Source organism: Vigna unguiculata, chromosome 4, assembly GCF_004118075.2.
Source record: "Vigna unguiculata cultivar IT97K-499-35 chromosome 4, ASM411807v1, whole genome shotgun sequence".
Lineage (NCBI taxonomy): Eukaryota > Viridiplantae > Streptophyta > Magnoliopsida > Fabales > Fabaceae > Vigna > Vigna unguiculata.
In genome coordinates this window covers 27,325,194-27,397,282 of record NC_040282.1, presented here as the reverse complement: position 1 = coordinate 27,397,282, position 72,089 = coordinate 27,325,194, and the positions used below count along the sequence as shown (strand labels likewise).

Genomic DNA, 72,089 nt, shown 5'->3' with positions numbered 1-72,089 from the left:
TGCATTTTTCACTCAAGTTATATCCCCCTTTTAACAGACCCAATTTCAGCAATGTCTCAAAAATAAATCGCTTGGAGCTCCGGATTTCATTCACATTCCTTACTAGCTTGTGTTCCCTATCCTCGACGGCATTCGTCGAAGGATTCCCATGTCCTGAAAGAGGATTCGTTTCAACACTAGGTTTGTCTTCATGAAACTTTACCCACCCTGAGTTGATTAAAGCTTCAACTTTGTGTTTGAGGGCTACACACTTCTCAGTAGAGTGTCCAACCCCCCCTCCGTGATAGTCACATTTAGCATTTGGATCATAATTCTTTGGGAACGGGGGTTGCATAGGCTTCATCGGACAAATTGCAACCAAGCGCTTTTGAAGAAGATGCGGTAACAATTCCGTATACGTCATGGGAATGGGAGTGAACTGAACAAAGTTCTTATCTTGATTCCTCCTCATATTGGTGTTTTGACCTACATTTCGGTTGAAACCTGAGTTAGGCTCGATTTTCTAAGCATTATTTGGGGCATGTTGCGGTTGATAAAGATTTGACGGTTGATAAAACCCTTGCTGCTGAGGTGGTGTTTGATGAACAGACACCGCATTAGCCACATAAGGAGGTTGGTTCGGGTGTGGTCGATAATTGTGAGTAGGAGCCCGACTTTCCCACACTGGCATCACTGAGGCTGTGTGTGCTTCCACTTCTTTCTTCTTTCCTGGATGGAAACCTGGTTTTTTAGAAGTTGCAGCCGCGAACGGGCCATATGCAATTTTTCCACTCTTTAACCCGATTTCTATCCTTTCACCAATAATAATGATATCAGCGAAATTGGAAGACACATTCCCCAACACGTGCTCATAAAATGGTGATTGTAGTGTGTTTACAAACGTCGCCACCATCTCTTTATCAAGTAGTGGTGGCTCAACCTGAGCAACCAACTCTCTCCACCGTTGCGCATATTCCTTGAAGGACTCAGTATCCTTCTTGGCCATATTTTGCAATTGCAATCTATCCGGCGCGCTATCCGTGTTGTACTTATACTGCTTCACAAAGGCGTCTGCTAAATCCATCCAGGAATGAATTCGAGATGGCTCCAAGTGTGTATACCAATTCAGCGCAACACCAGCCAAACTATCTTGGAAGCAATGTATCAACAACTTGTCATCATAGGCATAAGCAGCCATCTTTCTACCATACATTGTCAGATGGCTCTTAGGGCACGTGGTGCCCTAATACTTTTCAAATTCTGGGACCTTGAACTTATGTGGTATCATCACACCAGGAACCAAGCTTAACCTTGCAACATCACCGAACCCATAGCTTCCACCACCTTCAATGGCTCGAACCCTCTCTTCAAGTATCTCAAGCTTACTTTTAGCCCTATCAATACCGGCGGACACTACTTGGGTTGTGGCGTGCGGCATGACCTTAGCCAAAGCATCTTCGTCAACAGTTATGTTTGGAGTATTTTGTGCCACAGTCACCCTTGGTTCTGCAAATGTGATTGTCTACTTCATTCCCACTCCTGTCGTGGGTGTCGAGGCTAATATCGGCCCTTGAGTATTGATTGGTAGTGTGTTGTTAGTCACAGGAAAAGAAAAGGAAGTCTGCTCTGCCTCCGAATATTCCCCAACAGGTGGGGTGTATCCCGGAGGCAGACCGTACATTGGGAACGAGATTGACATGCCCTGAGTGTTCTGGACTTCATATCGAGGAACTTGAGGGTGAATGTTTTCCTCGATCCTTGCAGAGGAGGCTTCTCCCGAAGTTTTCAGCGATTTTAAGGCCTCTAGGATCTGGCTCACTTGATCCTTCAACTGGTTGATGTCGGCCTTCACAGCTTCATGAGCTTCTTCCCAATCTTCCATGATTCTATGGTTAGCTCGTGTGCGGTAAGAGTGTCGTGGAAATTTTGCCGTTGTATTTGCTTTTGCTCTATTATTTTTATTAAATGAAATGAATTGCCGTTGTATCTATTCCTTTTCTCAGTGACTTCCAAGGGAAATATCATTCCTTGCTTGTCCTTGCCTAGCCCTTTTCCGTATTCGTATCCCTCTTTTAGCATGATCCTAGCGGTCATAAGGGAGGCACGAGACAATTGTGGGTTCATCGGGTATGGCTCCACATAGGTATTGCCCACAATTTCCAAAGACTGGAAAGCTGTCTCGAGGGCTTCTTCTGCTGCTTCAATATAGCGAGAGGACGACGGTCCGCTTACCAAAATATCTTCCTCTCCTGAAACTATCACTAGTTTATCGCCCATGACATATTTCAACTTTTGGTGCAAGGTTGAAGGCACCACACCCGCCGAGTGAATCCAAGGGCGACCCAACAAGCAACTGTATGCTGGGAGGATATCCATTACTTGAAACGTTACTTGAAAAACACACGGCCCAATTTGGATCGGCAGTTCTACCTCTCCCATCACCTCTCTTTTGCTCCCATCAAAAGCCCTCACGATCATTGCACTTGGTTTCATGTGGATACCCTCACACGGAAGCTTTCCCAATGTTGCTTTTGGCATTACATTCAGGGAAGAACCATTGTCGATTAATACTCGTGCTATGACATGATCCAAGCATTTTACAGAGATATGGAGGGCCTTGTTGTGTCCTCTCCCTTCAGTAGGTATCTCCTCGTTAGTGAAAGTGAGGTAATTGTTAGCAGTGATGTTGCTAACAATTCCCTCAAAACTGTCCAGAGAGATATTCTTCTCCACATGCGCTTCATTGAGTATCTTCATTAGTAGCTTTCTATGTGAGGTTGAATGCATGAGTAAATCCAAGAGAGAGATCCGAGCAGGCATGCGATTCAGCTGCTCGACCACTTTATACTCACTCTGTTGTATGAACTTCAAAAACTCACTAGCCTCTTCATTAGATATTTCTTTCTTGTCGTCTTTTCTCAGTTCTTCATCGGTTTGTATCATCTTCCCCTTCAAGAATTCATTAGCATTTTTGTTCATCATCGGTTCACTACTACTTGTTCCATCTTTCATCAAGATCGGAGGCGTAAATATTCGACCACTCCTAGTCATTCCACCGATGCCCGAAATGTTTTCAACCACTGGCTCACCACTGGTAGGCTGGCCTTCTATTTGTTGTTCCCCACCCGACACACATACATCATATTTCCACGGAACAGCTTTCTCACTCTTATAAGGAAAAGAGGAGGGTGCTTGGATAGTAATAGGTTGCCTTTATTGCATTGCTAGTGTAGGGGTGGATCTGGTGAAATGAATCACCAATGGCTCTGGCAAGGTCACATCGGGTTTCCCGCCATCTTGTGCAAATACTTCCTCCTCTATACCCTCGCGACATACTTGCACAAAATTTCTGTCGAGCAGATTTTGTAAAACATCCTCGAACTTGGTGCACTTGTCGATAGAATGCTTAGCACCCGGATGGAATCTGCATTTTTCACTCAAGTTATATCCCCCTTTTAACAGACCCAATTTCAGCAATGTCTCAAAAATAAATCGCTTGGAGCTCCGGATTTCATTCACATTCCTTACTAGCTTGTGTTCCCTATCCTCGACGGCATTCGTCGAAGGATTCCCATGTCCTGAAAGAGGATTCGTTTCAACACTAGGTTTGTCTTCGTGAAACTTTACCCACCCTGAGTTGATTAAAGCTTCAACTTTGTGTTTGAGGGCTACACACTTCTCAGTAGAGTGTCCAACCCCCCCTCCGTGATAGTCACATTTAGCATTTGGATCATAATTCTTTGGGAACGGGGGTTGCATAGGCTTCATCGGACAAATTGCAACCAAGCGCTTTTGAAGAAGATGCGGTAACAATTCCGTATACGTCATGGGAATGGGAGTGAACTGAACAAAGTTCTTATCTTGATTCCTCCTCATATTGGTGTTTTGACCTACATTTCGGTTGAAACCTGAGTTAGGCTCGATTTTCTAAGCATTATTTGGGGCATGTTGCGGTTGATAAAGATTTGACGGTTGATAAAACCCTTGCTGCTGAGGTGGTGTTTGATGAACAGACACCGCATTAGCCACATAAGGAGGTTGGTTCGGGTGTGGTCGATAATTGTGAGTAGGAGCCCGACTTTCCCACACTGGCATCACTGAGGCTGTGTGTGCTTCCACTTCTTTCTTCTTTCCTGGATGGAAACCTGGTTTTTTAGAAGTTGCAGCCGCGAACGGGCCATATGCAATTTTTCCACTCTTTAACCCGATTTCTATCCTTTCACCAATAATAATGATATCAGCGAAATTGGAAGACACATTCCCCAACACGTGCTCATAAAATGGTGATTGTAGTGTGTTTACAAACGTCGCCACCATCTCTTTATCAAGTAGTGGTGGCTCAACCTGAGCAACCAACTCTCTCCACCGTTGCGCATATTCCTTGAAGGACTCAGTATCCTTCTTGGCCATATTTTGCAATTGCAATCTATCCGGCGCGCTATCCGTGTTGTACTTATACTGCTTCACAAAGGCGTCTGCTAAATCCATCCAGGAATGAATTCGAGATGGCTCCAAGTGTGTATACCAATTCAGCGCAACACCAGCCAAACTATCTTGGAAGCAATGTATCAACAACTTGTCATCATAGGCATAAGCAGCCATCTTTCTACCATACATTGTCAGATGGCTCTTAGGGCACGTGGTGCCCTAATACTTTTCAAATTCTGGGACCTTGAACTTATGTGGTATCATCACACCAGGAACCAAGCTTAACCTTGCAACATCACCGAACCCATAGCTTCCACCACCTTCAATGGCTCGAACCCTCTCTTCAAGTATCTCAAGCTTACTTTTAGCCCTATCAATACCGGCGGACACTACTTGGGTTGTGGCGTGCGGCATGACCTTAGCCAAAGCATCTTCGTCAACAGTTATGTTTGGAGTATTTTGTGCCACAGTCACCCTTGGTTCTGCAAATGTGATTGTCTACTTCATTCCCACTCCTGTCGTGGGTGTCGAGGCTAATATCGGCCCTTGAGTATTGATTGGTAGTGTGTTGTTAGTCACAGGAAAAGAAAAGGAAGTCTGCTCTGCCTCCGAATATTCCCCAACAGGTGGGGTGTATCCCGGAGGCAGACCGTACATTGGGAACGAGATTGACATGCCCTGAGTGTTCTGGACTTCATATCGAGGAACTTGAGGGTGAATGTTTTCCTCGATCCTTGCAGAGGAGGCTTCTCCCGAAGTTTTCAGCGATTTTAAGGCCTCTAGGATCTGGCTCACTTGATCCTTCAACTGGTTGATGTCGGCCTTCACAGCTTCATGAGCTTCTTCCCAATCTTCCATGATTCTATGGTTAGCTCGTGTGCGGTAAGAGTGTCGTGGAAATTTTGCCGTTGTATTTGCTTTTGCTCTATTATTTTTATTAAATGAAATGAATTATGAAAAATGAAAAAAATGAAAATGAATGCAAATATTTATCTTAGCCAGAAATTTTAAAGCCGTGAGAACCTTGAGGTAACATATCACAGAAATCAACATGAAACTTAGTCCATCACATATTGTCAAGACAACCCGATCACCCACAAGTCTTTTACATTCATTAGACGAGAAAAGAAAGAAAAACTATTCTCTAGCCCTGGCTATCATGTTCTTCATCTCCCTTATCAATTCCTTACAATGACTAAAGACCGCCTCAATTTCCCTAGGCGGATTGAATATCGGTAGTGCAGCCTCTGCTTCAGCCAATAATCGCGGAACATCTTCAATTGCTCCATTTGCAAGGGAAGCCAGCTGTGAGAAACATCTCCTCCAATGTTCCACGGCCATCTCCTGCTCGACTGAGTATTCATTCATTCGACTTATCACCTCTTCATGTTGCTTTTCCAATTCAGCTCTATGCCAACGTTCTTCATCCATCTTCACCTCATAGGTCGACACCATTTCCCTCATCTGTCGTTCAACCTCACTGATCCTAACTTGAGCGTTGTGCAGCCGCTTTAGTGCTTCAGTCTTCCCTCTCTTAAATTCTTCACACACTTGATCTCTTTGGCGCTTAGATGTTGCTGCTGCATCTCTCTCTCGGTCCCTTGATTTTAACGCGGTGTTGGCTGCAGCCAAATCCTGTTTAACTCTGAAAGCATGATCTCGTTCTTCTCTTTGTTTTCTAAGAATTCCTTCATACGCTTTTGTCACTTCCTCCTTATCACGCCTCAGATCCACATACTCGTGTCGGAGACTTTGGAGCTCAGTAACTAATTTGGCATTTTTGAGTTTCATCTTCTCCATCTCCTCTTTCAACCCCCTCATTTCGTTGGACTCTACAGGTTCTGACCGCTCAGGAGCAGGAGAGTCTGATTTGAAAGGTAACTTGATCGCGTTAACCCTTTCCAGAATCCATCGTTGGTAGGATATCTTCTCGTCAATCACCCATGGCCTTAGGTCTTTTTCTACACGCAGGACCTCACCCCAAGCACTCCTGACTCGGTGAATTAGATCAAGGGAAATTCCTTCTTCATAATAAGTCCAAACGGCAGCCAAGGATTCTGGAGTTGGGGAGCTCTTGATCGGACACCCAAATTGTCGCTGAGCCAAGACAGGGTTATAATTCACGCAGCTTCTAGTGCCTATTAGGGGGACGTTAGGGAAAGTCCCACAAGAAATGACACGTGACTTCGGCAATCCCGGGACACACCATCTAATTCTTCCCCTGTTCAAACTCGCACAGAACTGGGCCCATTCCTTCGCCCCCCGAATTTCGATGCCGCTAGGTGGCAACTCTCTAATAAGACATTCAACATTCAATGTACCTAGACGGATTCGGGATATAAACCACACATACAACATAGGTACACAGCATAACATCTTCTTCCTCTTAAGTGTGTGGCATAGGTTCAAACTCCCATACACATCAGCTAGAATCGCAGTGATTGGACTTTCCGAATGAATCTTGTAGGCAACAAACACATCGAGGGCGGTTTGATCAACAAAATTTTCCATGTTAGGGAAGAGTATGACTCCATAAAGTGTGAGAGCCAACGCATCCATGAACGTCTCCCCTACTTCTTTTTCCGCCAAACGACGCAAATGCCCTTCTAAATACCCTTGAGGGATCCCCTTCGAGTTGCCCTTGGAGGCCATCTTACCCTCCAGCTCGACAGGGTGTACCTTCAAGATTCCAGCCAATGTAGAGATAGATGCATGTTGCTCAGAATGTCTGTAAGGGACTTTATCTCCCACTGACAAGCCCAGAATTTGTTCAAACTCTTCTATTGTTGGTGCCAATTGAAAATCCTGGAAGGTGAAACATCTGAGTGGCGGATCATAATACTGAGCTAGAGCAGTGACGGCCGATGCTTGGACTTCCACATTCAGCAACCTCAATAAGTTCCCATGCCGCTTCTTGAAAGCATTCTTCTGTATAGTCTTCATTTGTTGCAATATTTCCCTTAGACCACTCAAATTTCTGTCTATAACTCTGATAGGCAGCTTCTTCTTCAAGGCATCTGACCCTAAATTTCCCCCGACTCGAAATTCCATGTTAATTTCTCTTGTTTCTCACAAATTTAATCACGACCTTAAAATCTCTGACCTAGAATCAAAAAATGTTATGCCATGTTATGACAGGGTACATGTTATGCATGAACAAATAATCAAAATGCATGTACAATGATGCCATAAAAGAATGTACAACTGCATGACTTTATCGCAAATCGAAATAAAAGGAAGAAGGCGAGATGAGAATTAAGGTAATGCACGTGCCTCCCTTTGTGCCTTAATAGAGGTCTGGCGCCTAATGGTTCTACGCTAAAGTACATGCCTCACCAGAATTGTTTCTTAACGCTTAAAGATCAAGGTCACTAGAGCTATGGCCCACTTCCTGGCATTTCCCACAACAGTTGGTAAACAACAAGATGCGGGAGTACCAACGAAGCAAACAAACTCTAGCTGGGGTTCTCACAACGACCACTTGGGAAGTACATCCACTGTGGCATTGCTACACAATCCCCTCTAATTCTAAGCTAGACAGACCCGGGTGTAGGGCCCCACTCATGTAATGCGCAATGTGTGTGTGTGAAGGGAGAATGATGCATACCCAAATCCCCACCTGCAAAACAGCCAGAAGACTTCCCAGGCAAATATAGAGCATTTCCAAAATATATATCTCAAAATAAACAAAGTAATTCACACACAATAAGAAGCAAATATATACAAGCACATGTAAAGACAAGAATACACAAATGAAAGAAAGGGGGAAAGAAAACATTAGGAAAATCACATCAAGTTTGCACATCTAATTAAATGGTTTGACTCTCTAGCGTCCCCAGTGGAGTCGCCATCTGTCGCAACCGGGATTGCGACGGGACAACGAACCAAAAAGAAAACGAGTTTGAAAAGAGATTTGGAGTCGCCACCATAGTTATTCTGGAAAACTATGGAAAACCATAAAAATAAAACAAGTCTGCGAAAAACCAGATTTTGGATCCGGGAGTCGATTACGCGTAGGGAAGGTGTTAGCACCCTACAGCGCCCGCCCAAGGGCGGTACCTTTAATTAAAAATGCGAAGTTGATGTGGTTTACAAAATATTAATTTTCCCCAAAAATAATAAGACAAAAATGCTAAAAAGGAACAAATATATATTTTTTTTAATTTTTTGGGCCCGACAAGGATTGACCTTGGTCCTACGTATTCTCATTAAAAATGAGAAATCAGGATTACGTAGTTCTTTAAAAGATATTTGAAAAAAAAACAATTGAGAAAAAGATTTGATTTTTTAGAGGTGAACCTGACAAGGACTGGCCTTGCTCCTACGTATCTCACGGTGGAGAATCAAGGATCACGTAGTTCTTAAAAAAGACTCTTTGATTGAAAATGTTGATATTTTTGTATTTTGAAAATTTTATATTTTTTTGGTGTTTTTGAATTACTTGAAAGTATGTGTCACACGACGCGAGCGGTCGGACAGACACTAAAAGATAAAGAAAACTATTTTCGATATTTTAGAAAATAAGTGTCACACGGTGCGAGCGACCGGACAGACACAATAAAGTGAAAGAATATTTTTTCATTTTTTTCATTTTTCTATTTTTTTGGTAATTTTTAATAATTTTCAAATATTTGGTTTTTTAGGAATAGGAAAAAGTAAAAATGAAAAAAACGAAAATAAATAAATAAAACAAAATAAAACAAAATCAAAATAAATAAATAAATAAACAAAAAGAAATAATTTAATTAAGAAGGATGAAAATGGAAAACAAAATATGGAGATACATGAGTGATTAATGGGAGGTGCATGAAGTTAAAGAGGTGTGTGTATTGAAAGATGGGGTGTAGCGAGTAAAGTCTAATATAGGAGTAAAAAGTATGTACAGGGGTGCGGGATTAGCAATTGTGGGGGTGCGCGAGGAAGTGAAATGATGCAGGGACAGCCCAACAAGCAAAAACCAAGGTGAGAGTGCAAGATCGTAAAAAAGGGAGGTGCACGAAGTAAAACAAAAATCTGCCCCAACAAGCAAAGAAAACAAATGGATTTGGAGTGTGAATAATAGAACCAGAGGTGCAAAGAGCACGGTTGGCCCCATTTAAAACAAACAAAAGGGGAGGGTGTCATTAGTGGCATGGGGGTGCACGGAGTAAAGGAGAACCTAAACCCTAATTGCTCAACGAAAACCTCCTCTCCATCTCTCTCGACACCAAGACGTTGCCACTGGCCACCAACCACCAGCACACCATTTCCATCTCTGCCTTGCCGCACCAGGGACGTCGGTGACGACGCTGGTGACGACGGCGTTGACAACGCTGTCCACCACCAAAAAATGCCGATGACCACGCATCTCCTTCTTCTTTCTTCTCCAACGCGCGCGAGACAGGGACTGCACTCATCCCCTTCATGGCTTCGAGGTCTCGCCTGCCGGAGACCGCCGTCAGCGGTTCCAGCCGTCGCTGACGTCCACGCCAGCGCCCCCTTCGCCCACATCCTCTTCCGCAGCAGAGAGAGGCACGCGAGGACTCTGCAGCTCGTCACCGTCGTGCAAGCCACCACGATTGGGTCCGCAACCATCACGCGACCACGCTCCTCCGCTTAGAGCTCTGAACCGCCGCCGGCGAGGGTTTCTATTCTCTTTTTAAAACCCCTTTTTTAAAAAGTGGAGGTACGATGAAGGTGTGAGAATGACTAGGATGATGATGGAAGATTCAGTGTAGTAATGCATACAACTGATTCAACAGTAATGTAGTAATGCATACAACATATTCAATGAGCTAAATAAATGACAAGCCAAGCCCAGTATACATGACTATATTATGTTCAATCTCAAGCACGACGCAACTGCATCAGGTTCACATTCAAGTATGCAAATGAAGTGCTTACCTCTCGCAGTCCTCCCTATCAGTGTCTTCGCGACTCAAATGATTCTTCTTTTTTTTCGTTTGCTTTTTCTTTCCCCGTGTTATTCTGCCATCTTCTGTTCTTCTTATCTGATGAAAATCTGTTCGAGCTCCTTTGTGCTAGGAAGTTCCTTTTCTTTTGTTGCTCCGGATATGTTTTGAAATCTTTTCTCTGCTGCCAGTTAGCTCTGTGTCTCTCGCCCCCCTCCCTCTTTTTCTGCTGAGAACCTCCTTTTGTTCACGGTCCAAAGAGGTAAAAGGGTGGGAAGTGGCGGTTGCTTCCCTTGCCCAATCTGCTGAGTGCCATCAGTCCATTCATCCTCCTTCAGTCACCATACAGTTTCCTTTTTTGTGTGATGAGGCAACTGCAGCTCAGCCAGTGCACCCTCAGGGTGCCAAAAAGGGAAAGAGCTAGGCATGCAGGCAATTAAATGCTCCGCCACTTCTTTGTATATTTTTTTTTTGTTTTCTTTATTTTTATTATTATTTTTTTTTGTTTTCACGTCTTCTTTACTCTTTTTTTTTCAAATATGTTTTTTCTTTTTACCTTTTTTTTCTTTTCTCGTTTTCTCTCTTTTTTTTTCTTTCTTTTTTTTTGTTTTGTTTTTCTTTTCACCCTTTTTTTTCGTTTTCTTTTTTTCTTTTCTTTTTTAATCCGTTTTTTTTTAAATAATAATAATAATAATAATAATAATAATAGTAATAAAATGAAATGAAATAAAAATAAATATGAAGAAAACTAAAAAACAAAGAAAAAAGAAAAAATAAAGAAAACCAAAATAAAATAAAATAAATAAACAAATAAAAATAAAATGAGATAAAAGGACATAATAAAATCAAAGCAAACCAAGATAAGTAAGAAAATAATAATAATAATAATAATAATAATATAAATAAACAAGTAAAAATAATAATAACAAAAAGTAATAAATAAATAAATAGATAAACAAAATGTATATATTATAATCCGGACAAAATTGGGTGTTGACAAATATAATGATCAATTAATCCCACTGCAATTTCACAATATCCAATTTCGAATCATAACTAATGGTATCCCAACATCCAACCCTAGAGTTAATGTACACTGTTCCATCAATTTACGACTTCAATTACACTACAAATCAATAAAACACATGCCATATCACCCCCTAACATTTATCACTAAATTTTCATCCAGTCATACTCACCCCTGAACCCAAAATATACCAAAATCGCTAAAATTAACTCGCGTCGCCTGGCGGTTGTTCATCACCGCTAGGCAGTTCATAATAAAATTTTAGGATTGGTGAAATTAACATGTGTCGCCTAGCGGTCGGGTATGTACCGCCAGGTGGTTCCTACCCAGAAACCCAGAATAGGCGTACTCTGCATGCGCCGCCTGACGGCTATGAACAGCCTGCCAGGCGGTTTCTGGAAAATTTCCAAAACTCAGCATTTTCAATCCAACAATACAGATTCAGCAAAACACACATACTTTCAATCATATAATTATGCAATAAACGATATAAGACGTGCTTAAACTCCCCTAACCTGGATCCTTTAGCTTAAACTTGAACAATTTGGGAAATTCTCCTTTGATCACCCTCCTTCCTTGATTCCTCACTATTCAACACTTCAACTCCCACTCAAACCTCACAACTCTCAGATTTTTCGTGCTCTCTATCTGGGCATATTTTCCAGCTTGCCAAAACCTTAGTTATTAACCTAATTTTGTCTTTTAAAAGGTACCTAAAGCTAGGTGATAAATTCTAAAACGAAAATGGCATTGAATAGGATGTAATGTCCCAGTACTCACCTACGGTTGCCTTTCTAGCCTCCTTTGGCTGCCCACTCACTTAGGGTTTTCTTCCACCTTTCCATATTCAAGCTAAAGCCAAAATACCAAAAATTATAAAGTGTAATGTAAGTTCTCCAAGGCTTGAACCCATAACCCAAGCAATTGCCAAGTCATTATCAACCATTTAACCAAGTCATATTTCATGCTAACAATCATAATTCAATTATAATATTATACCATAACATGATTACATAGATTTAAATAATAAAACAATAACACAAAAGTTAGCATACATAAGACTCGAACCCAAGTTCTCTCACACAATCAAAGTGCTCTCAACCACATGAGCTAGCACTTTTCCACGTCATACCAACCATAATTTAATGTCATAATTATTTCCCCTCCCGCATTTATTAATTAATTATTTATTTAATTAATTAAATTCTACGGGTCTTACATTGTTTCAATATGATCTTGAAGGGGCTTTCTTTCTCAACATAAGGTTTATTGACAACATAAAAGGTTATTTATGTAGAGGGTTTTATCTTAGAAAACTCAACCCTCACTTTTCTTCTTGTTGCTAACTTTCTTTCTAATTTTCTTGTCTATGCTCTATCATTCTAATTTCCTTTCTTAAAATAGCTAGACGACTTTCTCTCTCCATCTTTTTTTTTCTTTTTCATTTTTTAATTGTGTTTGTTTTTGGCCATTTTCCACTTATGGAGGTGATAGAGAACTAATTACAGACTCATATGTCAACCATCAAAGGTGACCTTATCTTGACTTCTAGACAAGTCTTTTCCCCTATAATTATGTTGTATTTGTTAGAACACTCAGAAGACTTGTGACTTCTACTTAGATACTTGGAATATTTTACTTCTTTGGTGAAAAGGTATGGAAAAGTTTCTTTCTTTCCCTTATTTTTCTCTATGTTTCTCTTGAGTTTCATTTGTACTTAATCATTTGTCACTTGAACGAGTGTCAAAGGATGAAGTTCAAACTTCCTCTCCTTGTGTGTGATGGTAATCTCATTACTAAGACCACTATGTATAGGTTCTCTGGCAAATTGCCATGGTATACCCAACAAGATACCATGAAAACTATATTGCATAAAACTTCATATTCATAGTCTCTAATGGAAAGTTGCACCTTCACTTGTTGATTACTACGATATCCCCATCTTCATGTAGCCAATGAAGTTTGTAAGGTCGTGGATAAGGTACTAGAACTAAATTAAACTTTTTAACTAATCTAGTACTACAACAGTTACAACTAGACCCTATATCCACAATGAGAGAATAAGAGTTTTCTAAAATTTGACATCTTGTACGAAAGATGTTCTCTCTTTGAGTAATGTGATGAATACTTGGTTGGTTGTTGAGAAGAATCTAACCAAAAGAAGTTCTCCTCCACAAGGGTATGCATTCTCATAGTTTATGTTAGACTTATGCTCTTGCCCACTCTCACTAGATGACTCATCTTGACTGCTATATAGGTCAATATCCTTTGTGATTATGGTTCTCTTGGTGGGGAATTGAGATGCTACATGTCCATGGCCAAGACACTTAACACACTTGATATTACTAGTGTAAGTGTACGAAGATGTTTCACCTTTTTCTTTTTATTTTTCCTTGGTTAGATTTTTTATTAGCTCTTCTTTATTGTCTTCCTTTTTAAAATCTTCTTCAACATAAAAACTAGAGTGAGTTTGATCTCTTTTTGAAGATGATTTTCTCAAACATTGTTATTCTACCTTTATACACATTTGAACTATATCATTCAAATCTCTAAAAGATAGAAGCTAAACTCTATCTCTTATCTAAGCCACTTAAGAACCTAGCTAGGGTAATGTCCTCTTCCTCAATAATCTCAACTTCATGATGTGAAACTCCATTTTCTGCCTATTAGAGTTTGTCCATGAGCCCCCTATTGTAGTAGGAGCGAATGTGCATCCTCCTAAGGGCACTCTTGAGGTCATTACTATAGAGTCTCTCTTGGACTAGAGAGGTCCACCAATATATTGCATACCTTTGAAAGCTAAGGGTTGCTAGGGGCACTTTTCTCTCTTCATTGACTTTGTGGCATACAAAGTTACTCCACCTTCATTTCCCAATCCAAGTATGGCTTGAACATTATCGTTTCCATAAAAGTAAGGTAGGTCAACATTAAACTCCCTAAAGATATGTTCTTTTCTTTGCCTCCTAATGGAATAAGGTAGATAATATCCCCACCCCTAATAAATGTCATCCTCTAAGATAGCAAGTTGAATGTAACATCTCGGTCGGATATTACTAATTGTAATAAAATAAAATGAAATAAATAATAAGGATGCATTAATTTAAACTGCCTTTCCCAAAAATGAAGGAAAATGAAAACATTTATTAAATGCGTTCATCTAAAAATCTTAAAGTTCCAATAATCATTACAAGTTCATAAACTAATAGAAATACTGTTTACAAAATCATAAAATAAAATACACAATTAAAACTCCCTAAAAGCTTTCCCAAGCTAGCCCTTCTCCGGCTCTATGTCTGACCAACACCACCTGCAACATCATTTGCTCCTGTGTAATGAATTTACACGATCATCGCTAAACGCAAGCAGATAGGGTGAGCTAACATTTACGCACACACACACACACACACACACACACACATATATATATATATATATATATATATATATATATAATCATAATTCACAATAGACATACACATTCATCAGAGAAACTCTATTTTCTAATTCCATAAAACATGACCACCATCATTTCTATCCACATTCTACATCTTTAGATGATAACCTTAAGATACCCTTTGCAGCCACAAGCCACAACTCGTAGTTCCATAATCTACAAGCCACAACTTGTAGAACATATGAAGGAAAATCATGTTATGGACCACACTTCGCAATGCTAGGTGGAGTTTCCAATACGAACCACAGTTCGTACTCTCGACACAAGATTAACGTATCACTAGCCATAACCTGCGATTGATTAATCGAGTGGAGACCCTCTGTACGAGCGATAACTCGCACACTCACACCGATAACACTCATCATTTCGAGCCACAACTCAAGGAATGTCTTGTGTTCATCCTTCATCCTGAGCCACAACTCAAGGGATGCCATTCCTAGCCACAACATTGGGTGATTTTCGATGTGTCGCTTGGCGGCCGGTTCATGTTGTCGAGCGGTTTCTGACAGAAACCTAGAAACTGAGTTCAATTCACATATGTTGCTTAGCGGGCCTTCAAAGCCACCAGACAATTTATGGAAAATTTTAAGAAACACAAGAAATCCAAGAAGTTTGCAGAATTAAAACATCAACATCAGAAAACATGAGATAAAATTCTTAACATTTAAATCAAAACAGGTACCAACTCTCCTAACCGGGATTTCCTTACTCCAAAAGCCCCTTCTAGAGTTTCTTCTTAATCCAAATAGGCCTACCCTTGCTCCTCTAACAATTCAACTCTCTCTCTCTCTCTAGGACACAAATGGATGTTTTGCAATCCTCTCCTCACAGCTCATATGAAAATGCCCTATTGCACACTCACAATTCTTCTCTCTCACCATTATTAACCCAATCATTGCCCTTTAATCACCAAAATGAAAATTAATGAAAAGAGGGTTTACTGGCCATTCAATTGTGATAAACAAGTGGTTTCCTAACCCTTCCAATTGCTCCTTATGATGGCTAAGTTTTCTGACCCTTTTCATTCATGCCAAAAAGGAACCTATTTAGTACAACCAATCAACCAATTCATGTTTCGTGATAATTCTTACACATTTAGGATTATATTATTACGCACCATGGTCAAGCATATTTAAAAATAATAAACAATTAAATTAACACACTAATGGCACACGCAAGACTTGAACCCAAGTCCTCTATTGCTTGCATTTATATTAAATAATTATTTCTTTAATTATTTAATTTTCCCAAGTCTTACAATAAGGGTTTGGTTGAGTTCTACAAGAGACTCCATATACACCATGTTACAAGCTTAGTGGAGCACCCATAGGAGAATAGGTAGGCCAGGGCGGGAAATAAGGTCATTTTACAGGAGTTAAAGAAGAGATTGGGTGATGCCAAAGTAAAATGTAACATCCGGACCGGATATTACGACCTTAAATAATAAAATAAAGAAATAAAGAAATAACATCATTTATTGTGTCTCAATTCCCAAAACGCGGAAAATTTAAAACTTTATTACGTCATTCTAAAAATACCTCAATTCCATAATTATAAAACTCCATTATAATTATTAAAGTGTAGTAACATTCGTAACGTCCCAAGACTACTAAACTTGTTAGCTTGATATTAAGGAGGGCAATCTCACTAGACCCATCTGTACGCGTCACAACACGCATTCTCACACTGGCAACACTCGCCAACTCGAGCCACAACTCAAGAGCTCCTCGTGTTCAACCGCCATCCTGAGCCACAACTCAAGAGATGTCATTTTAAGCCACAACTCAAGGAATGCCACATGTTTAACCCTTATCCCGAGCCACAACTCAAGGAACACCAACAAGCCGACCTTCAAGATATCACCAAAGCCTTGTAGACCACGCACATCCAAAGCAAGAAAAACCCATAATCGATCTCTACATTATCGCTTGGCGCTGCTCCTGAGCTGCCAGGCGAAACACACTTCTAGATCGCCTGGCAGGGGAAACGTACCGCCAGGCGTCAAGCACGTCTACACCCACTATCTACAAGTATCGCCTGGCAGAACACACCTCACTGCCAAGCGCAACTCGTAACAGGACTCTTCTGATTTGGTAGCTTTCGCCTGGCTAGTCAATCAACACCGCCAGGCGCTACACTAGTACTTACGCAACACTGGCTTTTGATAAGCACTACAGACCCCTGTTTCACGCATTTCCAATCATGGCAACTGTACTTACTCTTTAAAATAGATAATTCCATCATGTTATGTGACTCATATAACACAATTTCATCATTTTTCACTTAATCATTAGATATACCTTAGCTTTGCATTTATTAACTCTCAAAGTCAAGTATTTCATTACACCATAGGATCCATATTCCCCACTACCATTTTTTCTTTAATTTAGGCCAGAGTCACAAATATACCTGGAACCTATCACATATCCCACTGTTACATCCATCTCAACCCAATTATAAGTACATACTAATAATACATTATCTTAGAATGTTAACACCTCTTTATCTTAGGCAACTTCCCTTCATATTCCAACTCTTAATTCAAATTATGGCTCATCATTCAGTAAGATTCTGGTTTACATTGACCTCTATTACGCTGTCATTATATTCATACTTTTACATAACTCAACATTTAGAACTCCTCCTAATCTCATTCCATAAATTGCTCACTCCTTCTCATGACATAACCAGCCTATTTCCACTCTACTTTCACATAACGCAAAACTGACCTCAAACGATCTCTCTAGACCCAAGACTACAGCCCTACAGCCATGCAAAGTCATCTTCTCTGTGTTGGCGCTTGGTGGTAGACTCCGTGCCACTAGGCAGTGCATACAATTTGGAAAATTTTCAGATTTTCCCAGCACCCGCGAAACCCAGCATTTCACAGTTTTCACTCCCTGGCAGATTTCTATCAATTCTCACGTGACTTCACTCATATTCATAAGAATTTGAAACCTAAACACATTTATTAACGATTTCCAGTGCAATTGAACCACCCATTATTCTCATGGCATCACAACCCCAAATTTTGAACCCTAAGAGAGAGTTCATATCAATTTCATCGAATTGACTCAAATGACAGTAAAATTTCCAAATTTATAGAGTCCAATGATCCATGCACAGTGAAGGCTCCCTTTATTCCCGTCTAGAATCCATCCAGAACCCCCAAAACAACAAAATCGAGTCATTGTACTCGTGTTGCCTGGCAGGTATCCATCAACGTTAGGTAGTTCATGCCAAAAACCCAGAAATTGGGTGAATCAGGGATGTGTCGCTTGGCAGCACGTTGCTTACCGCTAGGCAGTTCCTTGCAGAAACCCATAAATCACATAAAACCTATGAGTTTCCTGGTTGTAGTTCATCGTCCGCTAGGCGGTTTTTGGAAAAATTCCAAAAACATGAAATTTAAGCAAAGACAGAGGATAATCATATGTAATCATGCTATACAACATGCATTTAATCTCAAACATAAAATTAACGAGGCTCAGCTCCTCTAACCTCAAAATCCTTGCTTACACTTGAATAGTCTTTGATTCTTCCTTGTTCCCAATGGCTTGCCTTAGTTCTCTCCAATTTAGCCTCTATGCTTCAATCAACAACACCAATTTCACTCTGAATTCTCTCTCCCTAATGTGCAGAACAATGGCAGCCCTCGGTCTCTCTCTTTTTCCTCTTAATTGACCAATTACTAAACCATATTGATGGATTAATGGCTCAAAACAAAAATTCTTTCATGGATGGTGGTAATTACCATTCAAGCACAATTATTAGATGGTTTTCCATCCCTCCTTGGCTGCTAGGGTTTCTGGCTTTTCATATACATGCCAAAAAGAAAATTTAAGTTGAATCTACCAAGATTCGAACCCATCACCATGCCAATATCAAGTTAATGCACAACCATTCAATCCATTCATGTTTCGTGATAACTCCTACAAATCTAGGATTTTATTATCACTCTACATGATCACTCACAATCATTTGTAAAGTAAAAAAGGGTGGTTTGCTCGTGCAATCTACGATAAATTCGTTCATTCACATGTTTTATTTTATCTGTTTGACTCAGAAGGAGGAGAAGACGAAGCCGAAGATACAGAAAGATATTATTAAAATGCATAAATAAAATAACACATAAGTGGCCTACATAGACTTGAACCCAAGTCCTCTCATACATTTAAGTACTCTCAACCATTTAAGCTAGTACTTTTCCACGTCATACAATTCAACATTTAATGTCATAAAGGCTCCCACTATCCGCATTTATTAATTAATTAATTATTTAATTAATTAAATTTTGCGGGTCTTACATAAAACCCATGTCATTTCAACTGGTAGATCTGGTCTGGAGAATGTCAAGTGATGCCTGCAATCACGAAGGGAAGTTCTCACTCAACTAGGAAGGTTCGTTTCGGGTGCGAGAAGTTGTAGGTAAGGGTTCATATAGGCTTGAACATTTGTCAGGGTTTCCTATGCTAGCAACTTGGAATGTTGTGCAATTGAAGTTTTATTATAGTTAGCTTATTTTCATTTCAAAACTATGCACTCTTTCCTACCTTGATCTTTTTTCCCTAAGGAGAGTTTGGTCAATAAGGTTTTAACAAGGCATCATGACAATAAATCAAGAATTTTCTTTGTTTAAGTGTACATATTGTTATCATATCTTTTGTCCTTTTGTGCAAATTTTTCCCTCAAAGAGTAGGAGAATCTTGTCTAAGATAGACAACCCTCCCAACGCTTTTTCTTAATAATGGGAAATGAAGTCTCATCCACCATGATGATCCCTCCCATGGTGGGTAAGGAAATTTCATCGCCCAAGATGATCGCTCCAGCATATGTTTCAAGAAATTCATTACAATGTGTATCATTCACTGTTCCACACAAGCGGCAAACATATCAGACTGTAGACAAACCGGGAACATCTCGTCCTCACATTAGTGACTCATGAATTTGAGCATACACAATCAAACATGGCAATAGTTCTTGACAATTGTGGCAAAAGAAGTAAGTGAATTTTCATTCAAAGAAACGAGTTTTATTAATTCACTTACATACAAACGATAAGGCAACTTAGGCACACATGGTTTCCTACGTACATTCCTAATTACAGAAACATCAACAACATAACATAAAAATTAAAAGTTGCATCTTTATTATACATTCGGAGGGGAGGATGGCCTCTTTTAACCTCCATGGCCCTAACTTGAAACTCATTCAGGGCGTAGCACACAGTCTCTAGTCGAGACTATGTCAGCCTTGTTCGTTGAAAGCGTCACCTTAATGCCTTCATTAATCCTCAACTTAGAATCAAAAAGAGCGACCAGAGCATCCACCCCATTCAGTCTTAGTCCATACTTCACTTGAAGGATTTAACTTAGCAACCTCTCCTTAACGATCCACCAAACTTGCAATCATTCATGTATTTACACTAAGTCCTTGCCATTATGTCTTCAATAACTTTTTCACCTATTGCTCTACTACACATTCTCCGTGAAACCATCAAATTAGAAACTATTGACACCAGCTCTTCTTCAGATACTAATGCAATAAAGAGCTTCACCACTCCAAGGTGAGATTCTGGTACCCACCTCAAAACATGTCTAGAACTCTTCCACCATTGAGATCCTCTGCGTATATTCTTCTATTGTCCTTTCTAGGTAACTTTGGTTCACACAACACTTTGGCCTCACCTTTCTATTTGATCCATAATTGATACACCATTTTCGATTTGTCTCTTTGGATCATTGAACGCCACCTTATCAAACTAATCTTCCAAGCTCTGCCTCAACTTAACCTCCCATTGAGATTCTTCCTCCCTTATTCTCTTCTTGGTTTCTACCTTTTTAGCCTTAACCTCAAATGTTCCACCACTTTCCACCTACGACCTTAGACCTATGCTAGGATGTAGTACCAATTTGACTTTTCAACTTTGATGCACAAGCATGCGTTGAAGACATCTCCTCATTCTAACCTTTGACTTCAATTCCTCTCGCAAGACTTGTGGTAGTAGTCTTAAGAACCTATTCTTGAAGATTCCTCTCCCTAATGTGTCATTTCTAAGTTCCAACATCACTTTTTAATTCATCATCCAAACTTAGCTTTCCTCGTCCACCGATATATCCTTTTGCATATTCGTATCTTCGATCAAGACACTACCTCAAGGCCCTACTCAACCCTTGCAAGACAAGCAGATCACGTTGACCTTGAATCTGCATTCATTTACCACTATAGACAACAAATACATACCATAGACGTGCAAGATAACAGGAAAAGGTATAAGAGACAAACTCAACCTATAACTTTCATCTTTTTTACCAAAACCTTTAGAATTAAGGAAGAAAAACTATCTCTGATATAATCATGAGTATGCATCTTCATCACTCTACCAAGATATTTTCTATTCTTAATGCTTCTAGTTTCACCACAAAGTCCATAAAATTTGAACTCTTAAATAAGAGTCATGAAAGTCCCACAACTTGTCTGTTTATGGATTACCACTATGCACCGTCAACAATCATTAACAACATGATTGATAAGCAGCTAGTCCATTCCTACAAGGTTTCGCAACCAAAACGCGACAAACTCACTCCCCAAAGCCAAAAAAATCATTTGAAAACCTTTGCTCTAATACCAAACGTAACATCTCGATCAGATATTACTAAATTAAAATAAAATAAATAAAATCAATAATATATACTCATTAATTTAAACGGCCTTTTCCCAAAGTGAGGAAAAATGAAAACCTTTATTAAATCTCTATTAAATTAAAATCCAAAAAATTTAAATATCACTACAAGTTCCAAGTCTGATAAATATAAATGTTTACAAAATATCTTAAATCCATAAATAATAAAAACTCGATAAAAGCTTTTCCCAGCTAGCTTTCTTTTCGATGCTAAGCCTCACCAGCACCACCTGTAACATCATCTGCTCCCGTGTAACGCTTTACACGGTCATCACCAAACACAAGCGATAAGGTGAGCTAACAGTACCAAATTATATATACAATTCAAATATATATGCATACACTCATCAAAGGAACTCTATCCTTTGATTCCATACCACATGGCCACCACCATGTTATCCATGTTCTACGTCTTTGGATGATAACCTCAAGATACCCTTTGTTGCCTCCACCTACAAGCCACAACTTATAGAACATGTGTGGGAAACTTGCTACGGACCACACTCCATAACGCAGGTGGAGTTTCCAATACGGACAACAGTTCATAATTGTCCCAATACTGCCAAACTCACCGGCTAACACCAAAGAGGGCAATCTTCTTGAATCCATTCGTACGGGCCACAAATCGCACACTCACACCGGTAACACTCGCCAATCCGAGCTACAACTCAAGGAATGCTCATGTCCATCCACCATCCCTAGCCACAACTCAAGGGATATCATTCTGAGCCACAACTTAAGGAATGCCACGTGTTTACCCTCTATCTCGAGCCACAACTCAACGGATACCATTCTGAGTCATAACTCAAGGAATGTCACAGCAAAGTTTATCCTTAAGGTATCACCCAAAGCCTCATCGACCACGCACTTCCAAAGAAATCAGTCACAAGTCGTGTAAAACTCTAAGTCTCATTATGCACCTGAAACTACTATTCCAAGCACACCATACAAATACTTAACCATGGACCTAGGATATATCATGCTTCGAAGAACCTGCCCACTCATGGTCCAACCTCTATGAACCTCCCCACTCGTAGTCCAACTCTACAGACCTCTCCGCCTGTAGTCCAACACGTGTGATCCATCCAGCTAAGAACCTCCCTACTCGCAACAACCTCTCAAGTGTGAGCACGAAACATACGAACCTCTCCACTCGTATCCTCACACGAGAGCATCATTAATATGAACCTCCTCGCTCATATTAATCACGCGTTCATCACCAATCATGAACCTACCCCCGCTCATGACATTGTCAAGCATCTCCTAGTCCAAGTCCAACATCACAAACACACAAAACGCAAGGCAAAAGAACACACTGTCCTTTGCACTATCGCCTGGTGTTGCCTAAGTGTTGCCAAGTGACATTCCAACGCATACCGCCTGGCATTGTGTTTCTCCTTGAGCTTACCAACACCCACTATCACCTGGCGGTTTACCCCGTGCCGCAAGGCGCCACACTAGTAGCGTCAATGCTACAGGTTTTTGGCACTCCAAAATAGGTTCTAATAAACCTACTCACCCCACGCGCAATCCAGAATACCAACAACATGTTGATACATATACCAAAACTCAACGCACATTATACAAGTCATAAGAATCAAGCATATATATTTTTACACAAGGATTCATGCATTTATACCCTACCAATACTTGGTTTAATATGAACAATTCATGTTATATGGAACTCAAAATCACAACCCAATATGCACCCAACTCATGAACTTTACAAAATAACTCAAACATTAGTTGTAACATTCTCTTGAATACCGCATACAAACCCAAATTTAGCCTTGTCACATGGCAATAATTTCATACATACTAATCCCACAATAGGAATCTATTCATTTTACAATAATTTCCTATGCATTATGCCAAGCCCATAATTTATCATCCCTACATGATCATGCACTTTAAAGACTTCCAAACCAGCAATCATGCATAACATATATCTCTAGCTACAAACCTCCAAATAAAATATCCACCATTTAAAGAAAAGAATATCATGTTATGGATCACTTGTAAAAATTGCACCTAAATTGAACGGTTAACGAATCGGGAAATGTCGTTTTACAAAAATTGCACTGACTAGAAAAATTTGTGGCGTACAGCGTCCAGATGTCAAGAACCTGGGGCCTAGCGATACAAAACCAATGCCCAGCGATACCTGCTCTGCGAAAACACGAAAAACAACGTTTTTCATAAACAGAACACCAACATGCATCGCTTGGCGGAAGCTATTCACCACCAAACGGTTCTTAACGAAAACCTAGAAACTAGGTTATTTTAGCATGAGTCGCCTGGCAGGCCTTCAAAGCAAAATACATTCATGCTTATCATACAATTAAAAATTATGAATTTAAAATCAAGAAACGCGATGAACAATTCCCCTAACTTGGATTCCTTGCTCAATTTTAAAAAGCATTGGGCTTCAATGTGCCCTCCTCCTTGACTCCTTCTAGTCTCCTTCTTCAATGTGCTTTCAATCTACCTCCCAACTCTCTATTTTCAGTGCTAATTAAGTGCTTGTACCAAAAGGACACTCTATGTAACATCCCTAAGGAATATTACTTTTAAATAAATATAGACGAATAATTAAAATTAAAATAAAACACAATAATATTAATAAACCTCATTTATAATCATAATTTCCCAAAACGCGGGAAAAATTAAAAACTTTATTTGCAGCATAACTCAAATATTCGCAATTACTTTAATACAAAATCTACCAAAGTTTCACATAATTATAAATTACATCAAAATCCTTTAAATGAAAATCCTTTCAAAAGCCCCAGGTAGACCCTACAATCCGCCTCTATGCATGTCCTGGCTCACCTGTCAAATCATCTGCTCCTGGATAACAAGTTATCCGATCATCGCCACACACACACAGATAGGGTGAGCTATGCACACACACACACACACACACACACACACACACACACACACACACACATATATATATATATATATATATATATATATATATATATATATATATATATATATATATATATATATATATATATATATATATATATACAGAAAATAAATATGCCATCCATCCCAAGAAGTAAATGCTATGTAATTAATTCATTATTCCAAATCATCCATCCCTGATCTCATAGTCCTTCATGAGACATATGCATGAATCTAGGTCTTGGGACTTTACTATGCTCCCACAAAACTAACCCTTCCGTGGTCCAACCCTACGAGCCTATCCCGCTCATAGTCCTACCCCACAAACTCCTCGCCTGTAGCAAAACATCCAAGCCTTTCTCGTTCGGACCCTGGCACGCACACAATCACCATACTATCGACTCCTCGCCCAATAACAGCCAACAGGAACAAAATTGTTCCTTGCCCATCGTGCATCCGACGCATGTAATCACCATACTAAGGACTCCTCGCCACTTAGCAGCCGACGAGAACTACCAGTTCCATGCCCATCATGCGTCCCACCATCAAGCACATCCTAGACCCTTATTGGACTTAGTCCTTCAAGCCCAAACACCACATAGAGAATCATATAATTCATTACTTGAGGAACTAGCAAGCAGCCTAGTTCAACATCACACATAAATATAACATTCGTAGTATACTCGCTTAAACCAGGGATCTTCGCCCGTCAACTTCGCTTAAGCTACCCCATCTCGCCTAAGCGAGTGTGAAATAGTTGCTTCGCCACAAACATCTCGCTTAGGCGAGCTCTTCTCACCTGAGCGACTCATACCTTCGCCCAACAACACACAAACCTCGCCTGAACGAGGATTCGACAGAAAAACATCAAACCATTTCGCGACCTCGCTTAGGCAAGCCATTCTCGCCTAAGCGAGAGTACTTGTCGCTCAAGACCCAAAACTTCTCGCCTGGACGAGAAGTCGCACTCAACATGCCCAGGTTTCGTCGCGACATCGCTTATGTGAGCCAATCTCGCTTGAGCGAGAGACCAGGTTGCTCAACTCCAAGCAATTCGCCTAGGCGAAGTGCTCAACCCCTAAACTAGTAGCAAATTTCTACAACTCTTACTTAGGCGAGAGTGACTCGCTTGGGCGAGAATTGCAGTATCTCTCCCTGTTCATGCGCGAAAACCACCCAAAACCATACCTAAAAACCAAATCAATCACTACCAAGCACTCCATTTGATCAAGCAACCACAAGAACAAATTTTAAACAGGTTTGAATCACCAAAACTAAAGGTTTGGCCATAATTAACCAATACAGTACCAAAACCCTCCTCATATTCATATAAGTCACTAAAAGGCTTTATGCACACCATCAAACCAACCAATTTTCAAACACAGTGCACATAATACGAAATTTATACAAAAAAAAAATTCAATTGAGAATACAATGACGCAGAACCACACACAAATCGCGTAATTTACACACGCAAAGGAAAGCTCCCCTAACCTAGAATTCTTGATTAAAAAGTGAGAAGAAAAGAATGCTTCTCCTCAAGCCTCCTCCCAACTGCAGAAACCCTTCTCTCTACCTATACTTTGCCTTTTATAGGTGCCTTAATGTTGGGTTAAAGAGCTGAAATGATTACAAGGTGTTTTTTAGACCCTCCTCCCAACTGCAGTGTTTTTTAGACCCTCTTGGTTGTCTCTTCTGCTAGCATTCCCTCTACCTTTTCTCATTCACTCCAAGCTAAATTTAGCAAAAATAGAGGTTAATTTCTCTCTATTCAAGGTTGGAACCCGTGACCCTCCACTCGTAAAGCCAAAGCACAACCACTATGTTAATTCAGATTTAGTGATAACCATTATAATCCTATGATTATAATATCACTCACCAGTCACAAATATATTATCAAAATACAATTAAATCAAATAACACACAAAAGGCATACAAAGGACTTGAACCCAAGTCCTCTCACACAATTAAGTACTCTCAACCACTTGAGCTAGTACTTTTCCACGTCATACCAATTAACATTAAATTTCATGAAAGTCCCCTTTTCCCTCATTTATTAATTAATTAATTATTTAATTAATTGATTTCCACGGGTCTTACATTCCCTCCACCTCAAAAGAATTTTTGTCCTCTAAAATGGGACTTACCACGAAACAAGTGAGGGTAAGACCTCCTCATGATGTCCTCCATCTCCCACGTCATCTCCTGTGTCATCTCATCTCAGAGTACCTTCACCATCTTTTCCTTGCCCCTAAGTTGTTTTACCTATGTATCCAGTATACGAACTGGTCCAACTGGCATGGTTAGATCCTCTGGCACTTGCACCTCATATGACTCTAACACATGGTCTGGACTTGCAATATATTTCCTCAATTGCGAGACATGGAACACATTATGCAAGTTGGCTAGGTGAGGTGGTAGAGCAATCTCATACATCGCTGTCCCTATTCTCCGTGTGATCTGATAGGGCCCTATAAATCTATGAGTCAACTTCCTTGATTTAAGAACCCTTTCGATAGCTGTGGTTGGAGTAACCCGAAGGAATACATGATCTCCCTCCTTAAACTCCAATGGCCGTCTTCTCTTATCGGCATAAGACTTCTGTCTACTTTGAGTTGCTCGCATCCATTCTTGAATCAACTTGACTTTATTAGTCATCTGTTGTAGAAACTCTGGCCTAAGTACAAATGCTTCACCATCATGATACCAACACAATGGAGTTCTACACCTTCTTCCATACAATGCTTCGTAGGGCGCCATGCCAATACTAGACTGGTAACTATTATTATATGTGAACTCCGCTAGCGGTAATACATCATTCCAGTTTCCTAAGTGGTCTAGCACATAAGACCTCAATAGATCTTCCAGCAATTGAATAGTCCGCTCAGACTGACCATCCATCTGAGGGTGATAAGCCGAGCTCATTTGCAACTATGTATCCAATGCAGCTTGCAAAGATTGCTAGAATCGTGATGTGAATCTAGGATCACGGTCTGACACTATGCTCTCGGGTACTCCATGTAATCTCACCACTTCTGTCACATACAATTCTGCTAGCTTGTCCATTGACCACTTCTGATTCATTGACAAGAAATGTGCACACTTTGTCAGTTTGTCTACTATCACCCAAACTAAATCATGGCCCTTTGTAGACCGCGGAAGGTGTGTCACAAAATCCATAGAGATACTGTCCCACTTCCACTGAGGTACGTCCAATGGTTGCAGTGTACCTCCCGGCCTTTGGTGTTCAATTTTGGCCTTTTGACATACCAAACATTGAGCAACAAAGTCTGCTACATCTGATTTCATCCTATTCCACCAGAAGGACTCCTTCAAATCCTTGTACATTCCTTTACCATCATGCAAGACATATGTATCTTTTTACGACTTAAAGCATCGACTATGACATTTGCCTTGCCTGGGTGATAAAGCAATTCAAAGTCGTAGTCCTTCAAGTACTCCATCTACTTACGCTGTCTCATATTTAACTCCTTCTGGTTGAACAAGTATTTCAGGCTTTTGTGATCATTGAAAACTTGAAATTGAGACCCGTACAGGTAGTGCCTCCAAGACTTTAGAGCAAACATAATGACGGCTAGCTCCAAGTCGTGAGTCGGGTAGTTTTTCTCATGTACCTTCAGTTGACGAGAAACATATGCTACCGACCTCCTTTCTTGCATCAACACACAACCCAGACCTTGATATGATGCATCACAATACACTTTAAACATCTTCTATGTATCGAGAATTACTAGCAGTGGAGCGGTAGTCAAACACCTCTTCATCTCCTCAAAACACTCCTTACACTTTTCAGTCCAAGAGAATGGTTGATCTTTTCTTGTAAGCTGTGTTAAAGGATTCACCTTCTTCGAGAACCCCTCCACGAATCTCCTATAATAACCTGCTAAGCCCAAGAAACTTCACACCTCTGTCACTGTCTTAGGCCTTTCCCACTTAAGCATTGTCTCAATCTTAGCCAGGTCCACTGCAATGCCCTTGGCTGAGATGACATGTCCAAGAAATTGTACCTCTTCTAGCCAAAATTCACACTTGGACAACTTCCCATACAACTAGTGATCTCTGAGTATCTTCAGTATAACCCTCAGGTGGTCAGCATGCTCTTCTCTCGTCTTTGAGTAAATAAGAATGTCGTCTATGAATACAACGACAAACTTATCTAACCAAGGCGAAAGATTCTATTCATGTAATCCATGAATATCGCCGGTGCATTTGTTACTCCAAATGACATCACCACATACTCGAAATGCCCATACCTCGACCTGAACGCCGTCTTCTGTACGTCCTCCAGCTTGACTAAGATCTGATGATATCAAGATCGTAGGTCAATTTTGGAGAAGACTCATGCTCCCTTCAATTGATCGAGCAGATCGTCAATCCTCGGTAGTGGGTACTTATTCTTGATGGTTAACTTGTTCAGCTATCGATAATCAACGCATAGTCTTGAACTCCCATCCTTCTTCTTCACTAATAGCACCGGGGCTCCCCACGGTGATGCACTAGGCCAGATGAACTTTTTCTCTAGCAAATCTTCAATTTGCTTCTTGAGTTCTGCCAATTCTGTAGGTGCCATTCAATATGGATTCATGGACACGGGACCCGCACCAGAAGTTAAGTCAATGGTGAAGTCAACATCCCGACTCGGTGGCAATCCTAGTACTTTGTCCGAAAACACATATGCGTACTCATTAACCACCTGAATATTCTGAATCATCTCCGCTGCACCCTTCTTTTCTAGTTTAGCCATCACCATAAAACACGTGGCTCCTTCTTGCAGCACTTTCACAGCCTCTCGAGTTGAGACCAACTCCAACCCTTCATGTTCTGGGAATACCAAATTGCGTCGTCCACAATTAATTATGATGTGATTGTTAGACAACCAGTCCATCCCCAATATCACATCCAGTCCCTCCAAGGGCAAGCACACCAAGTTTGTAAGATCCGCATAATTTAATTAATTAAATAAGTAATTAATTAATAAATGCGGGTAGGTAGTGCATTTATGACATTAAATTCTGTTGTGTATGACGTGGAAAAGTACTAGCTCAAGTGGTTGAGAGTACTTTACTTGTGTGAGAGGACTTGGGTTCGAGTCTTAAGTATGCTAATTGTGTGTTATTTAGTTATTATTGTTTTAATAATATGTTGGGCCACATTTCGTATGAGATAATGCTTGAATTGTGTGTGTTAGCAAGAAACATGAGTTGGCCTGATGGGTTAGTATTGATTTGGCTTTGGCTTGGTGTGGGTTCGAACCTTGGTGGACTCAAATTTAACTTTCTTTTTGCTAAAAAGTTAGTGTGGCTTGAATATGAAAGGGGTAGAGACAACCCTAGCAGAAGGGGCAACCAAAGGGCTGAAAAATAACCAAAATAATGGGCTTTGATTAACAATGAATCTCACACTTAAACCAAATTTCGTTTTTGTCACCAACCACATTTAGGGGAAATAGGGTTTTGGAGGCTATTTTCTGAGAAGCTTAGAAGGAGTGCGAAAATTGAGAGTGAATAGTGAGGTTTAGAGCGTTTGAGAGTCGTTTGGGGGAGACGCTAAGAGAGGGCATTGGTGTTCCGGGAAAGGTTCCCAAATTCAAGTTTTAAGCAAGGAAATTCCAGGTTAGGGGAGCTGAACCCAAAATTTTATTTTGGTTGCATTGTTTTGATTGATGTTGATGAAGCTGTGCTTGAATTTCGTGCTGCATATGACGGAAATTGGGGTTGTGGGTTTTGGGTACTATTTCATTGGAATTTGACCTAGATGTATGTATATATTGGGGTTATGTTCGGTATGTTCTATGATTATGCAAGGTTGGGGGGGGGGTTGTGGCATATTTTCAAGTCCAAATGTGCTCATATGTCTAATGAAATGGAGCTGAATGAATTGGTATGTTTGATTCGTGTTTTGAGTCTCTGGTGCAGTGTGTGAGTGTGTGAATCAGTGCCAGAACCTGCAATTCTCGCTTAGGCAAGCTAGGCTCGCCTAGGCGAGACATGCAGGGACTCATAACTCTCTCTCTGCTCGAGCAGTTCGCTTAGGCGAGGTGTTTTGGTCTTGGGCGATAGACCATCTCGCTTAGCCGAGTGTAACTCGCCCAGGCGGGGTTTATTTCTTAGGCGAAAATGCGTCTCGCTCAGGCGAGACTCGCCTAAGCGAGCGTTTGAAGGGAAATCTTATGGGAGTTTAACTCGCAATCCAAGCGAGAGAGGAGAGTTTTAGGCGAAACGTGAACTCGCCCAGGCGAGTGTGACTCGCCTAAACGAGGGTTTATGGTTGGTTTTGTGTATGGTGCTCGCTCAAGCGAGGTAACCTAGCCTAAGCGAGATGAACAAAAATGCTTAGGTGAGGGATGGAAGTTTAAGTCCAGGGATGAATGGATGATAGGTGTAGAAGCAATAAACTTGCAGCATTTGATTGATTGGAGTTTGAATGGTGATGTGTGATCTATAAGGCTTCTAAGATATCTCGATGGTGAGCTTACTGGTGTTCCATGGGTTGTGGCCCGGAACGTATCCTTGAGTTGTGGCTCAGGATAGGGGTTAAGCACGTGGCATTCTATGGGTTGTGGCCTAGAATGACTTCCCTTGAGTTGTGGCTTGGGATAGCGGATGAACATGAGGAGCCTTGAGTTGTGGCTCGGGTTGGTGAGTGTGCCGGTGTGAGTGTGCTGGTTGTGGCCAGTACGGATGGGTCCAGATGGATTGCCCTCCTTAGTGAGTCACTGACGAGTTTGTTAGTCCTGGGACGTTGCGAACTATGTTCGTATTTGGGAACTCCACCTGGCGTTACGGTGTGTGATCCGTAGCATGGTTTCCGCACGTGCTCTATCGATTGTGGCCGATAGGTGTGGCAGCAAGGCGTCTTGAGATACTTAATAGAAGATGTAGAACACTATTAACATGGTTGTGGCCATGTGGAAGCACTGGAACGAGTTCCCTGATGTACTTTAATATACATGGTAGTGGCCATGTGGAGGGAAGGTAATGAGTCTTCCATGAGGTACATCGGTGTACATGGTAGTGGCCATGTGATAGGAATGGAGCAAGTGCTGTGGGAAATGAAAGGATATTATATTTGGTTGTGGCCATGCGGCATAGGGCAGAGTTTGTGACCTTGATGTATTATTTTTAACGATTATACATGTATATGTGTTTGGTATATTTATATGTGTTTCATCTGTTAGCTCACCCTATCTGCTTGTGTTTGGCAATGATCGTGTACACAGTACACGTGAGTAGGTGATGATGCAAGTGGAGCTGGTGAGACTTAGTTGCGGAGAGGGGATAATTATGGGATCTTTTTCTTTATGTTTTCTTGGTTTTATTTGAAATGGGTTGTACCGGCTCATGGAATATTTTGATTACACTTGTAGTTTTGTATTTATGGACTTATTGGTAAATTAATAAAGTTTTAAATTTCCCATGTTTTGGGAAATGAGGTATTATTAATTTATGTGTAATTAATTCCTTTATTTTATTTTACTAAATTCGTATTATCCTGACGGGATGTTACAAAGTTCACCTTGAATCTCCGACCTGCCACTACCATTGAACACCCAACGCAGACTGAACTGGTAGCCACCTGACCCGAGGAAGGAGTCGAAACAAGCAACTCACACCCCAAGTCACGTTTCTCCAGGCTCAATCTCCCCACACCTATATTAGAAATGAAAGAATGTGTTGCTCCAGAATTGAACAACACTAATATTGACTGACCCAACAATAAACATGGCTTGAGGATAAGGTTACCTGATTGAGTAGCCTCTGTGGAGGTCATGGCAAAGACCCTGTTAGCCGCTCTAGCTCTTTCTACTGGTGATGTTGTGGGCTTCTTCACACCCAAACTCTTCTTTTCTTGACAATTATTCGCAAAGTGTCCCAGTTTGTCGCATATGAAACACTTGCGACGGTCACCTGATCCTCCTACACCACCTGTCAACTGAGGACAATTTCTCTTTAGATGGGGTCCGCCACACTAGTAGCAAGTGGGACCCTGAGATGTTTGTGGTCGGTTGTAAGGCTTTTTCATCTGCCTAGCCTCTGTGACATTTTTCTGATGTCAACTTACTGGATCTGGTCCTCTTTCTAGGGACTCTACACTCTTGGCTTGTTCCACCAAGACTGGAAATCTCCTTTCTCTCAAAGGTGTAACAACCTTCTTCAATTCATGCTTGAGTCCCCGCTAAAACATAAGGCACCTCCACTCTTCAGTGATTGCTTGAGAATAGTACCTTACCAGATGCTCGAACTTGTTAATGTACTCTTGCACCGACATATTTCCCTGTTGCTGGGCCAAGAATTCAGCCTCCTTGTCTTGCTTGGCTGTATCTGGAAAGTATTTCTCCAGGAAACGAGTCCTGAAGTTGGCCCAATTCACTGGCTCATCCCTAGTCTGCATCTGTCGTTGCATGCCTGCCCACCAATATTCAGCATCATTGTTCAGTAGGTACACAACAAAGGCCAGCTTTTGCTCATCAACACAATTCATCACTCCAAAAATCTTTTCGCACTTGTGAAGCCAGGCATCAGCTTCATCAGGGGTGGCCCTACCTGTGAATTTTGTGGGCTTATGTCACAGAAAATCCTCCACCGTTGCCACCCTCACTGGTGCAATCGTCGCTCTTGGCTGTGCGGGAATAGGATTTTGCATCGCATCCACCATCCGATGAATGGCTTCTACAATCTCATCAGCATCATTAGCATTTCTTCTCCTCCTGTGAGCTGTCATTGCCTGGATATGCCACATTTTCAACTGTTAAACATTACTCCATCAGTTTAACAAACAACTACCTCCTTAAAGTTAAACACACACAACCACTAGCACAAACATAGTAAGCTCACTCCCCAAAAGTCCCAAAATATTTTTCAAAACAATTTCAAAACTTATTCAAAACTTATGCTCTAATACCAATTGTAACATCCCTAAGGAATATTACTTTTAAATAAATATAGACGAATAATTAAAATAAAAATAAAACACAATGATATTAAAAAACCTCATTTATAATCATAATTTCCCAAACTGCGGGAAAAATTAAAAACTTTACTTGCAGCATAACTCAAATATTCGCAATTACTTTAATACAAAATCTACCAAAGTTCCACATAATTATAAATTACATCAAAATCCTTTAAATGAAAATCCTTTCAAAAGCCCCAGGTAGTCCCTGCACTCTGCCTCTGAGCATCCCCTGGCTCACCTGTCAAATCATTTGCTCCCGGATAACAAGTTATACGATCATCGCCACACACACAGAGATAGGGTGAGCTATGCACATATATATAGAAAATAAATATGCCACCCATCCCAAGAAGTAAATGCTATGTAATTAATTCATTCTTCCAAATCATCCATCCTTGATCTCATAGTCCTTCATGAGACATATGCATGAATCTAGGTCTTGGGACTTTACTGTGCTCCAACGTAACTAACCCTTCCGTTGTCCAACCCTACGAGCCTATCCCGCTCATAGTCCTGCCCCACAAACTCCTCGCCTGTAGCAAAACATCCAAGCCTTTCTCGCTCGGACCCTGGCACGCACGCAATCACCATACTATGGACTCCTCGCCCAATAGCAGCCAGCGGGAACAAAACTGTTCCTTGCCCATTGTGCGTCTGACGCATGTAATCACCATACTAAGGACTCCTCGCGACTTAGCAACCGACGAGAACTACCAGTTCCATGCCCATCATGCGTCCCACCATCAAGCACATCCCAGACCCCTATTGGACTTAGTCCTTCAAGCCCAAACACCACATACACAATCATATAATTCCTATACTTGAGGAACTAGCAAGCAGCCTAGTTCAACATCACACACAAACATAACATTTGTAGTATACTCGCTTAAGCCAGGGATCTTCGCCCAGGCTAGCCCGTCAGCCTCGCTTAAGCTACCCCATCTCGCCTGAACGAGGATTCGACAGAAAAACATCAAACCACTTCGCGACCTCGCTTGGGCAAGCCATTCTCGCCTAAGCGAGAGTACTTGTCGCTCAAGACCCAAAACTTCTCGCCTGGACGAGAAGTCGCGCTCAACATGCCCAGGTCTCGTCGCGACCTCGCTTAGGCGAGCCAATCTCGCTTGAGCGAGAGACCAGGTCGCTCAACTCCAAGCAATTCACCTGGGCAAAGTGCTCGACCCTTAAACCAGTAGCGAAATTCTGCAACTCTCGCTTGGGCGAGAATTGCAGTATCTCTCCCTGTTCATGTGCGAAAACCACCCAAAACCATACCTAAAAACCAAATTAATCACTACCAAGCATTCCATTTGATCAAGCAACCACAAGAACATATTTTAAACAGGCTTGAATCACCAAAACTAAAACCCAAAACCATACCTAAAAACCAAATTAATCACTACCAAGCATTCCATTTGATCAAGCAACCACAAGAACATATTTTAAACAGGCTTGAATCACTAAAACTAAAGGTTTGGCCATAATTAACCAATACAGTACCAAAACCCTCCTCATATTCATATAAGTCACTAAAAGGCTTTATGCACACCATCAAACCAACCAATTTTCAAACATAGTGCACATAATACAGAATTCATACAACACGGAATTCAATTGATAATACAATGACGCAGAACCACACACAAATCGCGTAATTTACACACACAAAGGACAACTCCCCTAACTTGGAATTCTTGATTAAAAAGTGAGAAGAAAAAAATGCTTCTCCTCAAGCCTCCTCCCAATTCACCTCTTGTGCAAACAAACCACTGCAGAAAAGAAAAAAATGCTTCTCCTCAAGCCTCCTCCCAATTCACCTCTTGTGCAAACAAACCACTGCCCAATTCACCTCTTGTGCAAACAAACCACTGCAGAAACCCTTCTCTCCACCTATGACCCTCCACTCATAAGGCCAAAGCACAACCACTATACTAATTCAGATTTAGTGATAACCATTATAATCCTATGATTATAATATCACTCACCAATCACAAATATGTTATCAAAATACAATTAAATCAAATAACACACAAAAGGCAGGCATACATAGGACTCGAACCCAAGTCCTCTCACACAATTAAGTACTCTCAACCGCTTGAGCTAGTACTTTTCCACGTCATACCAATTAACATTTAATGTCATAAAATTCCCTTTCTCCCTCATTTATTAATTAATTAATTAATTATTTAATTAATTGATTTCCACGGGTCTTACACTTTATCTTTCTAATCTCCTAATTACCCTCACTTTACACCTTAATTTTAATTCCCTTAATGGCCAAAAAAATTGACATTAAAATGGTTTTAATGGTTATTCAATGACTGTTTTAAGATGCCTTCCTAGCCCTTGCAGTCGATCTCCCAAACGGCTAGGATTTTCTGACCTTTCACATTCATGCCAAAAAGAGTTTTGGAAAAACGGAACCTATTTCATATAGTCCAAGGTTCGAACACACAACCATCCAATTGTAAAGTCAATGCACAACCATTCAACCCAAGTCCTCTCAACACAAATAAGTACTCTCAACTATTTAAGCTAGTATTATTCCATATATAAAAGTCAACACTAATTTCCATAAAGGCTTCCGCTACTTGCATTTATTAATTAATTATTTATTTAATTAATTGAATTTCTCACCCCTTTACATGGTGTAAAGGGGGGCGAGAACATCTTAGCTCGTTCGTGAGGAAGACGAGTGGTTGATATGGGGGAGGTTGGAAATCTAGGCTCATGATTATATAGGAGGGTCGAGATGGTTACGTTGCAGAGTTGAGTATATCTCGGCCTAGTTAGGCATGGGCATGAGGTGACCAAGTATATCTCGACCCATATGAGGGCCATTGTGTCTTGGCTCAATGTGGGTAACGTATAGTCATACGAGCGTGGATTCGCAATCCCAAGCAGAATGGTTCAAATATAATGGAGCATTTGAGAGTCTTGGTAGTTGCGATGCAATATATGAGATTTATTAATGTTTATGAAATAATAAAAACGAGACTGAATGTAAAGAAGTCAGGATTAATAACCAGGTAATATAAAGTAAGGTTTAATGTCTATAGAAGGTAAGCTTTTCTGAGTCCAATCATTCTCAGATACCATATTGAAACATCCCTAACTTAAGCGTTAGAGTGCATGTAGGTACCCACCCTCCAAGAGTATCACCAAGGAGCAGTCCAAAGACAAGCCTCAAGGAGAACAAGTCAAGGAGTGAAGACTCTTGAGATTGCTTGGTTCTGTACAAGAACAATAACCTTTGTGTGATTATATTCAAATGATGTATTATGAATTATAGTTATCAAATAGTTTTCATGTCTCACACTTGAATATTTTTACTCATTTTTAATATTTTTATTTATTTATTTGTTCAATAAAATATTTGACTCTTAGTTTCAAGTGTTCAATCACATAAACTTATCCTTGTTATTCTCTTTTATCCTTAATTTTTGTTTCATTTGATGATTTTTTTTTTGTTAAAACAATTTTCATTCTCCCTTTACAGTTCGTTGGTTTGATATCTCATAAGTTTTTCTTAGATTTTCAATATACTTTTTATCTTATTACGTCCTTAATTATACATTTACTTTCTTGCTTTAATTACTCGATATCAACTTTTTTGTCGTCACATGTCAAGTCCTTGTGACACATTACAATGTCAGTGCCACATTGCAGGATAATGCCACATGTGCCAAATGTCATTGTACTGATTTCAATTTAGTTTCCATGTATATCTCATTGCTTCAATTTAGTTCCCACTTTTGTGTGTTTGTTTCAATTTTGTTCCAAAGTTTTTTAATAATTGAAGTATATTTTTTAATCAATTTTTTTATAAGATTAAAACTAATTAAGTATAAATATTTTTACAAAATTAAGTATTGATATTTACATTAAAATTTAGTGGTAAAAAATGTTATACTAATAGAACAAATGTCATTGTCACTCATTTTGTTTTTTCAAAATAAAACAATATTGTCTCTCTCCAATTCAAGACCAAATCTATTATATGTATAAATGTTATACTAATATTTTTTTATTAAAAATGACTTTTTAACATATTACATTGTATATTATTTACCCATATTTTTTCAATGTATTCTTTGACCTCTAAATTTTAATATAAATATTAGTACTTAATTTTGTAAAAATATTTATGCTTAATTAGTTTTAATCATATAAAAAAATGGATTGTCAAAATATATTTCAATTATTAAAAAAAAATCAGACAAAATTGAATCAAAGACACAAAAGTGGAAACTAAATTGAAACAATGAGATATATACAAGGACTAAATTGAAATCAGGACAATGATATTTGATAGACATGGTAATATCCTATCACGTGACACTAACATTGCCAGGTGTCACAATAGGAACTTGACACGTGAGAACAAAAAAGTTTTGCAAAAAAGATTAAAAAAAAATTAATTTAAAAAAATTAAAAAAAAACCTTAAGAGTGACATGTGGCACATTGTTAATGACGTTAATTATTTTTATCCGAAAGGAACCTAATTGAAGCACTTTTCAAAAGTAGGGACGCAATTGACATTTTTTTAACAACGAGTACCAAATTGACACGTCCCTATCAAAATGGGTACTATCTGAGTAATTAAACCTATTATTTTTGTCTGAAAGTGACCTAATTGAAGCACTTTTTCAAAGTAGGGATGCAATTGACACTTTTTTAACAACGGGTACCAAATTGACATGTCCCTATCAAAGTGGCTACCATCTGAGTATCATATTGCTTCTAATAAAACAAACATTTGATTATTTATACTTGTTTTTAATATTTTTATTTATTTTTTATTTTTGTCATGTAAAATACTATTTTGGTGATCCTTTATATAATTTTTTTATTTTTTAACTCATTATCATAAGTGTATATCCCACTAGAAACTAACACCTTATTTAATCCAAGACTTATAGTTGCAAACAACTTAAACTACATATTTATACACGTCAAAGTATGCAAAAATTCTCCCTTCAACTTCTCACCACCTAATATTGTATATATGACTTTATATTGTGAGGATTTATTGTTCAAAAGGATTGGGAAGCATTATATGAGGATGACAATCGTGTTCACTTGGTGGTATTTGAGAATGAGAGAAGGAGAGGAATTGCAGGATTAGCTTATTTTCCCATCTCTCCTCAACTCTGAAGAATTGAGAGTGATTCATAATAAAAGATGCATGTAGTCTTAACTCATTTCCATTTTTAAAATAATACTTACAACAATAATTAATATTTCAAATTTCTAAAATGTTTACTAATTGTTTTTTTCAATATGTATCGAATTATTAAGAAAATATTATTTACTTATAATTTTTCTAAATAAATATGTACATTTATAAAATTTATTTACTTATCAAATTATTAAGAAAATATTATTATATAATTTGAATAACATATAAAATATGTAATATTAAATTAAACTTTATATTATTAAATTATATAATAATAAATTTTTATTTAATTTTATTAATAAATAAAACTAAAAGTACATATATTTGTTAAAAAAGTAGAATCGTTCCGAAAAGCTCACAAAATAGGTGGAATCGTTCCAACCTTGTTGGACTTCGTCTTCTTCACCAAGCTCGAATCGTTCCAACCATGACGAGGTTCGTCTTCCTCCACCACGATTGCAGCAACGAATTCCACTTCGTCCACCACGATTACAGCTTTCATATCATGCCTCCACCAACACCCATGGCCTCTTCACCTTTGCTTTATCCATTTCTATAAACAAAACCACACCATGAACGACATAAAAGTAAAACCTCACCTGAAAAGGGGTTCGTAACTTCACACTATATCTACCACAGATAACACATGGAACAAGGAAGCTTCAACTAATGCAACAATGGTATTTAATACATCATTAAATTTGCGTCCTTCACCCTCCATCTCACCTTCACTAGCGGGATCGGATTTATCACCAATTTCGCTATTCCTCGCCTCCTATCCCCTTCCTCACCTCAAAACAAACAAGCTTATCACCCCAAAATTCTTGTTTCCTTTTCCTTCTAAACAGTAAATCACCCGAAAAGAACACAATTTTAAAAAATCCAATACAAACTTCATCCTCTAATTCATTCAAATCCATAATCTCCTTTTCTCTCAAATCAATCTTCACAATAAAATTATAAAAATATTGGTCTTACCACATAAATATTGATACTTAGTAATAACTTAAGCAATAATTTAAATATTTTTACAGATTTATGACTACAAAATCATACAATTTTCATAAAATCATACAATTTTCATGACTCTTGATAAGCATTTTCATAAATAAAGGAATACAAATAAATATTCTTCTTGGAAAGTTAATCTTGTACTTTTTATACATAGATTTGGTTTGATCCCCAACTTATAGAGGATACTTTGAATCCCTAAACCGCATTCCAAATTTTTATTGTATTTAATATTGGTGATGTGTTTGACAGATGCTCACGCATGGCTCTATTTATTCTCTGTAGTTTATTCTTTTATTTCTTCTAGTGTCTCCACTTTTCAAGTTAAACTTTTATGGCAACCTAAAGATCCAATAAATACGCTTTTCCAAGAGGTCAAGAAATAAGAAACAGCACCGGAATGAATAAAAAATCAATGCTACCACCCTCACCTTTTGTTCATCTCTAAAAGACTACAAATAATAGACGAACAAAAATGAATTGAATCCGTCTTCCAAATCTGTAAATCAGATATATAGTAAATAATTACAAATGAAAAATAATGAAGCTATCTTCTAGTTATTCATGAAATGTAGCTCCTTATCTACTCTCAATTTGACCCGATAAGCAATTTCTGATCATCATGAATGGAGGCAACTTCACCTCAAGAAACTTGTGACAACTCATCTCGTAAGATTTCAGGTGAGTAAATAATTATCACACTCGTGTCATTATGTAGATGATACAGCTTCTATGGCGCTGCCTAAGGGCCATGCAGCTTCAACAAGAGCATCGTGGTATTTAACTTTCTTCACTAACGTCATCTGTTGCCATGGATCTAGGCCTGCCAAAACAAGAATCCAGTCAGTGCAGGAAGAGAATAATATTCTCAAGATTTTGCAGAAAGATTGATCCAAGAAAAAGAAAAAGATTTCGCAGAAAGCATCATTATCTTGAATAACTGTTCCAACACGATTACGAAACCTACCGAATCCTTCAACAAGCAATGTATATTGGTACAAGAGATCCATGCATAAATATGGACGGTTCCCTTCCTCAACAAGTGGATAAAAGGATTTGACATCTTCAATCTTTGTTCGACAAGCTTGCTTAGATGCAGCCTCGAAATCCACAGGACGAACCTTCACAACGGGTGAGTTTGGGTCGGCAAAACCAGCCTTTGAATAAATAATATGATTAGCATGGCAAAGTTGCATTAAATGAAGGGACTGATATCAGTATTTGGTCCAAGGGTTAATAAAATAAGCAATACCTCAGCTGCGCGGTCAAAGAAAAATGAGGCAACAAAAAGATTTTTCTGTCCATCACCCCCACCACCATTCCATATCCCACCAAAAGTGCACTTCATATGTGTGCATTTTGACTCGTTAACCTTGAGAGCCTTAAGAGCTATGCTTTTGCATTCATTCAAGCTTGCACCAGAAGGATAGGATGAAGCATTAAACGACTTTCCTCCATAGTTGTAAGATCCTGAGGATGTTTTAAAATAAAACTTATTGGCATAAAAATAGAACCAAGCATGTAGAAAGCCAAAGTAATATTCACCATTAAAGCCATCTAAGAGGCAAGGGTTTCCAAAATCATCCGAAACCTTTAAAATCTTCGCACGAGCTGCTAGTAAACCATAGCCCAAGTAACTGAAAGCAAAATGCTAAAACCTATTGACCATGAAGATGGAATTGTATTACAGAATATCTATCTATCTGAAAATTAGGGTAAAGACTACAGAGGTGGGCACTCGAAGATCCCATAAAAACATAAAATCTCAAAATGGCATGTCAAGAGCAAGAAGAAAAACCTGTGAACATAGAGGTAATATTTCCTTCCCCTAAGGAACATCTCCTTGACATATTGGTCCTCTCCAACTGATACAGTTGGAGCCCCAGCAGCATCTGTCTCTGAGATGGCATATGCCATCTGAACAGATCCACCACCAAGATCAACTACCCCAACTGTCTCTGAATAATCTCTTCCTAGGTTTCCCAGTAGATAGTTGATAGTCACCTAAATAAAACAGAAGGCCAGGTAAAACTAACTAAATACCGTAGAGGAAAGTGAACACAACATCTTAACTTAATTTCCTTTCTACTTACACTTGATCTTAAAAAGTTTAGTCACTGTCGAACCATGCAAATGTTTCCTGGCAGTGTATAATTTTAGCTGCCAGGAAATGCTATCTAAACAGATATCATATACAAAGAACTTGAAATAACAGGTTAAAACTCGAGCCTTCCAGGATACCAAAATTAGCATTCGTCAAGTATTTTATATTGTATTTCCGACACGTCTGATGCATCTAAGCATTGCTCCCATAACTCTTCAAATAAAGAAAAAAACTATCAATAAAAAATTGTGTAAAGCAGTTGTCACAATTATTGCATCATATCATCACTTCGTTACTGATATAATGTCAGAGTACATTTAGCCCACTGCTTATACAGTTCACCCAAAATCATTTGTACACTATAATAACCCCTAAATCAAGTATGCTAAATAAGGGACAATATGTTTGGACAAGATTCTCCATAAACTTTTCCTGGAGGGAAAAAAAATGAAATAGATTTTTCTATAACTGACACTTTCTTCCACAATAATAGTATTATAATTACTCAAACTAAAAGTACTGATTCTATGTCTAGCTGCCACATCACTAATGGCCAAATCAGTGATTAAATCCAACTCCCCACGAATTAAAGGGCAATGTCACATTACAACAACGAAGCATTATCCAACTAGATTGAAATTTAAATTCTTACAAACCTTAGAGTTACATTGTCAGGAGTTCAGCATTTATGCTGATTTAGAATTTTTCCCCACCTTTCATGGTATAGACTACTGATTTCTCTTTTATATATCTGTCAGTGACTATAGATGGATTCTATAGTGACCTCTGTTACTACATATTTTCAGAGATTGAAGTGCTCTTTAGAGCAAATGTATTGTAACTATCCATTCGATGTCACTAAAGCATGTAACTTACGAAAGTTAGAAATATAGAGTTCATATGCATACCCATTGAAAAGCACCTTCTTGTGTTCCATCCAGCACTCTTACTGAATCGGACTCAGATTTTAGGGTGCTTCTTTGCTTAAGCAAATCCCGAACCTTACATTCACAAATAGTGGAAGCAACACAAGTTTAAAAGGTTGAGTATGGCTACTACATGCTAATAATATTGAACATGAGCAAGATGCAGCAAGTAATGTTTACCGCTTGCAAAATCCTGTCCGGAGCATCCCCTTCCAAAGCCCTCAACCCTGCAGTTGCCTGCATTAGCATATAAAATGTTTCAGATATCCCAACCCAAATGAATATGAATATAAAATTAAACACACCCCAACTCTAACAGGTGTCTTCGGCCGAAACTCCCGAGGAACAACACTCTCAGCTTTATCCAATAGAGTAATCAAAGATTCAGCAGCCTGTTGTGGATTCTGTGCATAAGCACTCAAACCAGGTTTAATCTGCAAAATCATAAAAATGTTACCACCACACCAAGGGTCTAGCTTTTAAAAAAGGTTCGTGACTGTGTTTTTATCACAACACCAAGGTGTTTTTGGAGTGTCTGCAACCACAATTGTGGCCTCATTTGTTTGAAATTTAAGAATATATTTCTTTTAGAATTTGAAATCTTGACTTCAATTTTGAAAAATTCAAAGAAATTGCTGTAGTAGACACACATTCAAATTATAGCATAATTAAATACTAATGACAATAAAATATGGAGAAATTTCACACATACATTCCACATATTTCAATAATACCTCTCATCACTACTCATGGGCCAAATAGATAAAAATCGAACACATATTTCCACAAACATGCTTAGTTAACAAGTTAAAACAACATCATGTTATGATCTGTTTGTTTGAGAGGCAAGTCTTAAAGGCACTGAATATCATTTTAAAATATATTTTGAGGCTTTTTCTAAAACAAGTTGTACGTTTTGAACAAACTAAGAGTACCCAATAATTTGTTTTCCACATATTACCACAGTAACACATAAAACTGAAAATTAATTTGCTTCAACTGTTCAACTTGATTGGATGCCACATTACTCCCATCTTGTTCAAGGTAAACGTGGAAACCTTGGCCAAGGAACTAAAGTTCAACAAACTGAGGCAAACCAAGCAAGATAATTTTTCCCATTCAGTCATTCAGAAGTAATAGTAAAAGTTCCAGAGAAGGAGACAAGTCTAGAAGACATTTTCGTTGTAGGAGACCAACAAAAAAGAAATAGCCAATAGGAAACAAATAGAAGATTTCAGATTTGACCTTCAACCTTACTGGAAATGAAGACCCAACGATCATAACAAAGACGAGGAGGGAGGTCCAACAAGTCTTGTTGAGGAGGCGCGATGTCACTCCAGTTAGAGGATGACAGCATGTGCATGTCACACACCTAGATGCTGTGAACAACGAGTATGCGTGTGGTGGCGCATTGAGTAGATTCAGCCTTTTGGACCGACAGGGTTGGCTATTGCTTAGAGAGATGCTCCAAATCCAGTGGTTATTGGAGATAACTATGGAAGTGAACAGTGGTGGAAGGTGGCTTATATTTTGCCGAACAAGACTGAGATCAGCAAATCGAGATTGACCGCTCAGATGCCAAATTGAGATAAATAAAATAGACAATATATTTTTGAGAGCTTAAATAAATCACCTCTCTTATGTTCTCGTATTTATATGACAGAATTCTGATAAATTGAGTAGAGGGAAGAGCAAAGATAGATATAGAGATAGGTACAACTTAAATGTACAACACTTAGTAGTTTTCCAGTAAAACTATTTAATACCTATTCTAACATAAATATATCATTTTTAGTCCTCTAAATGGTTCAAATAGACACTTATAAGAGGATAAAAAGTGATTTAAGATAATGCTGCGAGAATTAAAAATGGGGCGTGTCACATTTTAGTATTGTAGAGAAACCAAGATCACATTTTATATATAATTTATTTTATGAGTCTATTTGAACAAGTTTATCATGACAGAAATATAAAAGAAAATTAATTAAATAAGTTTTTCCATAAGTTAAAATTAGCTTATACCAAGTTAAAAATAAGGATTTATGAGAGAGTTTCTACAAATTAACTAATGCATAAACTAATTTTAGTTCACAAAGAAATTTATTTAATTTGTTCTTCATTTTCTCTCCTAAAAGTATTATGGAGAAATTTGTCTAAACAAACCTAAATCAATTCAATGTTTGTATACTTGGACTAAAATATTTTATTTTAATGCGAAGTGAAACTTGTTGAGATTAATGATCCAAGCAAAAACATGAAGTGATTTGATTTGATGCTCTAAATCATGATGATTGAAGTGATGAGGTGTTGATCTTGGAGTTGAAAAATTGTTATTGAGTTGTATTTTTGTGGTTATAGAGTTGTAATCAAGTTTACAATCCGTGATCTTAGTTAAAATTGATTAAATTGGTTTATAGAAGTGTTAAGAGCCTTTATTTAAAGGCTTATTTTAATTTATTATGAAGAGTTTTAGTAAACTAAAAATGTCCTTGAACTTGCTGGGTTTGCAAGTTAGAACACCTGGGTCAACTAAATTCTCAAGTTAATAAACTAAAATGACTTTAGCAATTTAATAAGTTGACTATGATTTAGTCTATAAAACCAAACTTTTAATGAACTAAAATCACCAAGTGATTTTGACTCAAATCTCGTTTTAGCCTGAAAAAAGTTGTGCAACTTCATCGTGCTTTGTTTTAGCTTACTAAAATGAGTTTTAGTTGGTTAGAACTATCAGATATACAACGTTATAATTCCTACTCTTCTTAAATACGAAATAACTTAAAATCTAATCAATTAGAATACTTAAAATTTTGAAAATACCGAGTAAGAGTTTTGCATTTTGGAAAACACTTTGTTGGAGCTACTCATGAAGAATCATTGAATCATGATCATAGATTAATCACCTTACTTTGAAGATCACTATCCTTTCTTTTCTTTTTTTTGGTTTGAGCTGAAACTTTTCCAGGTGATCTTGTTTCATAATCTAATCCATTTTTTGTGTTGTATGGTTCTTAGTTAGGGTGGTCACGGGAATTTGATTGTGATAGTTTCAGAAGTGGTGTTGTAGATATTGTACAATTCAAGGTATTATGTTGTTGTATATGTTCCTGTTTTCTTCGGAAGTTCTTGTAAAACTTGAAAATTTAGTAGATAGGCTTATTTTAGTGATTTAGCAATAGGATATAGATATCTTGAAAGGGGTGAACCATTATAATTTCTCGTGTTTTTTCTCTTAGTCTTATCTCATACAACTCTTAATTGCATTGATTTGCTATTATATGCATTACCAATTGTTTAACATGAGTTTTTATCAAGAACAGACTGATTCAAAAACTGATATTTATTCATTTGCAAAAAGTTTAATTTCTCCCCTAGAACTCAGCCTAATGCTAACAAAACCTTTCAGATAAAATTCTAACAATCATGATTTAAAAATTAGAGTAACTGCTTTATGCTATCTCATTTTCACTTCACTTCCTTGTTCTCTCTTCTACCACTTCAAATCTAATGTGAAAAAGCTTTTACATTTAACTTTCCTAAAATTTAAAAATTAAGTAGATAAGTGAATTTTAGCTTATATAACAAGTTTTAATATTCTTAATTTTTATCTTTACCAGAACTTACTGACCAGTTTATGCCATATTTCCTTCTTTATTAACCTATCACACAAAAATTCAGGGAAGAGATTATTACATTGAATAAATCATCAATTTCATCCACAAAAGTATTGTTATCTCTCATATGTAGGCTCCAAAATAAACAAATTATAAAAGTAAACCTTAAAACATAAAAAATTATACTAACTAGTCCTTGAAGTATTAGAAAAATCCTTCAACTTGGTCTATTTATAAAATACATTAATATAGGGATACATGTATAGAGGTTCATTACAAATTACATAATTTTTTTTTCATTAATAACTACTAGAGATTTATGAATTAAATTATTGACTCACTCTTACTAGATTAGAGTAAACTATTTCGAAGGAAAACGCAAATCCACGATTTTCACTCACCTGAACGAAAAGCTCGAGGTCATTCCCGATGGGAACGAGATCCAAGTTCTGGTCGAAACGAAAGACGTGGACACGGCTTCCGGAGCTTCCGGCGTCGAAGATGACGGCGAAGGCGGTTTTCCGATCGGGGGCGGCCTTGCGGTGTGTTAGGGCGTAGTCTTCGATGGACTCGTTGGAGGAGGCGGAAGGCATGGCGTAGAGCACGAGCGCGACGAGGAGGAGCGGAACCGCCACCATGAGAAACGCTCCCCGGAGGTTGTAGATCTTGTCTTTAAGCGACTCCGGCGGCGGCTGCCGCCCGGAGCGCTTGATCATTTTGGTTGTTTCGAGCTCCAGCTCGGCGTCGAGAAGTTCAGCTGAGGACGAGGAGCGGAGGCGGATCTGAGAGGCGGTGGCGGAGGGCGAGGGCGGCTTTAACAGCGCTTTTGTGTGAAACGAATTTGAAGGATGAGAGACTCTGGGAAACGACAGCGTTTGGGGAATGGGAATGCTGGTGTGTCGGTGTGGGAGGGGAGAAGAGGGAAATGATTGATGGTATGGGAACGAGAGATGGGAAGGGAAGAGAGAAAGTGACAGTGTGTGCTCGATTTGAGAGAGAGAGTGGCGGAGAGTGTGTCAGTGCGCGTGTTTTGTCTGGGAGCGGTGTTTACGCGAGAATGTGTTTTCGTTGTAACGGTATTTTGTGTGCGAATGGGAAATGGAGGTAGAATTACTACAAGTGCATCCGAGTCCGACTCGCACAATCGAATCATGTAAAAAGCTTAATTGTTTTGCTTCAATTATATTTTTATTTATATTTTGATTGAAAACACTAATGATGATAGTTAAAACATGAAATTACTTTTATTTTTGGTTTTTTTTCTCAAATGGTGCAATTTTTTTCCAATTTCTTAAAATGGTACATTTTTTTTATTTCTCAATAGAGGTAAGTCGTGAGAAAATGACACGACTTCATCTTGAAGAAGTCGTGCCAAATTAAGACGAATTTGATTAATTCGAGCTGAAGTCGTCTCAAATAGAAGAGACTTTAATATCTTTCATGAAGTCGTACCAAACAAAGACGACTTCACTTAAATTAATTTCGAGAATAATCAAAGTAGTCATATAATGGGACGACTTCATAACAAGGAAAGTCTTGCCATATTGGCACGACTTCAGTATTGGGTTATTAAGAAAGTTTTCTCATAATGGCACGACTTCACTATTAGGGTTTTAAGAAAGTTTTCCCATATTGGCACGACTTCAATATTGGGTTATTAAGAAAGTCTTGCCATAATGACACGACTTCAGTATTAGGTTTTTAAGAAAGTCTTGCCATTATGGCACGACTTTAGTGTTTTGGTTATAAAGGAAGTCTTGTCATAATGGCACGACTTGATAGTTGAACTTGAATAAAGAAAGAAAAAGTTAAATTAAAAAAAGAAAAAATTATTGAATTATGATAATATTAAATTGAATAAAGAATTTAAAATTTTCATTGTACACAAGATATACAAAAGTAAAGAAAAGAAAAAAAGAGTTTTTTAATAACAAATATATAAGATCCAATAATTTTTTAGTTGATATATATTAAAATAAAAGTGAACACCTCCGTCTGCATATCCCACATCGTTCCAGCAATATTATCGGCCTACAATGCCGCCACAAATTGTGGAAGATATAAACCAAAGACAACAACATGAAGATATAATGATGATGACGATCTAGTTCAGATCTCATTATGGCACAGGCTCTCATAGATAACTTTCATTCCCTATTATAAGAAACCAAAATCATCATGAAATTTTTAATTACTTATATGCATTATTATTTAACTAATTAATATGACTAAAAAAATTTAATTTTTATTCGAACTAAAGTCGTCCCAATATGGTACGACTTCTTCATTAACAACACAACATTGAAGTCTCTCCAATATGGGACGACTTATTCATTAACAATTTAATACTGAAGTCTTCTCATATTGGCACGACTTTGCTTAAAATGTTAATTAAAGTCGTCTGAATATGACACGACTTCTTCATAACACAGAAGTCTTTCCATGTTGGCACGACTTCAGCTTATTTTAATTAAAATCGTCTGATTTTGGCACGACTTCTTCATACAGAAATCGCACCATCTTGGCACGACTTACCCTTCGCTGAAATTTTAAAAAAATTTGCACCATTTCGGTAAATGCATAATTAAATTGCACCAGTTTGGGAAAAAAACCTTTTTTTTTCTCAACTACTATATTGATAATCTTAACATATTTTTAACATTGTACAAGTTATCATAATAATTATTCTCATAACTCGACACCAATATCATAAGATACAATAGATAAAATAGAAAATACAAGTTAAAAGAAATTCCAAAAGAAGATATAAGTTAAAATTATCAAACATTAATAACTAAAACAAAAATAACTTACAATAATATTTAATTTTTAGTTAAGATATTTTAAACATAATTTCATCGAAAACATCTTTAAACAAACAATAAAGTGACTTATTATTTACTAGTATATTGATAATTTTAATAATATGTCGGACATCGATCTAATTACCTATTTCCTAGATGATATGTTGGTCATCGATCTCAAGTTTTTATGTCAGAAACTTGTTATCCTTCCTTAGATCAAGGTAGTCATCTAGAGGAAACACATGCTCGGAGAAGAGAGACAAGTGGTAGTGAATCATGAAATTTCAAAATTACTAGATGTTGATTTCATACAAGAAATTGTTTATACCACATGGTTATGGTGAAAAAGTCAAACGAAAAATGATGTATGTGCATCAATTATATGAACTTCAACAAAGTATGTCTAAAAGACATTTACTGTTGTCGAAAACTTGTTATCCTTCCTCAAGTTTTATGAACAATTACTAGATGTTGATTTCATACAAGAAATTATATGAACCTCAAGTTTTTATGTCAGAAACTTGTTATCCTTCCTTAGATCAAGGTAGTCGTCTAGAGGAAACACATGCCCGAAGAAGAGAGACAAGTGGTAGTGAATCATGAAATTTCAAAATTACTAGATGTTGATTGCATACAAGAAATTGTTTATACCACATGGTTATGGTGAAAAAGTCAAACAAAAAATGATGTATGTGCATCAATTATATGAACCTCAACAAAGTATGTCTGAAAGACATTTATTGTTGTCGAAAATAGATCGACTTGTTGACAATATGATAGGGTGCAAACTACTTAACTTTTTGGATGCATACTTGGGATAAAACCAAATTAGAATGTACCTTCCCGATGAGAAGAGTTATTGTCTTTTATGATAGAATGACCAAACTTTTGCTACAAAGTCATGTCCATTGACCTCAAGAAATTGGTCACACATATCGTACTTTAAAAGATAAGGTAGTTTCTAACCTTGTCAACAATATCGTGAAAGTCTATGTGGATGACATGGTTTCAATCGTTGTGAACCAACATCTGTCTTACCTCCTAATAGTTTTCAACAAGGTAAGGTTGCATAACATGAACCTTAACCTTGAAAAGTGCTTTTTTAGAGTAGGAAGAGGAAATTTTTGTGCTTCATGATAACTTGGAGGGGTATAGAAGTGAAGTGATACTACCAATGAGAAGTCCCTAAAATCTAAAAGAAGCTTAAAGCCTTAGTGAAAAACTGACCGCCATCTCTCGTTTTCTTCCATGCCTTACACAAAAAGCCAAACCCTTATTCAAATTATTAAACGGAGCCCAAACCTTTTAGTAGATTGAGCATTGTGAAAGGACATGTCTTGGTTACTCATTCTCATAAATCCTCAGCCATACTCCTTGTTTGTTCTTTACCAAGTCATATCACATTTAGTGATGAGTTCGATGTTCATACTCAAGGAAGGTGAAAAGAAACATCTAGTTTGTTAGACCCTAGAAAATTAAGATGAGTAATGAGTAGTGGGTCCTATGAGGCCAATGAATGTTGTGTTATTAAACATAACATATGGTGTGATAGCAGCAAAGTAATGTGCTTGAAAGAGTCTAGTGGATACCTTAACCATTAGACGATTGAGCCGTCTGGAGGATGCCTTGGCCATTAGATGAAGGGTGGTGTGAATGAACACTATAATTGTATGGAGATATTAGACGAAGTGTGTAAAGAACTGGGAGAAGAATAATAATAATGGATGAGTGTGATAGAAAAGAATAATAGTAGATGATGAGAGAATTTAATCATATCAGAGATATGAGTTTGTATGCTTGGAATACTATACATAGTATAGTCTATCAGGTGTGTTGGTAGACGACTTAAAGGTTAAATGCAATAAGAGGAAGTTAAGGAAAGTAAATGTAAGGAAGTAGACGAGTAAGGACATGGTGGTAGATGATTGTTGTGAGAATGAGAGTACTAAATAACTCATGTTGAAAGAGGAAGAGTAAACGACTCTTGTAAGTAGACGACTTAAGTTGGATAGAGCATTAGAGAATGACTTCGTCTCCTGGAGCATTAAACACAAAATTCATCTAATGGAGCACTAGACGTCGAGGTCATATAATGAGCCACTGAAGGCTTGGGTCGTCTAATGATCATTAGACGAGGAGGTCGTTGGATGACGAGGTCATTTAATGGATCAATAGATGAGGAGGTGTGTTGTGGATACATTTAGCAATGTATGTAATGAAAAATGATATGCTGCACAAAAAGAGAAGAGTATGTGAGAGTATAATAGAAGCATTGGATGATGTGTTTATAAAAATATTAGGTGATATATTTTATATTACATTAGATGACTATACGTTGCAGTGGGTAGACGAGGTGAGGGATTAAGCCATGGGGTTGAAATCAACGGAGAGAGATGGTTATGTGCGCATGATGAGTTATGATAGGTGAGACTATGAGGTCTATGATTTTTCTACCAATGGCATTGAGGCCTAGATTGAAGTATCTTTGTTCATTGAGTGGCATTGAGCCTGTGACTCATTGGTGTACCCATGTCTGGATGGATGAACTAGGATTAATAAGTCTGGTTATGTGCGATTGAATCTTAAAGGCTAAGCTTCGAGGAGAAGAGCATGGTATGAAACACGAACATGTTTGAGGGAAAAAAAGTTGGGAATCCATGAAAGCTTCTGGGAGACAGAAATAATAAGTGGAGAATCATGGGCCTAGGGATTAGAGAAGTCGTGATTTATGGACAAAGTTGGCATTGATAAGCTTCTAGTTATTGATGTTTGATAAGCTTGATAAATACTTAGTAATTAAGCTTATTAATTTCTCTTATTTGTCTTTATTTCATATTTTTGTGTTTATTATTTATTGGGAAGTTCATAAGTGTTATGTGTTTTGTTTAGTTAGGAATATTTTTCTTTTCTTGAGTCATTGTATACAAAAATGGAAGATTAGAGAAGACTACAAAGTTGTCTATCAAGACCATCTTGCCCAATGATGGATATGTGACAATGAGGAAGGGCAAGGATCCACTTGAAGAACTTGGAGGACCTAAGGGCTAGAGCAAGGAAAGTAAAAGAAGCTCTACAACAAGTGTTGTCCATATTATTTGAATACAAGCCCAAGTTTCAAGGAGAAAAGACCAAGGTTATGAATCGCATCATGGCCTAAATGGAGAAGGATTAATATACCAATTTCCTGCAATTTCTTTTAAGTTATTAGTTTGTTTATATAAGGGTTTGATGCTTTGTAATATTGGCTGACCAAATTATGTTTTGGCTTAACCAATTAATTGGCTTTAGTTTTGCTTTATTTTCAAGTTGTAATAAGGGCTCATTTGCCAACTTAAGAATAAACCTTTGGGAGACCAAGAGGATGCATGACTGAATGCTTTTGGGGTGACTTTGGGTTGCAAATTTTGTAGTTACAATCAGCCACTAAATAGTGGGATCACTAATAGCTTAAGTGGTATGTAATTGTAATTTATGGGTCTTTCGTAATTCTGATAGTTAAAGCTTTTATACAAGCTGAACCATTTTTATCAATGGAGACAAGTTGACTTTTATTCAGAAAATTAGAGTTTATGTCTTATATTTTAGTGAGAGTGATTCTCCTAAGTTCTTGAGTGATTCAAGAACCTTTGGTTGTATCAAAGGACTTTCCCTCCTTTGTGTGTTTCCTCCCTTGAGAAGAGAGTGATTCTTTCCTTCCACCTTTCATATTCATATCTTCTTCTTTCACCCGAAAAAAAAAACTCACTTTTGTCCACATTTATCACGTGGTCATAACTCTCATTCTACGCATCCAAAATTAGTGTTTCTTAAGCCTAGATTATAGTTCAGAACGTGAACTTTCACCTCGTTTTGGAATCATGTTAATTAAAGTTCTACAACTCGAGATATTAATGTTTCCAATATATTGTTCATACTGGAATCTCAACATCTTTCTAATCCACCTTTTCACTAAGTTTCCAAATTTCCTATAGGTTCCAACCCTAAAGATTCTAAGTCAACCCTTGTGCAAATAGGGTTCACATCACCCAGCCAGAGCTCCACCACTTGCCCATCAAGAAATCTGTCTCGCCCATGAGACATAACAGTTGCACTTGAGTTTAACGTACTTCTCACCCATCGAGAGATCAGGCTTGCTCAACAAGTAGACAATTTCTTATTTGGTTATGTGTTGAAATGAAGAGTTCTTTGGTGTGAAAACTCTGGGAAACTCGACACTTCAGTCAAGGACACTTTTGGGACGAAACTACAACAAATTCTTCAATCTAATCGTGCGAATTCATCAAATTCGTATGCACTAGATGATTAGGAGTAGTTAATCTCCATTTTCATTAGGATTGGATGCAATGAATTCATACTCCATGTAACTTTTCCTATGCAATATAGTTTCTTTCATATTCAATTGTTCTATCTTAATTATTAATGTGTATAATAGGAATATCATGCTATTTGTTGTTACCGAATCATTGGAAAATGAATTGGAACTAGACATGGATAGAACACTAAAGAGTTATGGTTCTAGGGATAGACATAATCTCTTGGTCATTCTAGAAATGTGATCTTAGTGCAAATTGTATGTTAAAATGGCTAAGGAATTAAAATTTTAACATATGATTTAGAACTTGCTTCTAAGGAATTAGAGTAAGTATGCTTTTAACATGAATGTGAGTATGTTAGAAATATATATTGTGTAGTGTTATATTAATTTGATTCATGAAATCCAATCTCAATGAAGTTTTTTACCGAAAATCACATATTTACTTCATAACTTTGAATTCTTTTCTTTAGATTGAATTAAAAATGCTTTTTATAATTGCTAAAATTAGTAAATAATCATAAATAGATAGACAAATGCAAATCCCTTGGGAAAATGACACTTTGACTTTCATTTTACTACTTGTAACGAATTGTACACTTGCAAAAATGTTAACAATGTTGTGTGAATGTTTATGTGGGAATATTTTTGTAAGAACTATTCCATGCGTGAATATCTTGGTGTGTGTAACATCTCTAAGGAATATTACTTAATTAAATAAATGGAGAAAATGAAATTGATGAAGGATTATCCCATTTCCTTTTAAGATTATTGAATATGGTGTGAGTTGATAAAGAAAGCTAAGTGAAATCCCCATTGGACATTAAGATAGCAAGCTATCTAGATGTGAAGGTTCCTTTCACAAAGCTCAAGAAAAGAAGATGATGGATTGATTCGAAACAAAAAGGAAATGGAAAGCACATAAACCATAGAAAACCAAGAACAATTAAAGGAGAAGAAAACATAAAATGGAAAGGAAAGAAATGGTAAAAATGTGAGAAGCACGCCACTACAAGGCTAGGCTAGAAGCCATGGCAACCTTGAAGATGAGTGGATGTGTGCCGCCACTTCCTATGCAAGATAAGGCTTAAAAGTATTTACTCCCAAGGGAGGAAACTCTCACAAATGGTTGAGACACAAGAGTGTTTTTACTTCAAAATGTTCAACCCTTTTACATGTCTAGGAGCACCCCTTATATAGAAGAGTTTAGGGGCCTCTAAGAAAATAAAAGATACCTAAGGATGCCTCTACAAAAACCTAACCCTAGCTTCTAGAAACTAGGTCAAATAAGGTTACAAAAAAAGAGAGACAAAAGAGCTAACTATGGTGTGTGCAAGGTTAATTTCGTTCTAGCACAAAAGGAGACAAAGAATGTGTCTCATATGTCTCCAAAATGTGGCCAACGTGTGCTAAAAATAAAGGAGACCAAAGGTACATAGGTACACTTGTTTTATGCATTTTACTTTATGCTTTATGTCTTTGCTTTACTCTCTCCTCCACATCATTTATGCTCCCCAATCACCATGCGCCACCTAGCATTGCTTTCTTACTCCTAATTAACCTACAAAGCAAATAAACATAGATTAGCATGTTGGCTTAAGTCAAGTCAACTATAGTCAACAAGTCAAACCTAGTCAAAGGTCAACAAGTCAACTAAAGTTGATTCAACTAAGTCAACTTAGGGAATCAAAAATAACAAACACAAATGAAAGTGATGAAGGATTAGGGAACTTCCTTTCTAAACATGCTTAGTCTTCTTAAGCATGTGCCTCCATCCTTGGTTGGGGTCAATCCTTCATCAAAAATTTAATCGTCGCAATAGTATTATTCTCAAATGCGGGAAAATTTAAAATGTTGAACAACGCACCAAAAATTACGAAATAATAGTAATAAAAGTATTACAATTTCCAAAATCCAGCAAAACCATGAAAACATAATAAAGTCCCTAGCTCTAATCCCAAGCTAGCACTCATTTTGTCGTCTGTGTATCCACAACATCACGTGTATCATCATCTGCTCCGTGTAACGAATCACACGATCATCGCCAATCACAAACAGAAAGGGTGAGCTTATAAAATTAGAACCAACATATAATATAACAGAATATAAGCAAGACACCCATCTTATTCATCCTAATTAGTTCTTGGCTAAGACCTTAATCCCCAAAGCTTTTCAGCCTTCATCATACACAAGTAGTCAGCCTTGGACTCAGGATTTATGATGCTCACACGAACCTGCCCGCTCGTAGTCCTGCTCTACAAACCTCCCCGCCCGTAGTCCAACACATGTGATCCACCAGCTACGTACCTCCCCGCACGCAGCATCTCTCAAGTGTGAGCACGGAACATACGAACACCTGGGCTTATAACCATGAACTGATGTGCCGCTTGGCGGCATCGTATTGGCCGCCAAGCAATAACGGTGAACCAATCCTGTTCTGGAAATTAGTCAGTTGGCTACGAGAAAGATGGATCATGAAGTGAGTCATGATCAAAGTTAGGGTGAAAGAATGAAAAGAAATAGAAGAATAAGGGTTAGTGAAGATAGAGGCAATGTAATGAGGAGTGAGGATGCGTGAGATGCATCTATGTTAAATAGTTCAAGGATCTCTAGAAGTGAAAAACCAACTGATGTGAGGGGAATTCTGTGGAGAAAGAGAATAACTCAGTTTTACGGTGGGATAGGTGGGTATTGGTTTTGTCAAGTAAATGGATAATATTTGAATGGTTAGAGAGTAGATCAAATTGGTTAAGTATGAGATTGGAAAGGTGTGGAATATAATGCAATAGGATATGACTTATGCTATTGGAGAATGGATTTATGGAAAATTATATAGTTGATTAGGCACGTACTGTGAACTACAAAGAGAATAGGAAATAGCGGGGTCAGATTTCAATTTGTGATGTTGCATATGTGATTAAGCAAAGTGAGAGGAAGGTGTGGGGTTGTTGTAGTATATCAGGTGTATGTGTGTGATGATGAGATCAAGGCATAGAGTATAAATCGTAGGAGCTGATTAAGTCATGAAGAATTGGTAAGAATGTTTGATAAATCACTCATCTCGAATGTGGGAATTGGGAATATGGTCTATGAGTAATTGAACTAGCTATGACGGGATAATTAAACTTGGGTATGATAAGCAAGTGTGCAATAGTAGTCTCGAGCAATCTAGATTGTGGAACCAACTAATTTGGGTGCAAAAAACCAGTAGAATTTTCGCTATTGGTATAGCACCTAGCGGCCCAGGGTCTGTGCGCTAGGCGATAGACTATCAAGGATGTGCACTGCGACGTGTGGCGCCTAGCGACAAGATGTGCTCCACCATGCGATGTCCGTGAAACAGTGGGTCTGGGAGTGGCCTGGTGCCTGGCGACAACGATGACCCGCCAGGCGGTCTATGCAGGTGTGGGTTACTTTTATGCAGTGACGTGATACTTGGATCAGGGGATGGTGTGCCATGAGCGGGTAGGTTCATGGATGGTGGTGAACATGTGATGATATATGCAGGGAGGTTCATATCCAGTTACTCTCGTGCGGGGATACGGGCGACGTAGGTTCGTATGTTCCGTGCTCACACTTGAGAGATGCTGCGTGCGGGGAGGTACGTAGCTGGTGGATCACATGTGTTGGACTACGGGCGGGCAGGTCCGTAGTCTATAAGTTCAAAGTAAATAATAAAGTTTAAACGTTCAAACTAGTGAAATATTACAATATCTTTGTTATACTTGTTATAAAGTCAAATAAAATGAAAGTCTAATAAGATTCTTCTGTATCAATCTTGATCTGAGTCATTTGCTCTCCATTGGGAACACTCCCCTGATCATATACCTAACATTAAAAATAATAATAATTGGTAACATTCTTCACAGTGTAAAATATATATTAATATACTTAAAATTTAAATATTACCGATGATGAATGAAACACAGGAAAGTCATGAGGCAATTCTCCTTGATAGTTTTGTACAAAGAAAGTCATCATTGCCTTCATTTCATTGACTTGCGATGTTAATGAAGAAACCTATTTGAGAACATAACTAATCAAATTAATCAAACTGTCTGCATTTTACAACATGCCTAACAATAATACAAACTTAAATCAAACTCAAAATCGTCAACAATGAAACATATTACACAATGTTCATATCTTCTTTTGTTTATAGTGCGTGATCCAATACATCATGTACATATCGAAATTAAATAAGCTCTAGTGTGTTTGTATGATTTTTGTGAGAGATAATAAACCATATATTATTTTCAATCACCGTGCAAAGGGTTGAAATTTCAAATTTATTTAACATTCACATTAAATATGCACAAGGGAGAGAGAACTAACAATGATAGGTGCACTCCTTAACCACTCTTCACATTCACAATGTGATACATACACCCAAATGAGGATAATTATGTCTTAATAATGATAGCAATAACAACAATGACAACAATAGCAATTTAAGGTGATTTAACAGCAATAGAAAGCATGCCTTTCACCATGTTTTTGGTAACCATGTGGGATGCTACTATGCAGCTTAAAAGTGGGGTTTTGTATTCCCAATATAACAACAAAAAAGACTATATTCATGGCAATAAAATACCATTATACAGAAGAGATAAACTAAAAAAAGTAATAATTGAAAATAAGAAATTATTAACCTGATTTTGTAACTGTGTATAAGAAGGACAACTCGAAGACGCCCCACTATATGAATGTGCATTGAAGCCAAACACTTTAGATGGATAAGGTCCCAAACCTAAACCCCTAACATGTTTGCAATGTTCTTGACTTCCGAAAGCAAAAGCTAAGGAATCGGTGCTAGATACATCTTTTGATTGGGATGTTGATAATTTTGATTCATATGATTGAATTTTTTCCTATACAGAACATGAGAAGAAACTAATTAAAATAACGTTAATTGTGGATGATAATTATAGAGTTTATTAGAATCAAACTTACACCAATTTCCCTTGCTTCATCACTAACAAATGTTCCATTAGCATGCTTGTGGGTTGCTATCCATACCTCTCCTCTATTGACCTTTTGGCCACACTCTTTTTCCTATAGAGTTGAAGAAAAATTTTATGACACAATTCAAAAAATTAAAACATAAATTTAATTTGAAGATATGTAATATTCTCACCATTTCATCTCTTTTCCTTGCAAGGCTCTTAGATCCACCTATGTGAGCAATGGTTTACTTTGCCCTATTGTTTTTATTTTTGAGGGCATGGTCCTAATCATCAAAGTATACAAATTAATAATAATGAATAAGGTTGATGAAAAAAAGTTTCAATTATACCTTTGTTTTTGAATTTAGACGATAGTCAATAAAAGAAGCCCACTGGTCTCTATCTATTCCTTTTGGAGCCATTGTGATCAATTCATCTCTAGTACGTGTACCATCATTCCTTTGTTGCCACAATTCTTGTCGATGGTCTCTCCACTTTGTGTTAAGTGATTTGAGAACATAGTTTATATGAACATCAGAATGAACTTCAAACTTAACCTTCAAAACATGAAACAATTAAAATTAACAACAATCATGATATAATTCAATTATAAATTCAACTTTTACATTCCTTACCTGAATAATGTTTTTAAGTATATCTTCTTTATAATCTTTAGGAATATTCCTCCAACTAGAATAGCTAATAGGAAAAGCATTGGAGTTTCTTGAAACACTACCTAAAAACCTATTCAATAATGCTCCACTATCTCCAATTGGTTGACCCTCATTATTCCATTGCACAACAATCCTTTCATTTGTAGGTAAATTCCATACATCATTGGCTCGTAGTTGTTTTGTATTTATCTTTCCTTGATCATCGATAAAGTTTGAAAAATAAGTTAAATAGTGTAGATTTAACTAAAAATCTGCATGATTAAAAATAAGAATTCAGTGTAGACAGAATTTGATTACAAGTTTTTGGTATTTGATACATCAAAATCCAAGTTACAAAGTTACAATAATTAAAACTTACTACTTTAGATACTAGACATCAAAACTTACAGTTGTAGTACAAAGTTACAAAGTTTCTAGTATTTGATACATAAAAATACTAGGCATCAGAAAAATTCAGAAAATATTAAAAATTGTGATGGTTGAAAACTTACTGCTTGAAAATTTAGAAAAACTAAAATCTTACTGCTTGAAAACATACATATATACAAAAGTTTCAATCTGACATGGAGTTATTAAAATTGTGTTCCAGCACATAATTTAAGTAGTTGCATACTAATAACATCAACAAACCATGCTCTCTTTCGTGCTACAAGCCTCTATTGATCTTCTTGCAACTCAGACTCCTCACTTTCTTCCTCTTCACTTTCAGAATATACATATGATGTACTAGTTGAAGATATCCTCACTTTCAAGGTTCCTAGAAGTAAATTAGTTGAATGAAAAAAAAAAACAAGTGTGCATAAATATGTGAAACGTAAATTACTTGGCTGAGGTGCAGGTGCAGATAGAAGGGGATCCTGTTCAGTAATTGGTTGAGGTGCAGGTGCAGGTGGAGGGGGATCCTTTTCATTACATGGTTGAGGTGTAGGTGTAGATGGAGGGGGATCTTGTTCAGTACTTGGCTGGGGTGCAGGTGGAGGTGGAGGGGGAACATGTTCACTACTTCTTTGAGGTACAGTTGGAGGTGGATGGGGAAATGGAAATGAAGAACCTGTTCAGTTTTGGAAAATGAATCAATTTGTTGAATATAGATGGAAAAAAATTAGTAAGAGAGTTGAGATATCTAACCTGGTGTAGATGGACGTTGAAGATGTCTATAATTAGTAAACTTAGGTGTAGGAAATGATATATGCACCTGTGTATCTGACTTAGACTTATTTGAGGTTGCAAATTTATTCTTGAAGACTCTTGACAACCAATAAAACTCTTGAAGATTTAATAACTCAATTTTAAATTCAACATACTACCTGGATTAGATGGATGATGACGTGAAGAAGACTTGTGATTAACTACTTGTCCCCATGTAGAAAAGGACTTATGGGTGGTGTGTACATTCGAACTATTACTCTTGGTTGATGTTTTCTTCATCTTTAGGTGGTCTTTAAAAAATAAGACAAACACATGTGTTAGTATCAGGTAATATGTAAAGTCAATAAGTAACATACCGAAAAAGAAAATCTATAAAAACCACATTTTATTAGACAAGTTTTTTTGATGATGAGTTGTTGATCAATAAATTCGTTGACAGGTTTTCAAAACAGTGTGGGATGAAATGAAGCAGGAATTCCATGGTAGATTATTGCAAGATTATAACAGGTTCAAGAGAAACAATACCAAGAAGATTTCTGTCTAAACTTAGTGTTCTATCTTTGTAATTCTGATTAACTGTCATAAATCTCTGTAAATGAAAAAGAGTGATTCAGACTTCTCTGACTAGCTTTCTACATTTTCAGTTTGCACTTTGTACAGGGATGGATTCTTTTTTTCAAAGACTTTCAAATTATGTTTTTTTCTTCTTCTATGGAATAAGTAAATATGGTAACTATGCCCTTTCAGTAATAATTGTAAAATAAAATGATCATATCAATTTATGATTGAACAATTGTAAGATATGATTTGTTTAGTGTTAATGCTATTTTGGTTTAATGCACCAATATGTCTATTTGACCCTTAATCTTCTACAATTTTCTTAATTAGACCCCTAACATACATGGAATGCAGGACTTGTTATCATAAAAAACATACATGGAAACAAAAGTCTCTTTATTTATCCTTTTCAACTGACTTGGCATCTTTTACTGTAACGTGAGACAAACATTTTCCATTTATCATGTATTATTTATTTGCTTCCCAATTTCATGTTTATCTTGCAAGGTCCCATCTTATCTAACAGAAAATTTTTGATACCTAACATTACGATTTTCAATTTAAAATGTCAATTCTCTTAAGTGTTGGCACAAGCAAGCTTGAAGCAAAGAATTGATAAAGTCATGTGCATGAAGATCTTAAGTGTTTGATAAAGTTTGATGAAGATTGATGAAGATTGATGAAGATCCACTTGAAGATTTAGTTTTAGTGTGTTAAATATGAAAATAACATGTTAAATGTAATGGTTTAGTGTTATACAATGTTGGTAGGCTATATGACATAGGTTAGATGTCTTGTGTGCCTTAGTGTGTCTCTTTTAATCTGTTAAAATGGGTTTTAACAGGTTAAAAGGCTTGTTGTATATAGTTTCTGGTATGAATGCATTCAGTCAGTTGAATTATTTTTCAATCGACTGATTTCACTTAAGTCAGGTGAAATCAGCTGACTATACGGAAAATTCAATCGACTGATTTCACTTAAACCAAAACTATATAAGTTGTCTTTGCGCGAGCAGAGGTGCGAATCTAAGTTTTTCTGAACCAAATCGTGTCATTCATCTCTAGGAAGCGTTCTCTCTCTACAATACACAGCCGGAACTCGTGGTTTGAAGATCTTGGTTTATTTTGGAGGCATTTTGGCTTGTGAGTAGCTTGAAGAACACATGTATGGTGTGCTAGGGACAGACACCATCAGGTTTGGATGTTCTTATGCCTCTGGATGGTTTGCCTGATGTGATTTCAGGTCTGCAAGTGTGATTCTTGTAGGTTGTGGTTCTAGATTTTTGTGTGAGTCAAAAATCTTGTGTGCTTTGTGTTCAAAAGTGTAATCTTGGTTTGTGATTTGTAAAACTTTTGAATATAGTGGAAACCGAGCTCAGGTTGTCCTGGGAAACTGGATGTAGCTCTGTGATTGAGTGAACCAATATAAAAATAGTTGTGCAATCTTCTTTCCCTCTTCTCTCTCTCTTTGAAACTCTTTAAAAACTCAAGAAAACCAAGCAATTTGATCTTTGGTGTGATTTAATGCGTTCTTGTGTAATCTGAGGCTTTATACTTGTTATAAATACTGATTGGAACATGTCTTGTATGTAAAAGATTGGTGTTGGGTTGAATCACAAGTTCTGCATTCTGCATAATTCTCTAGTATTTTAGCCGACTGAATTGCATTTTTAATCGACTATTTCATAGCATCAAGAACAATTTAGTCTGCTATTTTATATTTTAATCGACTGAAAGTGTATTGGTCTGCTGCATTTACATCCAAACTTTCCAGTCCATTAGATTCAATTGAAAAAAGGTTTAAGCTTTCGAAAAAGTTTTATAAAGCCAATTTAACCCCCCCTTCTTGGCTAAACTCACCATTTCAAAACTAACATTAAGGTGACTTTTTTGCACTTTTCAAATTGTTTTTGCCATCTTTCTTTTATCACAAAATCTTCTCTGTTCTTCTTTTGTATATCTCTTCATTTCACACTACAGGGATGTGACACAAACTTTCTCCCTAACCCACTTTCCATCAAATTTCTCAACTCTACCAATTTCCCAAACATTTTTTGCTGCATTTATGATTTGCTGCTATTTATTGCAGTATGTAAGTTTGACTTGCTGGATTCTCAAATATGAAGCAATTGACAATGTTTAACTTTGCACTTTTTATTCTAGATTGACAACTATACTAAAATACGATGTGCAGTTGCAGATTACTCGTTGACAATGTCTTCAACCTAAGCAAATATGCATCTTAAATTTCCATTAATGTGTTCCTAAAATATTAGTTCATCTGCAGTTGCATACTATACTAGATGAGATCATTCCTAAAATATCTAATTTCCCTTTTGTTTTTTTACGTGGTCTTTCTTCTTTACATAAGACTCTCTCCACTCTAGCCTATATTACTTTCTCCAAGAATATGATGATTTCTCTCTAAACCTTCCCCTTCTTTATTTGTAGGCAATTATGCTTTATTTCTTCTACTATCTCATCCCGCCAAACTAACCTAACTAACTTCCACAAAATTGTAGACCTCATAATCTATCAATACTCCTAGTCCCTTAAAATGAAGTTCCATTTGATGTTCAACTGATTAAAGCATGACGACTAGGCCAATTTGGCCCTGCAGCCAAGAATAGATTCCACTCCTTTCAAGTCAAACACAAAACATGTAAACAGCTCCATGCTTCTTTAGTTGTCTGTTTTCAATGTCAGTTTTGGCCATGAAACAGCATCAGAGGCTCTTTAATTAATTATACTAAGATCCCTGCGATACTTCCATTTATTCAGACTTCCATTTATTCACACTTTCTTTCTCTCTCTTATCGAGAAAGCCTACATTTTTTTTTCTCAAACTCTTTCTGCATTGGCACTTGGCTCCCTACCATTTAGGACTTGCACTATAAATATATAACCAACCTTACTCCTCTGCTCACACACACACACACCAATTCCTCTTCAACATTCCACTCCAAATATTATTCTCTTCAACTAAAATGAAATTAGAATCTGAATCAATATAGAAATGCATGAGATGAATTAAAATCTAAAACGAAACTAGAATCAGAAATATGAAAACATGATTCAAATACGAAAACTAAAACGAAATCAAAATCAGAATTGATTCTAGAATACAGAAATTGAAATTCAATTACATAAACCAAAACTCAATTATGCAAAAATGAACTTAATGGTGTTACCTAACAACTATATTATCTAACTTGTTCTTTAAACCAGAATTAAGCATTGGAATGTGATTGAGATGATTGGAATGCATTTCATAGCATGAAAAACAAATTAGAACAGAGAATAAAAATGCAAGCTAACTCGTTGCAGAATCAGAAACAATGTTACAAATTCATTATGAAACTGATTTAGAGAACTAACATTTGGAGAAGTTGGGATCAACCAACATATATAAACTGAAATAATTAAGAAAACTGAATAGGAAAAATAGTGTTATGTGACAATTACCTTACTAGTTGTATATTTCCATCCTCATCTGGATATAGTAATTCTAAGTTTTGTTGCTCAAATGGTTCAGATTCATGAAAATCGTCAACATCTTCTTCACCCATGTTGTACATGTCTCTAGGCTTTAAATATACAGGTATGCACCAATTTTTATCCAACTCATCTTCTACATAGTACACCATTTGAGCTTCTGATGCTTGAATGTATGGCACATCATCATCATTATCACCAGTATAGATCAAATGTGAAAAATTTACGAATGTAAATCCAAAGTCATCCGTCATAATCCCTCTAGAAGAAGTTGTATTAGCCCACATACATTTGAATAAAACAACTGAGAAATGTCCATGGTAATTTATTTCAATTATGTCTTCCAATCGACCGTAATATGGCACACCTCCAAACCGCATTTGATTATCAATGCTACTTGCATAACTCCTTGTCCCAAATGTACCAAACACTCCACTATTTTGTGTTTTAAGCCAAAGGTCACACACCAATATACAAAATTTGAACCCATTCACGTTGTAGGCGCTATATCGCTTTGCACAATCAATCAGACCCATAGCTAAGAATTTTAAATCAATTGAATGGATACCAATTGATACAAAACAAAACAAAATACTTAATATTCAAAAACATACTTAATATTTTAATAATATATATAAATTAAAGATTATTGGAGAAAATATACATACACGTGGTGAAAACCACTCTATAAATTCCCTATGAACCCTCTTGTCTATCATAGAGGATTGTCACAACCGAAATCGCGACGGGACGACGAACCAAAAATTAAAATTTGCAAAAAATAGAGTTTTGGAGTCGCCACCATAGTTATTATAGGAAACTATGGAAAACCATAAAAAGAACAAGGTCTGCGAAAAACCAGATTTTGGGTCCGGGAGTCGGTTACGCGTGGGGAAGGTATTAGCACCCCACTACGTCCGTCCTAAGACGGTACCTTTAATTAAATGTGCAAAAGTTATGTGGTTTTTTCAAAATATTTAATTTTCCCCAAAAATATTAATAAAAGAATGTAAAAAAACAACAAAACTATTTTTTTGATTTTTTGGGCCCGACGAGGATTAATCCTCGCTCTTACATATCTCCATGTGAATGGAGAATCAGGGTTACGTAGTTCTTTTTGAAAAATCTATTTGAAAAATATTTGAAAACTGATTTAATTTTTTTTTTAATAATTTTGAAAACTTTTTCATTCAAATTTTTAGTATAATTTTATTATTGGTGTCATGCGACGCGAGCGGCCGGACCGACAATGAAAATAAATTCTTTTTTTTAATCTTTGATTTTTTTTATCTTTTTAATCTTTTATAATTTTTTCATGTTTTTTAAAGTTATTTAAAAGTGGATGTGGATATCACTACGACATGAGCAACCAAATAGATATTATAAAGTAAACAAAGAAAGCTATTTTTTTATTCTTAGATTGGTATATATTTTTTAGAAAAAAAAAGAACGAAAGTCTAGAATGGGTGTAATGCAACGCGAGCAGTCGGGCAGACACAAAAAAATAGAAAAAAACAATTTTTATGATTTAAACAAAATAATGAAAGTTAAAAAAATCAAAAGAAAAATAAACTAACAATGACGTACCTTATGCCTTTTCTTTTTTCTTGCTTCCTTTTATAATATTTTTGTGTTTTTTTTTCAAGGGAGATAAAGATGAGAGGTGTCTATGTGGGTGGTAATGAGAGGAAGAGAGAGGGTAGAGAATGTTTTCTTCTTCTTTTTTCTACCTCTTTCAATATGTTTTTTTTAAGAGAGATCAGAAAGGGGGTGTGTATGTGGGAGTGGTGATGGGAAAGAATTAGAGAAGTGTAGAGAATTTCTTCTTCGGTCATGACAGAGTGCGTATTTATACTCACACCTTGCAATATAAATGCAATCTCGGCCTTAATTGTAACGAACAATATAAGGATGGAATTGGTCATGATAGTAGCAAATTATGAGTATCAAATCGCAGTAAATCAGAGCACAAAATCAATCATCATCAATAACAAATCAGAGCACAAAATTAATCCCAATTAATAATATTGATTCTTACCATTTGAAGAGATATTGCTTCTAATTATTATATAATTAATTTCTCTATCAGGAACAAAGGTAGAAAATATTTGAGTTATTGGGCTCATGAAAATTAATAACAAATTGGGCTCTTCCTCCTTTTTTCTTTTTTTTTCTCTCTCTTTTTTTTTATTTTTTTAGTTTTTTTTTCTAAAATTAAAGTTTGAAAATATTTAAAGAAAATTTTGTTTCACCTTATTTTCTACTCTTTTTTTTTGAAAATAAATTTATTCACCCGGACGAAATTGGGTGTTGACAACTGGCCCTCTTTACTTAGATTTTATTAGATAATATGAAAATTTGACTTTTTCATTTTATCGTAATAAAAGATAAGTAAAGATAAAAACACTGATTTCATTCGGGTTTCAAAAGAAGATAAATTTGAAGACAAATTTGACTATACCAAGTAGAGGGTCTCGGTTTGACACACTAATTCTTTTTGTTTTTTTTTTTTACTTTTTGAAAAAACCAAATTAAACCAATCCCGTTAAAGAGGGTTAATTCAAAAGATTCGGTGACCATTACCATGTAGAGGGCCTCGATTTGAAAATTTTCTTTTTTTTATATTTTTTGAGAAAAGATTAGACCAATCCCGAGGAGAGGGTCTATATCCAAAAGATTCAGTGACCATTACCATGTAGAGGGTCACGATTTGACAAACCATATTCTTTTTGTACTTTGATTTTTTGAAAAGGATAATAGACCAATTCCGAGGAGAGAGTCTATATCTAAAGGATTGGATGACCATTACCATGTAGAGGGTCCCGATCCGAAAATCAATGACCATTGCCTCACAGATGGCCTCGATGTGACATAAGAAAACAATGACCATTGCCTCGCAGAGGGTCTTGATGTACAGAGATCAATGACCATTGCCTCGTAGAGGGCCTCGATGTGACATAAGAAATCAATGACCATTGCCTCGCAGAGGGTCTTGATGTAAAGAGATCGATGACCATTGCCTCGCAAAGGGCCTCGATGTGATATAAGAAATCAATGACCATTGCCTCGCAAAGGGTCTTGATGTAAAGAGATTGATGACCATTGCCTCGCATAGGGCCTCGATGTGACATAAGAAATCAATGACCATTGCTTTGCAGAGGGTCTTGATGTAAAGAGATCGATGACCATTGCCTCGCACAGGGCCTCGATGTGACATAAGAAATCAATGACCATTGCCTCGCAAAGGGTCTTGATGTAAAGAGATTGATGACCATTGCCTCACAGATGGCCTCGATGTGACATAAGAAAATAATGACCATTGCCTCGCAGAGGGCCTCGATGTGACATAAGAAATCAATGACCAGTGCCTCGTAAAGGGTCTTGATGTAAAGAGATCGATGATCATTACCTCGCAGAGGGCCTCGATGTGACATAAGAAATCAATGACCATTGCCTCGCAAAGGGTCTTGATGTAAAGAGATTGATGACCATTGCCTCACAGAGGGCCTCAATGTGACATAAGAAATCAATGACCAGTGCCTCGCAGAGGGTCTTGATGTAAAGAGACCGATGACCATTGCCTCGCAGAGAGCCTCAATGTGACATAAGAAATCAATGACCATTGCCTCGCAAAGGGTCTTGATGTAAAGAGATTGATGACCATTGCCTCGCAGAGGGCCTCAATGTGACATAAGAAATCAATGACCGTTGCCTCGTAGAGGGTCTTGATGTAAAAAGATCGATGACCATTGCCTCATAGAGGGCCTCAATGTGACATAAGAAATCAATGACCATTGTTTTGTAGAGGGTCTTGATGTAAAGAGATCGATGACCATTGCCTCGTAGAGGGCCTCGATGTGACATAAGAAATCAATGACCAGTGCCTCGCAGAGGGTCTTGATGTAAAGAAATCGATGACCATTGCTTCACAAAGGGTCTTGATCTAAAAAAGGAGAACCTGAATTTTGCTTTTGAACTGTCGACAAACACCAAGTGAATGCCTAACGGTTTTGAGACTCAAACAAAAAATATCGTTGCTAACTTTTTCTTTTTTTTTTTGTAAATGATTTTTAATGATTTTGTGGAGTATGATGAATGATTTGATGATGCATGAAATGTTATGATTTTCTTTTTGGAACTATATGATATGCTTGCATGGATGCGTGAATGCATGAGTGGAATTTGTTATATTTTTCACTTTTTCATTTCTTCATAAATCTAAGAAATGTTGGAGGAGTTATTCATATGCACACGTTATGAATCATTGATGATGTATGACATGCTATGATTTTCTTTTTAAACTTAGACGATGATGCATGCATGGATGTGTGGATGCATGGATGCATGAGTGAATTTTGCTTTATTAAAAAAGATGAATTACTCATGTATGCATGACTTGGTATGATGTCTGAATTTTTCTTTTTTGCATTTTTTTGAAAACAATATTCGAATCGATTCCCATTTCATTGTTATTTCTAATTCATGGAGTCATTCTACTTTGATTTTTTTTTTTACTTTTCTAAATCATTTCCTTGGTCTAATCAATTTACTAACAAACACTTTTTTAATCATTTCTTTGAAACACTATTTGAATGACATGCATGAAATTGCCAAGGGCTTGAAAAAGGTTTGGATGAGGTGATGAAGATTAACTAGGGAGTTGCCCCAATTTGAATTGGTCTTGGGGCACAAAATGTGTTTGGGCTTTCCCCAGTTACTGATGGTATGAAGAAAATGATGGGGACTTCAAAAATTTGCCCCTAGTGTGATCACAGTCTTCAATGTAAATAAATGCCCCAGTTCAGAATGAATAATAATGGGAATATATGAATTACAAACAAAGTGACTGCCCCAGTTTGGGTTTGGGATTGATAAAAATGGCCTATGTTAAGGTTGATCAAGGTTTAAGCTTAGAGCGGAGGATACTATATGAGCAAAGATGGAGTTTTATGAAGAATGAATTGAAAGGGGACAACCCAAATTTAGCAAATTTAGCTTAATTGCCCGTGCTAATTTTAGAGCTTTGAAAACATGTCAACCAAACATAAACTACCCCAGTGTTTAAAAGAAAATCTCTGAACACACTTTTCCAATCCTTTTTTTAATAATTTTTTTTAGAACAAACCTGTTAGCAAATAAAAATTTTCCTCTAAATTAAAACCTTCGAAAGATAACAACCAATCTTTGATCTGTGTGGACTTTATTAGGCTTGTATCGTGGTCAAGGCTAGGGGTATGGATGTAAATGATAGTAAAGGCCCAAACAAGTGATATGAGGATTGTTTCAAACAAGGATCTTTGAATAATGTTTCATTCAAAATTTGTTTGACTTCTTTTTGTTCACCTTTTTTTTATATCTTTCTTGATATGACCAATAATATTTCTGTTTTTTTTTTATATTTTTGTATTGGTGAACTACTAGTCAGATGAAACAAATGCAAACATTATGTCAACCCTCAGTGGGAGGGTGATCCTTGTTTAGGGTAATTTGAAAGAAATTTTTTGAAAGGCTAAAATTGGGTAGCAAAGGATAATCACTTTTGTTTTTTTTTTATAAAGAAACATGGCCACACATCATTTCAAATCATGGTTGTTTTTCTCAAAAAAAAAAATTAATTCAGAGGAAAATAATTTAGTTCATGTAACAAGATGTCCCTTGTTTTGTTCTTTTTTTTCACTTTTTTTTGTCTTATTTTTTGCCTAGACTGTACTTCAAAGTTGTTAGTCTAGAGAACTTTTCTTCCTTTTGTTTTTCTGTGTGTTTAGAGAATTTATGGTAATCCTTTTTAAGATATGTGTCCCCTTTATGATAATTCTCCATGGAAAAGAAAAAAAGGTTTATGGTGGAAGAGAGATGGAAAGGAAGATAGATTTGAGCAATTTCATGTATGCAAGACTATATGATGCTTCAAAAGACATGATAACAAACAAAATTTTATTTCTTTATTCAATCCACTGATTTGACCAAAGAATGTTTTATTATTTTTCATCATTTTTCATATGAAAGATTCCAAGAATTTGGTGATAAGAGAAGTGGGAAACAATTTGAACTTATTTTAGTGCATTTTTTTTTTGTTTTGTTTAAATTATGCATATGCATGTTATGTGTTGAAACTATGAACATGGTACCATGAATGACTACAAAATGGAAAGCAATGCATGTTTGTACCTCGCAGGGCACTTATTCACATGATATGTTAATGAAATGTATGTTTATGGCTAATAATGGTGTGATTGTGATGAATTTATTATTATATACAAGGAAAGGTGAGGGTAAAGGATACAAACAGTCTCCCTTTAGTGCCTTAATTTAACATAGGTTTGTTGCTTAAAGTTCTAAGGGAAAGTATATGTGCTCACAAGGATAGTTCCCTAATACCTAAATATCAATGTCACTAGAGCTATGACCCACTTCATGGCATTTCCCACGATAGTTGGTAAACAACAAGAAGTGGGAGTACCAATGAAGCAAACAAACTCTAGTTGGGGTTCTCACAATGACCACTTGGGAAGTACATCCACTGTGACACTGCTACACAATCCCCTCTAATTCTAAGCAACTCAGACCCGGGTATAGGGCCCCACTCATGTAATGAATAAAATGTGTGTGTGTGAAGGGAGAACACAATGTATACCTAAACCCACACCTGGCAATTATTCCAAATACAAAAATAAAGAAGAATATACACATACAATTATTCTAAATATATAAAAAAAAACACATACCCAAAAAAAATGAGAAAGAAAAAATATGAAGAAAAACCTCATCAATCTTGCACATCCAAATAAATGGTCTGACTCTCTAGCCTCCTCAATGGAGTCGCCATCTGTCACAACCGAAATCGCGACGGGACGACGAACCAAAAATTAAAATTTGCAAAAAATAGAGTTTTGGAGTCGCCACCATAGTTATTATAGAAAACAATGGAAAACCATAAAAAGAACAAGGTCTGCGAAAAACTAGATTTTGGGTCCGGGAGTCGGTTACGCAAAAGTTATGTGGTTTTTTCAAAATATTTAATTTTCTCCAAAAATATTAATAAAAGAATGTACAAAAAACAACAAAACTATTTTTTTGATTTATTGGGCCCGACGAGGATTAATCCTCGTTCCTACATATCTCCATGTGAATGGAGAATCAGGGTTACGTAGTTCTTTTTGAAAAATATTTGAAAACTGATTTAATTTCTTTTAATAATTTTGAAAACAATTTCGTTCAAATTTTTAGTATAATTTTATTATTGGTGTCATGCGACGCGAGCGGCCGGACCGACAATGAAAATAAATTCTTTTTTTTAATCTTTGATTTCTTTTTTATCTTTTTAATCTTTTATAATTTTTTCATGTTTTTTAAAGTTATTTAAATGTGGATATCACTACGACATAAGCAACCAAATAGATATTAAAAAGTAAACAAAGAAAGCTATTTTTTTATTCTTAGATTGGTATATATTTGTTAGAAAAAAACAAGAACGAAAGTCTAGAATGGGTGTAATGCAACGCGAGCGGTCGGACAGACACTAAAAAAATAGGAAAAAAACAATTTTTATGATTTAAACAAAATAATGAAAGTTAAAAAAAATCAAAAGAAAAATAAACTAACAATGACGTACCTTATGCCTTTTCTTTTTTCTTGCCTCCTTTTATAATATTTTTGTGTTTTTTTTCAAGGGAGATAAAGATGAGAGGTGTCTATGTGGGTGGTAATGAGAGGAAGAGAGAGGGTAGAGAATGTTTTCTTTTTTTTCTACCTCCTTCAATATGTTTTTTTAAGAGAGATCAGAAAGGAGGTGTGTATGTGGGAGTGGTGATGGGAAAGAATTAGAGAAGTGTAGAGAATTTCTTCTTCGGTCATGACAGAGTGCGTATTTATACTCACACCTTGCAATATCAATGCAATCTCGGCCTTAATTGTAACGAACAATATAAGGAAAGAATTGGTCATGATAGTAACAAATTATG

The 72,089-nt window shown here is 37.2% G+C and overlaps 4 protein-coding genes across 8 annotated transcripts in view; all 4 read right to left on the bottom strand.

Annotated features, from left to right (window-relative positions):
• LOC114180663 overlaps positions 1-403 on the bottom strand; it is a 2,585-nt gene extending 2,182 nt beyond the window's left edge. Inside the window, exon 1 of the mRNA XM_028066965.1 lies at positions 1-403. This exon is cut by the window's left edge and continues 1,446 nt beyond it. Coding sequence (XP_027922766.1) covers positions 1-403 — 403 coding nt within the window.
• An 819-nt stretch (positions 404-1,222) lies between these two features.
• LOC114180662 lies at positions 1,223-3,807 on the bottom strand. Its single transcript, XM_028066964.1, has 4 exons — positions 3,238-3,807; positions 1,959-3,147; positions 1,583-1,854; positions 1,223-1,501 (listed from the first exon to the last, which is right to left on the bottom strand). Exons 1-4 carry the CDS (start codon positions 3,805-3,807, stop codon positions 1,223-1,225), a joined length of 2,310 nt encoding a protein of 769 aa, XP_027922765.1.
• Positions 3,808-28,968: 25,161 nt separating this feature from the next.
• On the bottom strand, positions 28,969-32,879 carry LOC114180661. Its single transcript, XM_028066963.1, has 5 exons — positions 32,628-32,879; positions 32,460-32,573; positions 32,141-32,366; positions 31,914-32,047; positions 28,969-29,304 (listed from the first exon to the last, which is right to left on the bottom strand). The coding sequence occupies exons 1-5, from the start codon at positions 32,877-32,879 to the stop codon at positions 28,969-28,971; spliced, it is 1,062 nt and encodes a 353-aa protein (XP_027922764.1).
• Positions 32,880-39,930: 7,051 nt separating this feature from the next.
• Positions 39,931-47,345, bottom strand: LOC114182279 (apyrase 2-like). 5 transcript variants are annotated; one of them, XM_028069109.1, is made up of 10 exons: positions 46,593-46,743; positions 43,823-44,120; positions 42,883-43,011; positions 42,758-42,814; positions 42,560-42,652; positions 41,346-41,551; positions 41,093-41,184; positions 40,800-41,017; positions 40,515-40,704; positions 39,931-40,370 (listed from the first exon to the last, which is right to left on the bottom strand). In XM_028069109.1, exons 1-10 carry the CDS (start codon positions 46,613-46,615, stop codon positions 40,258-40,260), a joined length of 1,419 nt encoding a protein of 472 aa, XP_027924910.1. In that variant the 5' UTR covers positions 46,616-46,743; the 3' UTR covers positions 39,931-40,257. The 5 variants fall into 5 exon arrangements, with proteins under 5 accessions (XP_027924910.1, XP_027924913.1, XP_027924912.1 ...); XM_028069112.1 differs by having other exon boundaries at positions 40,515-40,668; XM_028069111.1 differs by having other exon boundaries at positions 43,835-44,120.
• Positions 47,346-72,089: the final 24,744 nt, after the last annotated feature.

What these genes read in the sequence shown, in the direction of transcription:
- LOC114180662 (XM_028066964.1), bottom strand. Translation starts at nt 3,807, where the DNA reads ATGACGTATACGGAATTGTTACCGCATCTTCTTCAAAAGCGCTTGGTT. An exon ending in GAAAAGGAATAGATACAACG is followed by an intron (nt 1,855 to 1,958) that starts GCAATTCATTTC and finishes GAATCATGGAAG; the next exon opens with ATTGGGAAGAAGCTCATGAA. An exon ending in AGACTTCCTTTTCTTTTCCT is followed by an intron (nt 1,502 to 1,582) that starts GTGACTAACAAC and finishes GGAATGAAGTAG; the next exon opens with ACAATCACATTTGCAGAACC.
- LOC114180661 (XM_028066963.1), bottom strand. Translation starts at nt 32,879, where the DNA reads ATGAATTGTGTTGATGAGCAAAAGCTGGCCTTTGTTGTGTACCTACTG. An exon ending in CACAGAGGCTACTCAATCAG is followed by an intron (nt 32,048 to 32,140) that starts GTAACCTTATCC and finishes TTTCTAATATAG; the next exon opens with GTGTGGGGAGATTGAGCCTG. An exon ending in TGGCAGGTCGGAGATTCAAG is followed by an intron (nt 29,305 to 31,913) that starts GTGAACTTTGTA and finishes TTGCCCTTGGAG; the next exon opens with GGACTGGATGTGATATTGGG.
- LOC114182279 (XM_028069109.1), bottom strand. Translation starts at nt 46,615, where the DNA reads ATGACCTCGAGCTTTTCGTTCAG. An exon ending in ACCTCGAGCTTTTCGTTCAG is followed by an intron (nt 44,121 to 46,592) that starts GTGAGTGAAAAT and finishes TGCTGATCTCAG; the next exon opens with TCTTGTTCGGCAAAATATAA. An exon ending in TCTTTGACCGCGCAGCTGAG is followed by an intron (nt 40,705 to 40,799) that starts GTATTGCTTATT and finishes ATTTATTCAAAG; the next exon opens with GCTGGTTTTGCCGACCCAAA.